This window comes from Scophthalmus maximus, chromosome 14 (genome assembly GCF_022379125.1).
Source record: "Scophthalmus maximus strain ysfricsl-2021 chromosome 14, ASM2237912v1, whole genome shotgun sequence".
NCBI classification, from domain to species: domain Eukaryota; kingdom Metazoa; phylum Chordata; class Actinopteri; order Pleuronectiformes; family Scophthalmidae; genus Scophthalmus; species Scophthalmus maximus.
The window spans coordinates 15,303,891-15,374,003 of NC_061528.1; the positions used below are offsets into that span (position 1 = coordinate 15,303,891).

General features: G+C 44.1%; 6 protein-coding genes across 9 annotated transcripts in view; 4 read left to right on the plus strand and 2 right to left on the minus strand.

Moving 5' to 3' along the window:
* spopla (speckle type BTB/POZ protein like a) overlaps positions 1-8,580 on the plus strand; it is a 12,622-nt gene extending 4,042 nt beyond the window's left edge. For both annotated transcript variants that reach the window (XM_035604259.2, XM_035604260.2), the window contains exons 3-12: positions 193-310; positions 990-1,111; positions 1,468-1,619; positions 1,763-1,890; positions 3,867-4,044; positions 4,663-4,718; positions 4,867-4,989; positions 6,227-6,369; positions 6,475-6,528; positions 7,046-8,580. In XM_035604259.2, the coding sequence (XP_035460152.1) occupies positions 233-310; positions 990-1,111; positions 1,468-1,619; positions 1,763-1,890; positions 3,867-4,044; positions 4,663-4,718; positions 4,867-4,989; positions 6,227-6,369; positions 6,475-6,528; positions 7,046-7,190 (1,179 nt within the window). In that variant the 5' untranslated portion in view covers positions 193-232 and the 3' untranslated portion in view covers positions 7,191-8,580. The remainder of the gene's footprint in view (positions 1-192; positions 311-989; positions 1,112-1,467; positions 1,620-1,762; positions 1,891-3,866; positions 4,045-4,662; positions 4,719-4,866; positions 4,990-6,226; positions 6,370-6,474; positions 6,529-7,045) is intronic.
* Positions 8,581-10,045: 1,465 nt separating this feature from the next.
* Positions 10,046-29,427, minus strand: nxph2a (neurexophilin 2a). Its single transcript, XM_035604704.2, has 4 exons — positions 29,165-29,427; positions 28,919-29,068; positions 28,659-28,808; positions 10,046-13,008 (listed from the first exon to the last, which is right to left on the minus strand). The coding sequence occupies exons 3-4, from the start codon at positions 28,701-28,703 to the stop codon at positions 12,262-12,264; spliced, it is 792 nt and encodes a 263-aa protein (XP_035460597.2). The 5' UTR covers positions 28,704-28,808; positions 28,919-29,068; positions 29,165-29,427; the 3' UTR covers positions 10,046-12,261.
* A 3,039-nt stretch (positions 29,428-32,466) lies between these two features.
* Positions 32,467-37,844, plus strand: LOC118320388 (UDP-glucuronosyltransferase). The gene is made up of 6 exons (XM_035651100.2): positions 32,467-32,498; positions 32,602-33,598; positions 34,650-34,781; positions 35,085-35,172; positions 35,445-35,664; positions 35,923-37,844. Exons 1-6 carry the CDS (start codon positions 32,467-32,469, stop codon positions 36,203-36,205), a joined length of 1,752 nt encoding a protein of 583 aa, XP_035506993.2. The 3' UTR covers positions 36,206-37,844.
* A 383-nt stretch (positions 37,845-38,227) lies between these two features.
* On the plus strand, positions 38,228-40,730 carry LOC118320390 (granzyme B). The gene is made up of 5 exons (XM_035651103.2): positions 38,228-38,526; positions 38,794-38,944; positions 39,102-39,240; positions 39,405-39,665; positions 39,817-40,730. The coding sequence occupies exons 1-5, from the start codon at positions 38,469-38,471 to the stop codon at positions 39,967-39,969; spliced, it is 762 nt and encodes a 253-aa protein (XP_035506996.1). The 5' UTR covers positions 38,228-38,468; the 3' UTR covers positions 39,970-40,730.
* Positions 39,722-43,629, minus strand: rabl3 (RAB, member of RAS oncogene family-like 3). 2 transcript variants are annotated; one of them, XM_035651105.2, is made up of 8 exons: positions 43,488-43,629; positions 42,896-42,987; positions 42,510-42,639; positions 42,287-42,401; positions 42,016-42,166; positions 41,193-41,264; positions 40,732-40,770; positions 39,722-40,554 (listed from the first exon to the last, which is right to left on the minus strand). In XM_035651105.2, the coding sequence occupies exons 1-8, from the start codon at positions 43,531-43,533 to the stop codon at positions 40,498-40,500; spliced, it is 702 nt and encodes a 233-aa protein (XP_035506998.1). In that variant the 5' UTR covers positions 43,534-43,629; the 3' UTR covers positions 39,722-40,497. The 2 variants fall into 2 exon arrangements, with proteins under 2 accessions (XP_035506998.1, XP_035506997.1); XM_035651104.2 differs by having other exon boundaries at positions 42,016-42,169.
* Positions 43,630-43,747: 118 nt separating this feature from the next.
* Positions 43,748-52,462, plus strand: gtf2e1 (general transcription factor IIE, polypeptide 1, alpha). Of its 2 annotated transcripts, none has more exons than XM_035651101.2 (6): positions 43,748-43,934; positions 44,544-44,839; positions 45,217-45,374; positions 49,687-49,882; positions 50,094-50,326; positions 51,193-52,462. In XM_035651101.2, exons 2-6 carry the CDS (start codon positions 44,550-44,552, stop codon positions 51,654-51,656), a joined length of 1,341 nt encoding a protein of 446 aa, XP_035506994.1. In that variant the 5' UTR covers positions 43,748-43,934; positions 44,544-44,549; the 3' UTR covers positions 51,657-52,462. The 2 variants fall into 2 exon arrangements, with proteins under 2 accessions (XP_035506994.1, XP_047193046.1); XM_047337090.1 differs by lacking the exon at positions 43,748-43,934 and adding an exon at positions 43,941-44,162.
* The last annotated feature ends 17,651 nt before the right edge of the window (positions 52,463-70,113 follow it).

Here is a 70,113-nt window from a genome sequence, read left to right on the forward strand (position 1 = left end):
TTTATTTTTCTCATCACACTCAGAATAAAAGCAGATTCAAATTCGTGTGAGGGATGTAGCCATCTTGACACTTTCTTTTTTGCCAGGCAGGTTTTAGCCATCAGTTTAAAAGAGTGCATTTATTGAATAAATTTAATTTATGCTTTTTAATTTGTGCAGAAATAATGATACTTACTCTCTTTGAACGATTAGTGCTTCAAGGACGCGAGTGGGTGGTACTCCTAAGCCGGCGATGTCACGGGTTCCCACCCCTCCTCCTCCAGGGGAGATGTCAAGTGGACCTGTGGCAGAGAGCTGGTGTTACACACAGGTATGTGCATAGTGGAACTTATTGTGTCACGTTATGTGCCCACAAACAACACATTACATCATGTTTTAGATGCAAATTAAATACAGGCGTAGCTTTTTAGATCGTTTTAAAATTATATCACAGTGCTGGGAAACCACTTAGCACTGGAGTTTCCTTCCCAACTCATACACCCATTTGTATTTTACCTTCTTTATTTTCACGGGCTGTTTCACAACATACAATGTGACATATGTTGTCAGGAACAGCATGTGTTACTAATTATATCAACAAAGACTCTTCTGTTCAAGTGAGTCACACAAGACAGTGTGAAACTGAGCCAGCATGAACAATACCAGTTTGTTTATTTCATTATTTACTCCTGTGTTTTCCTGCTGTGGCATAACAACTAAAGAGGTGTAATTGAAACTGCTGTGATCTAGGATGGAAGTCAGTGGTAAGTGTCGGCCCCTATAATCATACCTGTAATACTAAAGTGTTAGAAGAGTAAAAATTCAAACTGAAACCTTCATTTTAGGAAGTAAACTAACCATGTTGTCTTAATTGATTTTCAATACAAACCATTTAAACAGTGTCTTGACAAAGTAAAAAATGTTTCTGCTGTATTTAAAAATAATAAATGGGGGAGGATAAAAAGAGCTTTGATCTCATCGTTCTGCATCTTTCTTCTTCTTGTTCCAAGGTCAAAGTCGTGAAGTTTTCCTACATGTGGACCATAAACAACTTTAGCTTTTGCCGAGAAGAAATGGGCGAGGTGTTGAAAAGCTCCACTTTCTCCTCTGGTCCAAATGACAAAATGAAATGGTTGGTACTCCGTTTAAACTCCTATCTGAAGTATATTTATTTGCAGGGCTTTTCTGGCTTGAATGAATGTAAGCCTTCAGAGTTTTGGAATATCACATTTGCTTCTTTTGTTTATCTATAATGGGATATTCCTTGTCCTTCAATTTCCTCAAACACAAATATTTCTTTTGGAGAAGTCTTTGTGTTTATTTTAACGTGGTAGCTCTGCACAAAACTGATAATTACAGTTTCTCAAACACGAGAAAGTCGCCCCTGAAGCGTCATCATAGTGTTGTTTTGACAAAAGTGATAAAAACCAGTTATGATGGTCTTCTCAAGTTCGTACTAATGTGCTGTGGCATCTGTTTACTTTCCAGGTGTCTGCGGGTCAATCCAAAGGGACTTGATGACGAAAGCAAAGACTATCTGTCACTGTATTTACTCCTTGTTAGTTGTCCAAAAAGTGAAGTCAGAGCAAAGTTCAAGTTTTCTTTGTTGAATGCTAAACGCGAGGAGACAAAAGCGATGGGTGAGTACAAGCAATCACATCCCACGTATTGTGTGTATTTGTTGTTGCTTTTACAGCATCACTTCTGTTTATCTTGTATTTGATTTTAATTAACTTACAAAGGCAATTACTCAGCAATAATATTTTTTTTATTGTCTTTACAGAAAGCCAAAGAGCATACAGGTTTGTCCAAGGTAAAGACTGGGGCTTCAAAAAGTTTATTAGGAGAGATTTCCTCCTCGATGAAGCCAATGGACTCTTACCAGATGACAAGCTCACCCTCTTCTGTGAGGTAATGGCTCTTCTGTTGCTATCCTCTTTAACACATAGCCACACTTTCCTCACTCCTCCCTGTGTTGACGGTGTACAGGTGGAACTTTATACAAATATATTTTTAACATGTGAATTGGAGGGGTTTTTGGCCCATCGTCTTGGTTTCTCATTTTGGAAGATCGTTGATGGGGTTGCTGCATTTTTTAAATAAATGTTTGTCCATAAGAGGACGGCATCTCTGGATTTTGTGTTTATTTAGTTTGGTTTAGGGATCGAATGCACCATCTTGTAAATATGCCTGTTTGCTGTTGTTTAATGAAATGGAAATAAGTTGGGGTCGGAACAGTATTAGTGTACTGACTTCAGTGTCAAGGATAAGAATTTGCTTGAAATAATTTTTGTTTAATTTCTGGGAAGAAATACGATTAACCCATCTGTAACAGTCCATTTTCAAAAAGTAGTTTGACATTAAGCCAACACTCGACCGGTATACTGAATGTTTCCCTGAGGTGTAGTGTGTTTGACACAGCCGACGTTCCTGAGTGGAACATCGCGAAGCAGAGAGCCCATGAATGAGAGTGTAGTGACTCCTGTGCACTTTGAGGCAGCAATGCACCTCCAGGCTGGTTTGCCTTCTGCCAATAAGCACAAAATAATAATCAGAGAGTGGCACAACATTCAGCAGGACAAATTGAGTGACAGATTGTCTTTTACTTCTCACAACAGCCATTCAACTTTGTCGGCTCCAAATCCAAATCTCGCATGTCAATACCCCAAAGCTGTGCTCATCTCCCTCTGCTGAAATCCGATCTCCGTCATGTTACCGGCCTTGGATCGGCATTAAATTGCGCATGTCTTGTCAGCCACTATAGATCCCTTTAGTCCCTACACAAACAAACACAATTTCAAGTCCGTCTTGTTGTCATATTTCTAATGCGATACAAGTGCGATGTAGCGCTGTGATACTTTTTTAATTTGCCAGAACCTGTGATAAAGACAACCCAGACAGATCCAGTCAGTTTGCATAGAATCCTGCACTGGACTGGAATATTGACCCAACTCTAACAGAAGAGGCTGTATTGTCGGGCCCAGCCTGTGGTGTTGTTATTCTCTTTGCTGAATAGACATGAGTTTGGAATGCCGGTCCCATTGACCGGAAAGTTTGAAATGATCTAAATTATATTAGGGTGTTTCTTTCTTTGAACTTCACCCATTTTAATTTGTTTCCGTTTAGCTTCATTTCCCATTATTGCGTATCAGTATCACGTTGCTGAGCGTCTTTTGTATCGTTTGTGGCACACTCATCATGCAATTGTTGCATTTAATCTTTGACATCAAAAGTAGATCATTGTTATATTGAAGCATTTAATCCCCGAGTGTCACCTGTGGCGAATAAAGGATTGAATCCCTTAATTCTTGTCATTGTGCATTAACACCAGAGTGTACACCGTAGAGCCATTTAACTACAAACGTATTGATGGCTTTCGCTTCAAATTATATTAATCCTAGGAAGCGAAATGCTTCCTCCTCCTCCTCCCATCATTTACATTGATGCTTGTTCTGGGAAATAATTGAATTCAGTGTGTCAAGAAGAATAAACGTCTCAGAGATTGTTTTTTCTTGGGACAAGTTAAATGAAGTTTCAATGAATTTAGATGGAAATGCAATTGGCTGAATACTGCGTGTGCCAAAGTGCAGTTCCACAAAGATTTGACAGTTTCGTGGGGAAAAACAAATAATGTCCAAATTAAAGACCCAGTGCCTTTTCTCATCAATTTGTTACTTCAGCAGAGTAAATTAATTTTGGTGTAAAGGGGTTTTGTATTTGCACGAGTCCTTCCCACTCTAAGTTTCTTGTAAATACACTTTTAAAAAGAGCAAGTTAAAAACTAAAAGCTTTTTTCTCCCATGCAGGAAGATGTGTTTTCTTGCTGAATTCTTTGATGTGTTCAGTCTTGGATGAGGCTTCTTTAATGTGACGTTTCTCACGTACAGGTCAGCGTTGTCCAGGACTCGGTTAACATTTCGGGCCAGTCCAACATGAACATGCTGAAGGTGCCGGAGTGCCAGCTGTCCGACGACCTCGGGAATCTGTGGGAGTGTTCGCGCTTCACCGACTGCAGCCTTTATGTGGGGGGGCAGGAGTTCAAAGCCCACAAGTCCATCCTTGCAGGTGAGACCGTCCTTGGCCCCCGGGCCCCTTTAAGACGTCCCATTGGAACTGAACTCAAGTGGTTCTGAGTGGGTCTCAGCATGTCAAATGAATAAGAAATTGCTTGATTTCCGTTAAAAGAACCACTTTGTTTAAAAACGGTGCAAGTTTATTTCCACATCTTATCAGTTCAATCGAAAAAAGAGGGAGCACTTAGTAACCGGCACCAGAGGGACATGTCTCTGGTGAAGAGACACACGGTTCATATTTCTGGCTTGACTTGAACGGCCTACTTCTTGCAGTGGGCGCTAATCCAGCCCACTACCCCTGCTCGGCCTCGCTTGATCCAGATGATTGTAGGATCCAGAAGATTGAGAGGCCGGCTCGTCTCCATTAGACATGGTGGCAACCGCAGCGGTCGGGGGGAATTGCTGACAGAGTCGCCGCCGCTCCACAGTTGTTGCAATATTTCAGTGCCGTGATACTTGATTTGAAATAGCTCATGTTTTGTGCAATTTTTGAGACAACTGTGTCCCGTTGCTGTTGGTGCAGTAGTGGGTTCATTTTGTTTACTTGCGTGCTTAATGTGATGTTGACCGGTTCATTACATTTATCAGTGTCCATTTTATGTTTTGACAGCGAGGTCTCCGGTCTTTAATGCAATGTTTGAACATGAAATGGAAGAAAGTAAAAAGGTAAGGATAACTGGTTCTAATCTTTTTTTTTTTTGGCACAATGCCACACAAATATGCGATCACGTTTTCAATGATTATCATCCGCACTCAGTGGTAATTGAATGGCTCTTATGAGGCGTCGAGTAACCCCCCTTTGTCTTGTTTGCAGAACCGCGTGGACATCAGTGACGTGGACCCAGATGTCTTTAAGGAAATGATGGGCTTCATCTATACAGGAAAAGCCCCGAACCTGGAGAAGATGGCAGACAATTTGCTGGCAGCTGCAGATAAAGTAAGTAACACCCCCCCCCCCCCCCCCCCCCCCCACACACACACACACAAAAAAAAAAGAAAGTAAAGTTTAGTTCATATATTTGTATATGTCTACCACCCACTTCTTCTCACCAACAAACTGCTCACCAACAAACTGCTTCCTTTTTTCACTTTTGCTTTGTTTCACTAGTCATGGTTACATAATAAATGATAAATCCTGTGTTTAGTTAAGACTTTGGCTGGTTTTTCTACTCTGATGTGGGATTAGTGGGGGAATCTCTGTTCGACCGTTTCTTTTAACTTTCAGGGGCTGAGAAAAAAGGGCCATGGATTGTACACGTGTGCTCTCTCTCTCTCTCTCTCTCTCTCTCTCTGTATCGTTACGCAACTATTTGAAAAATTGAGTGTAACATCGTCAATGTCTTTAAGAGATAATGTCTGAAAATGTGTGCCGTTATCATCACGCCCTCCTTCGTCTGTGACAGCCGGCTTTTTATTCCACCTTCGATCAGGGATAAATACTTTACTTTTTATTCAACGACCAGACTGTAGCCTCACGCTCTCATTGCCATGAATAATCGTTTGCTCTTAACTGTGTTTTAAAGTAATTGGTGTTAACCACCTAGTGAAACCAATTTTTCTTAGTTGGCCGATAATAACACGTGAATACGGCTGTTATTGAAATAATTGCTGTGAGAGTTTAATTGAAAATGTGTGATTTCACTTGTCTTTTTTAAATTTTTGTGTTATGTCAAGTTTGTAGAAACATCAGTGACAATGATATCTAGATATGATATAGTCATGTACCTTGCTGTCTCTCTGTTAGCCTACATCTAATGTGGCTAGCTAAATAAAATTGAGTGCAGCAGTTAAACACTAAGAATTAATATATGATATTAGAGACTTGATTTGCTCTGCAGGCTTGTTTTTTCCACTTGCTATATCATATTTTGCAGCTTTGATTTTTATAATCACTGCACTCTTGTAGCTGTGAAACAATTTCACCTCTTTGAGGGTAAGTGTTTTTAGTATTACAGTATGTTACATGAGCATTCTAGTAATTTTCTTCCCTTACACCTAGTGAGGAACAATTATATATATATTTAAAAAAAATCAATAACATCAAATGTCTAGTTTTATTTGTACTAAGAAAAGTTGAGACAAAGCCTCCAACCATGGGCCGACTTTCACACTGCATCCAGGATGTAACGCTGCTTTTTGTGTTACCCCCCCCCCCTCCACAACCGCTACCCCAGTACGCTTTGGAGCGTTTAAAGGTCATGTGCGAAGAGGCCCTGTGCAACAGCCTCTCGGTGGAGAATGTGGCCGACACCCTCATCCTAGCAGACTTGCACAGTGCCGAGCAGCTCAAAGCACAAGCCATAGATTTTATCAACAGGCAAGTATCGCAAAAAAAAATAGAAAAAAACCTCCAATGATAAATTCCTGCTGCCATTTCTGTTTACCAGCCCTGAATGCCTACCTTTTTATCTCCTTGCCATAGGTGCAGTGTCCTGAGACAGCTGGGCTGTAAAGATGGAAAGAACTGGAATAGCAAGTATGTAATTAGCTGATATATGTGACACAAGATTAATAACACGCTCTTATCTCTTCCGCCAACCAGATGCATTAGAATTCATTGTTTTAGCTCCGGCAGACAGAGTGCTATTTGCCTTTCCAGTCTGAAGCGCCATATCTTTTGTATCCGAGTTATTAATAGACTCATACCTGCATTAACCCTGGAAATGGAATATTTGCAGAATTTTAAAGAGGAAGGCGGGGGAAAGTTTCTCTTTCAGATGAAGTAGTGCGTTATTACAGGACACCTTGAGATGTCGAACTTGCGTCCGACGCCTGGTCGTGCTCGGCGCGTGGAGACGTTCTAATCCTTGCATTCATTTCAACCTGTGCACACGCATAAAGTGCTAATGGCCCTTTTCAAGTTTTACTGGGAAACTCGCAAATCAAGTCCACCTTATTGGCGCCGTCATTACGATCCCATTTATGCTCATTGATTTTTAATGTGCACATTCTGATGTCTTTGAGTGTTAACTCCATTTCCCCTGTGCTTACAGTCATGCTACAGACATAATGGAGACTGCGGGCTGGAAGTCAATGATCCAGTCGCATCCTCACTTGGTTGCCGAGGCCTTCCGCGCCCTGGCTTCAGCACAGTGCCCACCCTTTGGTCTTCCCAGGAAGCGTCTAAAACAGTCCTGACTGCCCGACTGTGCCCCAGGACTTTACTGGAGGTGTGAAGCATGGGTTGACAAAGGAAGGACTAGCGAGGATACCACTCTTATTTCCACCAAAACTGAACACACTTGAATACAGGAAGAGTGGCGCTTTCTGGCCAGGAGTGTGGGGAAGGCCGGCACGTTGGACGACTGACATCAACGGATTGGGGGTGGGGGGGAGGGGGGCGGTTCAATCGGTGTTGCTTGCTTGCGTTGCTTTCCGAACTGAATTCTGTTCAGCTCGGGGAGCAAGTCGAGCTGTCTGCTACTGTTTTTCTCCCCCTGTAATTTGAAAAAAAAATGGCCTTAATATGTCTGCCATTGCTCTGGAGCTGCTCCAGAGTACTTTGTCTATTTTACTCTGTGCCTGCCTTGTCACAAAGACCAGGCCTCCTCCAGGTTGCACTAGTTCCCATGAATAGTCATTTTGATATGGAGTTCTGTAGGAACGTAACAAAGGTTTAACTAAATGGGAAATATATATATTTGTAATGTTTAGCCCGTTTTGTGACTAGACATTAAAAAGCATGAACACTTTCAGTGCAAGGTCAGTTCTTTACACTTTTTAAAAGATGTGTATGCCCCATATTGATGGCACCATTTCTATGTAAATGACAGTTGAACCATCTTCAAAAGACCAGTGTACTAGGAAAGTCTGTTCAATTGCATACTTGTGGGGAAATTAGTAATCTGCCATTATGAAGACCCAGTGTCAATCTGAATAATCCACGTAAGACAGGAACGTGTCTGTACCTTGGCCCTAATATATTAAATCATTGGAAGCATATGGAAGTATTTACTCCGTCTCCCATTTGAATGGCATATTCCAGATCATACGTCTGTGGACTGTAATAGATTTAAATCTTTACGAATTGTTTTCCTTAATATTGCCAACTTGCAAATATATATCCTCAATATATTGTGGTTAACTAAAAAGTGGAGAGACTAATGCATGGTCATGTTATTGTCAAAGAAAGTGTCCAATTTTGTTTTTAACAATTTATTTTCTGCAATTACCTGACATCTTTGTGCAGAATGAATTGAGTATGTGCAAAAAAATTTCCTCTAACATGCTTGGGTATTTGTAGGATGCTGAGCATCACTTCTACTGGCAATGTTATTCTGTGTTCGAACGGGGAGGGGCGGCGGGGTGGGGGGGTCGTCATGTTTATTCAGTCCGTCTTGTATGTAGTGTGGTGTGACAGACACTTCAGAGGATTTTGTAAATTAAAAGAGTAGCATCATTTTTACATGATACTACTCGCCGTTCAGCGTCACGTTGAGACAACCTTTTTGTTCGGAAGCAAAAAGATGATGAAGTTGTTGTCTGCAAGAATGCCTGCATTAACCCATTAAAACATTTTCCAGCAGTCTGAAGAGCGCCAAAGTTTATTTATTTATTTATATTGAGACTGGAGATCACAGTGCGAGAGAGGGCGATTCATATCCACACGGTCGCATTTTAATGACCATATTAATGAATGTGGATGTACTTGGGGGGGGGGGGGGGGGTTTGTGCACAACAACACGGCTGTCCTAATCAAAGGACAATGTGCTTGAACTGCATTAGCTGCAGCTTGTTCAGCGTTTGGACCCTTTTTTTTTATTTTTCGACATTTGCGTGCGGATGCTCGGCTCAGGCTCTGATTAAAGGTGAACGTGGGGCAGCTCGTTCCCGCTGGAACGAGGACGTCTCCATCTGCAGCCTGCCGATCGGCCCTCTCGGCACAGATCCCCAGTGAAAACACCTGATACCATCTCCCTGCTTTACAAAACGCCTCCCCAGTCTTCCGTCTTCCTCCCCCCTTCGCGTCCTTCCGACCAAGTGTAACCACTTGAAAGCGAAGATGCCTGCGGTGGCTCCCTTGGAAATTGCAGATCTATTCTGGCGTCTGGATGGTTTGGAAACGGGATTGCGACGCAGTGGACAGTGACTCTGGGTCAGAAGTTTAGATGAATATGGAGTACGAATGTGGGCTTGGCAGAAAATGTCTTTCTTTGGGCTACAGCAGACAATAGTGCCCCGACTTACAGGAAAAAGGGACACTCTCTACAGATGTTTTATACTGTACCCCTTTTTTCTCAGCCTCATTCTGTTTTGTACATTACCTTGGATGCATTTTGACAGCCCCAGTTTTGGGTCAGGAACTTTTCAAATCCAGCTGAAGAACACAAATGAACCGGAGCTGTAGAGATTGCTTTTTGTTGTTGTTGTTGGTTTTGGCCAGAGGTTCTGCAGTAGGGGACTTTGTCATTTCCAATGGAATTGCCCTCTGTTATTGTTGACCGTCAATCCGGAGTGCTCAAGTAACACGACCTGATGCTGACCACTGATGATGAAGTAGATTGTGGCTCTGCTTATTGTCAATTGCTTTTGCTAATTGTCAGATCGAGATATGACATTGGCAATTAGCTGAAAAATTGAACATCATTTATTGTTTGAGTGTCTAATAATCAGTACTGAAAACCCACCGTTGTAAAACCAGGAAATGTGAAGTGTATGTTAACATTCCTCTTAGTTTCTGAAAGGATTTAGATGCGGCGGCAGGAAAAGCCTGGTGTGACTTGATGCCTTAGGAGTGGGTGCCTCGCCCTGATCAGATAAGAGTAATGGAAGCGAATGAAAAGACCCCTGTCCCTGATGGCCGCGGAAAAATGGATGTGCTCCCTGAGGTGTACCTCTGGTATCATCCACGCCCGTGGACACAGATTTATTGCCCATTAAAAAGCTACACTGAAATGTACCTCTCAAAGCGGCGTGTTTATCCTGTTGAGGAGACCTTGTAGGAAACGAGACGAGACGACCGCGAGCGCCGACAGACTGGAGCCGACTCGCTGTGACAATGTGCTGTGAGCCCAGTTCAGATGATGTTTAATGCCGTAGAAACCTAAACGGATCTTTACAATTTCATTTTAACAAAAGTCAACCCCCTATTGAAATCAAATATTCCAAAATGAACATTTGTACTTACACTGTACACACACAGCACAGCAGTGCTCTTATTTCTATTTTACAGGGGAAGCATTCAAACGGGATTAAGCAAGCACGGAAATCAACGTAGGTACAATTTGCAAGGATTACAAAAAATGGAACTCAAAGCAATCTATGACTAGTAGCAATAAATATGATTATCTACACGATGCCGCTGAACAAACACCGAAAAATAAGCACCAGTATACTCATTGATATATTTCTCTCTGGAAAAAATGAGAATAAACTGACATCATTTACTCCGAAGCCATAATTAAACACGTTAAAGTTTTAGAGTTACACAATAACACACAGCAATTTTTCACAAAGGAGCAGAACTAAAACATCAACATGGATTCAACTCTGATTTGAATAGTTCCTTATCATACACCTCACCACACATGGAATTTGACAGGGTCATTTACAGCAGTCGGGGAAAGGCATGAGATACAGCCAATAAAGTGACGGACGGAAATAATTGCCATGCGATTAGTCGGTGCCCCGGACTAACCCCCGGATGTGTGCAAACAACAGCTCATGGCATTCAACGCGTTGACAGTGTCTCGAGACGAGAAACCTTTTTGAAATGTGTTTTTTCTCCTCCTTTGTTTCAAGTCAAAGCACATTACGCCGTCTACCACGAGACTGGATGTTATCCACGTTTTACACCAAAGTTGTTCGGTTTAAGCCTGCTGTACAACTGGGAAATGTCTGACATTTTCCAAAAATTCCGTAGTCCCACTTCTCATTAAAATTCCAGACGGATTCTCTACTTTTGTCTTTTTCTTTTCTTTCTTTATTTCTTTATCCCCCCCCCCCCCAAAAAAATTTTGCTTTCGGTGTCTCCGCTCTTGTGGTGTTAAGTAAATGAAATTTCCCAGGCTAATTAAAGCCTATTAAAGACAGGTAATGTCAGGGCTTGTGGCAGGACCATGACAAAGTGCTGATAATTGTCTGCCAGAGTCACTAAATCCACCTGTCCTCCAATTACCCCCCCCCCCCCCGCCCCCCGCCTCTCCTGACACATTAATCCACTGCGGGGCTCACGCGGCAGGCTGATGCCTCAAAGTGCATCCAGCAACCACAGATGTAATATCCCGGGCTCGTTTGGCGCACACGTGCCTTATGATGGTTGTGGCAGAAAAACACGACACTTTTTTCTTTTTTTTCTTTTTAAGAAGCAAACGAAGGCAGCGTACATGGATACCTACACATGTGCGTGTGTGGCGATTGGTTCACCTGTGCTCTGTGGTCTGCTTTTGGATCAGATTTGTTGCATCAATTCATTTTGCCTTTTACAATTAGGTTCAAGCGCATCAATTCACCTGATTTCAGGGCCTACAAGAGACAGATAACAGAGATAACAGATCCCGGTTGCGAGGGCGTATTAATTATTCAGAGCTACTTGAAAAAAAAAATTTTAAAAAAATTTCACATTAATCAACCCTAATCTGAAATGAACAGAGACTGTCCCGCCTGTGTTCCGTTCACAGGTACAAATGGACGTGGGCTCGGCTTCGAGGACAATGGAGGGATCATTTTGACTTGGGTAATATCTAATTGTATGCCCGGATGAGTAACAAATCGAAAATGTCTCGGTATTGTAATTATTAACATGATTCAAACTCGTGTAATATTTCACCCCATAAGCGACTGTTTTTAATGAGGCGGGGGAATTGTTGGATAGCATCAATGGCGCGCTGGCAGAGAGGAGCCAGCTCTAACGCTTCCGATTGAGAGGCTGCGCCGCCTATGGCCTCGCCTCGGAGAAAGCATCTGGACAACACGCTAGTTATACGTGCGGTTTGCAGAGGACATGTGCTGTGGTGATGGGAGGAAGTCACTCAGGGTTGGTGCAGCAAGCTCTGAATCCCAGGTCAACCCCCAAGACCCCGAGTCCCCGGACACCTAACTATCCGACCTGTCTTACGATAATGCGGCGAATCCCACCCCCATTTTAAGTTGCACCTCCTGCAGCACGTCGCAGGTATTTAGGGGCTCTGGGACGAGGAGCTTAGAAGTTGACATTTACATTATTTGAAGATAAAACTAAAGGTTGATGTGCACTGGCGACCGCTATAGGTCATCCCGTGGAGGAGTACGGTGTGTCACTATGGTAGTTGTAGTCGGGGCATACCTTTTGGACCAGTTTAAAGTCTACACTGTAAAAGGCTATATAGATGCATATGACTTTAAAGGGCTTCGAGCACAGCCAGGACACGTGGCTCTGCGTCTGCTCCTGGTAGCACACCTTGGACTGGTGGGGGCTGCACGGGGCCGTCTTCTTGTTGCGGTCCGTCTTCTCGTACTCGATGCGGCAGTTGAATGATTTGGTGTCTTTGGTCTCCAGCGTGGACTGCTGGGCGATCTCGAACTCCACCACCTTGGAGGGCGGCACCAGGCTGACGGACACGTTGCCCTGGCCCGTGGAGTTGTGGCGGAAGTAGACGCTAAACGTGCCGTTGCCGTGGTCCACGATCTTCCCCGTGATCAGCAGGTTGAGCTTGACGGTCTTGATGTTGGAGTGGAAGTCCCCCCACCCAAACATCTTTTTGAACTTGCCGGTCTTGACGATGGGCCTGCGTTTAGTTCTGGCCTGTGCACCCTGAACATCTGTCTGGTTAGATAACCAGTCCCAAAAGTCCTCCATGTTCTGTAAATATGTTATTTCCCGCATGTTGCTCTTGAACCCGGGGGAGCCCCTGGCAAACAAGCGCAGGGGGTTGAGGACCCGCGGACTGGCCCCCGTGGGAGAAATCTTCTGTTCATTATTACCGTCTCCCCACTCGATGAGCTCTGTGACGCCTCCGTGCACCTTCCTGCATGTGACCTTCAGGGGAAACAGAGCACAATGACGGCAACATTAAGTGACACAAAAAACACAGATGCAATGTTTGCAGTTTGTTCACAGAAATGCTCAGTGTTGTTCCCACGAGCTGTGGTGGGACAAGCAAATCGGGCACGAAATACCATTAAATTCAACGAATCACAGCGCTGTCCACACGCGGTGATGGCATCGTGAAAAGGCCACAGCATGAAATGATCAGCACTACAGGGATAAAAGAACAGCACTTAAGAGAGTGAGGGAAAATAAAAAACCGCCATGAATATGGAGTACCCACTTGTTTGACAACTTTAAAGATTAAAGATTTACTGTGGGAAACGCTAAAACACAGCAAAGGTACCTTTGGGAGAAAAAACAAAATCTTTGGTAACTAAAGCTTCACAAAAAACGACTTGAAACAGACGCTGCACTTGAAACAGACGACTGAAGGAGTGCTTTGGAAATATGACATTGAAATTACAGGAAGTTCAGGACGGCCACTTGATCCCCTGGCACAATGAAATGTACGAATTTCCTTCTATTATCACACCCGCCCGGTTCTCTCTGAGGTTCCTTCCTGTTCAACTGTGGTGGGAGGTGTTTGGTTCATCTCTACATTATCGTAAGGCTCCTCTGTAAGGAGCCCTTGAAATCATGCGTGCATGTATTTACAAAAAAAGCAATATGGGTTCTTCCAAAAAAAAAGGAAGAAAGCAAAGGAAGAGGTGCTATCTTCTATGCATATTCATTTTCTTGCCGAGAGCAAGATGGAGGAGATCATTGCCAGTCGTGTGCTTGTGATAATGAAGCTGTAGCCAGCACATACTTAGCACCTGAAAAAGAAAAAAAAGGCCAGCAGCACCTCGAAAGCTCGCCTCCCTTCTGTTTTTTTTATTCCATCACAATGATAAGCTTAGCCGACTGTCTGCTGGAAAATAACTACTCCTGGAAACGTGCAACTCCATTTTGTAACGTCTTCCCACCCGCAACATTTCGGTGACAGTTCGACTCGGACCAAACCATGGGAGTGCCGACGCGACGAGCCTCACGCGTCTACACAGCCGTTAACAATTGCGTGTGTGTGCGTGCGTGTGTGTGTGTGTGCGCGTGTGTGTGTGTGTGTGTGTGTGCGCGGCTTCACGGCAGCTGGCCTCTGCGGTGCAGAATGTGAGTGGCGTTGCCTGGGCTGCCAGGATGGAGGAGAGTTAGAAGATGAAACAATCTTTGCAGTTATGACCCAGAACTGTGTGTGTAGCTTTAGTTCCGGAGTTTAGTTATCCATACTAAATGCAATTGTCTACATTTGCTACATGAATCCCTGAGAAAATGTGACACAAAGTGTCTGAATTGCATGCGATGAAACTACTCTTTCTGTACTGTAACTCCTCTGCCCATTTGAGCTCCAAAAGAGCTCATATTTGCATAAAGCTTCTGGTATTTTAGGACGACTTGTCAGATTACAAATGGACAAATTGAAAATCCCCTGAGCTGAACGCGAGCCGGTCCCAGGCCAGTGATGCTGGTCTCACGCGTTCTTCCGTGCGTATGAACTTTGGCTTGTGACGGTTCCCAAACAATGGAAAGAGTCGGCCTCGGCGGTGGTGTGGCGTGGTGTGTGTGCTGGAGTGTTAATCCAGACGCAGCAATGAACTCTGATCCCCGCTCGTACCTCCGAGCCTTTTTGAGCTGCGGGAGCGGCTCCTGGTCCACTTCAGATAAAGCTTTAATAATTCACGGCAATGAGCTTAGCTGGTTTTATTAGTAATTAGCAGTGCCGGCTTTCCCCCGGGGCCCGGCTGCGGGGATCACTGAGGGAAGCAGATGTTGAAAGCACAGAGCGGCGGCTGTTTGAGTTCTCACCGAGCCGCCGTGCACTACTTCCAAACTAATTATAATCTCGCTGTAAGCCATAGCTGAGGCACACGTGTACAAAGCCAACAAGCCAGGTCTGTCTGCCACAATTTGTTTTGTCACGCTCACATTCTCGTAAATTCCCCCTTTTTTTGCCTCCGTCCGACGCGGAAAGTGCCGCATGCGCTTTAGCGCTGTGTCGCGTGGGGCCTTCGCGCTCTGCGCCGCGCTGCTCGCGCCCCAGACGGTGGTGCCGCGTGGATGTCGTAAGCGGAATTGGATGGCTACCTGGACGTGTAATGTGAAATCAATGAGTCGCCCACGGACAGCGAGCCCGGGCCCATCTATCAGCCTTGTACAGTGCTTAATTAAGACAGTGACTCTCCCTGTAAACGTGGATGAATGAGGCAACGCGGTCGTAATGTCCCCGTGTGTAGCTCACCGCAGTCATTTAATCGGCCAATTGCAGTGTCAGTATTCCCCACTGATGCCGCCACTTAGTAACACCTTGTCCGAGCTCAGCTGTTAATTTGATCAGACCATTGCGACGCCACAATAACGGCCGATGCCGAGCGTCCGATTTTTCGCAGGGCCGCGGGCCCCCCGGCAAAGGGACACTCCTTCGCCGCTGTGAGCGGGTACGCGGCGCTCGTCTTTCGCAGCTCGCAGGATCCGCTTCGCGTGTCGCCGTGTCGCGGGGATGAAGCGAGAAAAGCGCTGTCTTTCGTCTCAGGTGAGCTTTGTGTTCTGGGGTGGTTACAATGGAAGGGAGAGAGGAGTAGTGAGTATGACGAGCGACTGGGGGGGAAATCGCTGTGACAACAAGGGGATCAGCAAAAGGGATATGTAATGCTTAAAATGCCCCCGAGAGAGATGAAGCACTGGGAACGCAAAAAAAAAGCCTGCGCTGACACACGGGGCTTTGGTTTTTCTCTCGCTCCTATGCGCACACACACACACACACACACACACACACACACACACACACACACACACACACACACACACACACACACACACACACACACACACACACACTAACACGCTTCCTTCATTAAGGCGGAAGTTGTTTCTCTCGAAAACACACGAAAAGAAATCGAGGGTGTTTTTTTGTATAACAAGATGATTTTTTTTTTGGGGGGGGGGGGGGGGGCAAGCAAGGTCTGATGAAGGAGAATCCACAAAAGCTTAATTAGGATTTCTTAATCGGCGCTGCTGTGCTAGAGGCGTTTTGGGGCGACTTGAAACAAGACATTATTATGATAATAACGGCAGACTCGTGGAGCTGGAAACACCACCACCTCATTTCGGCGGCAGAAAAAAAAAGGAGGGGAAAAAAAGGCAAAATGACTAGTGGCGAACGTCGCGGTTGTGCGGTTTTCTCTTCTTCCCTTTCCTGTGAGTCCTGAGCCAAGAAAACCGCCGAGCGGCGCGTGAACCTCACCAACCCAGAGCAGAGATGTTACTGTCATGTTCCCAAGCATGCGGTATACCCAGCTGCCGTATGAAGGTGTAGTGATACAACAGGAAGCGCCGAGGCGTTGACGAATGCTGTCAGCAATATTCCGGTACATATACGGAATGAACAAAAAAAAAGCGACTCAGGTGTTTGTTTGTGCCGTGGCTGCTCATGGCTGATATTTCCTGTGAAGCTGTACCATTAAGTGTCATGCCTACAACACATTCAGTTTTTCCTCCCTGGAACAACACGTTGATCTCTAAATATACCGTATGTTATGAACAATTCACAGTTTACAGTTTTAGCGGCTGGCAGACTGAGATTTCTTACACATAACCGTCTGCAAAATCACCCTGTCCAATCATCCTGGACACTGCATTTCTTTTTTACTCAGGTCAGTGTATAATTTCAGGAGTAGTTAGATTTATGAGAAATTGACTATTGGGCGGCTACCAAGAGATTTAAATTATCATTTTAAGTTGAACCTGTCTTGCTTTGCAGATAACAATAATACACCATGTTATGTTTAATTGTAAATATAAAAGGAATTTGCGCAAAAAGTCAAAAATATAAATAGATAAATACATCTTTGCAAAAAACACATTTAGAATTATGTGTAATATTTTGGCCATGCATTGGTGTTGTCAATATTACACCAGGCTGATTTACTGCTCTCTACAATATGAGAGCAGGGCAGATAGAATCTGCCAGTTTGAGCTTATCGCAGATTTATTGGTGTGAGCCCATACGTCGTCTGACAAAATCACTATGGAAATGACAAAACTTTGCTCGCAGTCACTTATAAAACGGTGTCAGTGTTCCATTGGATGTCCTCAGACAGTACAGAAAAATGACCAACTTCAACACATATCTTCATCACAGCTCCAAATCATGCTTCCCTATGGGAAATTATCTTATTTTCCCATGCAGTTATGTAAATAAATAATATTGGCCACGATATCTTAGTCAGGCGTTTCTTAAACACTCCAAAATTTGTATCAGCAGCAGCCTCAAGTAAGTGTCTACATATTATGCAATGAATTTGCATCCTTAGTTTGTACAGTTGTATGCAAAAGTTCAGGCATCACTTGGCAAATTACCTAATTTGTTGATTTCTGAAGGGGGAAATAAGTAAATATAGCCTTTTTTACGCAAACAGACAAACAAGAGAACCCTTTAAATGTTAATGCAGTGCTGCCTTTTATTCTTATTAACTTAAAAAAAAAACTGGGCAAAGAACAAAAAAATGAAACGGTGATTGATGCATGTGCAAACATTAATTCTTCTACTTATAAAGCACTAAGAACTTCATCAACTTGTTCGGGCCCTAATTGACTCATCAGGACTTGATGAAGGTCAAGAATTGCCAATAGAGATTTTTCCACTGACGTCAGAGTCGATAAATTCGCCATAAAGCGTCGGAGGCTATAAAAAGGTATCAGCTTGACTATTTTGCCGGACAAAAAATGTCAGTAAGAAAGTGGCAGCGAAGGGTAGAGCTGCGGAAATCGAGTTAATATCTGACTGACCGAGAACATTGCAAGATGAACCTTGACACGCCTCAAACCTCCATATGATTGTTAGAGAGCTGTAGCGGCGGTGCGCCGCTCCCCTGCAGCGTTCAATGCGCAAACAGGGTCTTCATGGAAGTCATTAGACCAAAACCCCTTACCTGTGACCTCGTCAGAAATGTCTACTGTCTGAAGAAGGCAAACAAGGCAACATCCGGATAGACGGGAGGCATTTCAGTTGTGTCTGGGGGAAAAAAAGGAAAACCTTCCCGAGCGTCAAGCTTGGGGGTGGAATTATTCCGCCTCGGGGCGTGGTCGTCGTGGAATGGGTTCCACTCAATATCAGCATCCATCCGAGATGCAAAATGTCCCGCATTCAGTCCGGGAAGGCACAAGTGAAGACAGCAGGACAGTGGTCCAAAACAAACCTCATAATCCACCCCTGCCCCCGTCGTCCCCTGACCTGACCCGACCTGAACGTCATGGAAAACCTGTTGCTAGATTTTAAAACACGCTGTGTAAACGTGCAAAGCAGCAGAACTTAAAGTGACCTGCAGGGAAGAGTGGGTGAAAAATTCCTAAATGAAGAATAGAGAGAATTTTTTTTTTTTGAGGGCACTACTTAGCACTGACTCACTGACTAGTGTACGTGCCATAATTATTTTTATTCAATAAAGTCTTGAAATAAAAAAGTAACAGTGTATTAACACCAGTAACACGATGCGTGGTTGCAAGTGTGCGAGCTTGCCCGGGGGGTGGGGGGGGGGGGGGGGGGGGGGTTGCGTGAGCAAACTTTTGCACACACTAACTGTGAGTGAACCGAGTGGAGTTTCCTTAAAGTACTGTACATGCACTAGTCTGGTTGAATCCGAGAACAAATGCACGTCATATAATGACATATAATTAAGGCAGAGGTGGCCAAATTATGCATCTCGCGCTTTGAATCTCATTTCGCAAGCATTTGCTCCTCGAGATATTTATATTGCATTATTTTATTTTTTTAAATTCTACATCTACGTTCCTCGGTTGTCGGAATTAACAAAATATTGTTTCTGCAGAGGGGCTTCCTCTGCGTCTAAAGTCGTGACACAGAAGGCCTTGAAGAAAACCCCTTAATGATGCGTGAAATCTGACATTAAGACATTAAATTGCAGGAGCTGCATGTTTCTCCTTTAGAATACTACTATTCTCTCCACCACGCTTCTGTTTATGTCCACGTTGACTATGCGTTGGTGTGTGAAACTGATTGTATTTGCGACTTTTGGAATTTTCAATGTTCTGGCTTCTCAAGGACATTCCTGGCTAAACGAAAGATTGATAAAACATGCACAGCTGTCAGCGCTGTGGAACGACGATCATTTGTAAAGATAGAAAGAGGCTCCATCCTTACGGCGCCGATACTGCATATTTGACTTAACCGTGTGTAAATCAATACCATCCTGAGGTTTTTAGCGGCACTCGCGTCCTGGCGGCGGCCTGAGCAGCAGCACGCGCCACACACCGAGTCGGGGGGTGAACCGGCCTCGGCATTCATCTGTAATGAGCATTATGGAGCTGGCTGTCTGCTTGTCCCGTGGGTCGACGTATCTTTTAGAGGCCTGACATAAAGGTAATTGCCACAGTGACCAGAACTAGCCTCTAGAAAGTTATTAAGGAGCCGGTGACATCTGGCTTCTGGATCGTCTGAAGAGATGCCGTTAAAATGCATTTGCAGCGAGCAGCCGGCGACATTGTGCTCGGCTGTGATGGGCTCTGGGCCGCGGGCAAGGCTACGGTGGTGTTCTGATGGCATCGATGGAATCTGATGGAGTCGCTCTAAAACCTGGCACTGCTGACTAGTGACCCCCCCCCCCCCCCCCATACACACACACACACACACATGATCAGAAGTCTGCTATTCTGTTTCTTTTTGTCTCTTTCTGTCGTGCTCTCTGCATCATCATCATTACCTAGGTCCGTGTGTCTGTGTGCTTTTTCCATAGTTGATCCCCCCCAACCAGCACATAAGGTTGGGATATGCGTCTGGGGAAAATTGGTTTCAGACATCTTCCCCACAATAAACAAAATGGGCAATTAACCTGCCCATCGGCGCGAGCGGCGCCGTTCCAATGACGCACTCCACTGTTCTTCATGGATTTATCTGTGCAAATTGACCTCACTTTGGTGGTGCAATTCATTTCTCTGCTAATTTCCTGTGTCTGAAGCTTCATTAACTTGATGCGCTTCCGCCTACTGAAAAATCTGGATGTCCCACGGAAATGACGCCGGCTTCACCACCGCCTTTTCCGAACACTTTCCCCAACCCCAACACCTGCCATATCAGGAGCTGCTAAGCCGGCGCTGGTGGCATCCGAGCACGGATTGCTGCAGAGCCAGGATTGACCGCGGCTTCTTGCTTTTTGTGCGTCTAACATGACAAGCTGCTGCGCTCACATTAAAACAATTCTTCGCCTGCGATCCCCCTGCCCCGCATCCTTCCCCTGCCATCCACCTGATGTTACAAGGCATATCATTTGTAATGATTCACACACCCAGAGTCGGTTCAGGGAGAGAAGGCCCCGGAGGCGCGCGGGCAGCGCAGAGCGAGAGTCGACGCGTTGCCGAAGAATAGATTGGTGCTCTGATCGCTGGAACAGCTTCACGCTCCAGAGCCATCACTTTTAATCAGAGGCTGTCCAGGGAAACACATGGCAGGCACTTTAGCACTGTGGTGGATCGCAACAGCAAATCCACACCAGGGGCACCTTACCAATCACAGACGGCCACGGTGAGGGTGTGTGTGTGTGTGTGTGTGTGTGTGTGTGTGTGTGCATATAGCATGTCTACTACCCTCCAGTATAATCCTTTAGGCCATTACCACCTGACCTCTGTGAGAACGAGACAGACTACAGCCTCTAATATCTCCACACTCCTGCTAGAGATCCCGTATTGAATTTGTGGATTAATTCATCATCCAACATACTTGAGATTATTTCTGGTGAATATTGAGGGCGGCCAGGATCTAATGAACAATCTCACTGCGCCCACTCCTTCTTTTCTTGTTACATGTTTTTTTGATGCAGTACATCATATGCGCAATAGTTAAATGCATGTGGTTGTGTAGTGGTCATGGCACCGTTAAACAAAGCTTGTTGTCTTTTTAGCAGTACGGCCTGATGATCAGTTTTATGTTTTCAGATTGGAGTTACAACATTAGCAAGCATTCATCTTACGCTCGTGTCCCGGAGCAAGGCCCTGCGCGTCCACCACGCTGTCCATGACCTCTGACCTCTCGCACTTTCCACCCGCCCACTTTCCTCTTCGAGAGATTAGAAGAATGCAGACACAAACAGATGTGCTTCTACTGGGCTCTTATAGTTATTTAAGTGCGGGTGCATTCAAACAAAAATAAACGGCGTCTGGGGACCTGTGGCTAAATATCGTCAGACTGCTCGCGGTGTCATCCGAGGCTGCTCGCGTTCTATGATTAGCATAAATCGCATGATGTGAGTCATTAGTCATGTTTATGGAGTCAGTGTTTTTTTTTTGTTCTTGCTCAATGACACAAGCCCTCCCCCCCCCAGCAACTGACGCGGCCTGGAATGATGCCTCACCTCACCTTTAATGCAGTTTGTCAGACTTTTATCTGTGTTGGTACTCTTGTATGGGTCTTCATGCATTTCCCTACAGGAAGCAAGCCGCTGAGCTGCGCTGATCACACACACACAAATACCTCTTGTGCGGCGCGGAAGTTGCCAACACACCAATGTAGAAACGTGCTACAGCGTTTCCAAATAATATTATAATTATTATACAGTTATCTCCAACCTTACTGACATGTTTGGATTCTGATGGGCGTCAGAGTCTCCTGTTATATCATCGCGTATACTTAGTGGCCCCCGGCCTTTTACAGCTGGTAACATCTTTAAGGTTACATGTAACCTGTATCAGCCTTTTCTTTGTTGGGCAAGACAAATAAGTGTCAGTAACAGAAATGGGTCCGACTCCTAAATGTCCATCATTGCAATTTTTCTGAACCAAGAGTCACAGATTTGATCTAAACCAGCTAGAGCGTGACAGGGAACTGCGTTCATTCAATTATTTTTTATTATTACTTCAGAATGAAAGCCATATTGCCCTTCTTCACTTCCAGGCTGAAGGAAATGAACATTGATTGTAATATTTACTTATACTGTAATTTGTACATGCTCTCAAGTGTGTTTTATAGTGTTTGGGTTCAAAGATAACCCAGTACAGAGTCGGTTTGTTATTTATTACATGTTGAGATAAATGGGATTTGAAGGCTGATGCTAAAATCAGCGTTGTGACATCGAAGCTGCCGATAGTTGCGCTGCTGAACTGCAGCATGTTTCAAAATTAAATTTCTAAATGTGAACACCCATACACTCCCAAGGTGTCCGTCCCTATACTACATTTACCAGGTGAGAAAAAGCCTCTAAAACAGTGTCCGGGACTCGAGAACTGTCCAAAACTCATCTTATTACTGTACAGTAATGAAGTCGTAGGGCATATTTGAATAATTTCCTCGAGCAAAACTAGAATATCACACCCATACACACGTATGCATCTATACTTATAGATGCAGAATATAATTATAATAATGATGATATATATCTTTTTTTTTAATAGGTTTTCTACGCAAAACCTTAAGCAGTGACAATTGCTTTCAAATGAAATGACTGGAATTCATAGAGGCAGTAATATTAGAAGTGCTAAGGTAAAATACAAGTACTATAAAATGTAATTCAATTTAACCAGCTATTTGCAGCCACCCCCATATCTATTTAACAGTTGTAGAAATTAAATTCTAGTGTGCAATAGAACTGCAAATGAATAGTAAATTCACACAGCTGTAACTCTGGCAAAATAAGACATTTATGAAGCAGAAGATGAAGTAAGAAATGTTTGTGAATATTTACAGTTTGATCCGAGTGTAGCACAAGGAGACAATAAAAAATGTAAAAGTCTAAATAGTACTGCTACATTTTTCGCCTCAATTTGAAATAATATGACTCCAGGCAACTTGTGAATTAACAGCAGGAGATCACAGACCTTTTATTCCCCCCCCCCCCCCCAACCCCACCCCCACCCCCACCGCTTGCGATGGCAAGGCCCAGGAGGTGGGGGGCGGGATGTTCGTGAACATGGCTCGGGACGTGGGAAATTTAACATGCAGCGATGATGTCAGGTGCTCAGCAAGTGTTAACAATGATCCCGCCCGGCGACAGGCGGGGAGAGTGAGTGGAGGCTCTGGGACGAGAGCCCCCAGGTAATCTGGATGCTAGTGATATCTTACCACCTGCCACATGTGACGGCACTAAAGCCCCGAGCACTTCACTTTTAGACAGGCGTCACCTTTCAACGCATCATCACTTTCACAATCCCATTACATGGTCAAAGCGCCATCTCCCGCGCTGGCTCCTGACACCCGCGGCACAACTCAATACGTCCGATAGCAGGGATTCAGGAGGACAAGACCACAGAGCATGTTGGATTCGGCGTAATTATCATTCCCTTGACCAGCTTCTCACGCCTAATGCTTTGTACAGCCACGGTTTCCGTGCTTGCGAAGCTCCTCGGCCAATACTCGGAGAGGCATCGCGTGTTGTTCCGTAATTACTTCTGCCCTCGGGGGCCCTGTTTTACTTTTCATCTCAGGGAGACATCATCTGAATGTTTCTCTCACTCGCGGTCTTTTTACCATTGTCAATTTTGTGTTCAATTTTGTGCTCTTCGTCTCCCTCCGATGCGCGCTTAATTCAAAACTAATTCGAAACTACTTTTCTGCTCGATTTGGCTCAGACGTACGTCCGCCGCATTTGACAGGGAAAGCGCCTCTGTTCGGCACAGCGGACCGCGGCGCGGCCGATTTCACAGAAGCGGCTCCCTTTGAAGAAGAAACGCGAGTTGGGGAGACGTCGCCTCATTTTCCTCTGAGTAGCTCTGAAGACAGGTACTTCACAAGAAAATATACAAAGACAGAGGGGAGCCGACAGCGCTTTGTTAGGGCTGAAAATGACAAGCTGAAGAGAGAGAGAGAGAGAGAGAGAGAGAGAGAGAGAGAGAGAGGCCTCAAAGCCCAGAGGAAGAGCAGGAACTGGGAATAATCAGCAAAGAGATTTATTGTAGTTATTCTAAAGCCCCTCGCACTTTGCCTTTTACAGGAAAAGCAACGCTGTTTTAATTAAAGAGGTCAATCATTTCTCCTGCGCTCTGACATGTAAGTGAGATTGCCGATTTTTCCAACAACCAACCAGGTAGTAATTAGGGACGTTATATGTCAGGAGCGGTTTGGGAAATATGAAAGTGTTCAACTGCGAGAAAAACTTTGCTGCCGTGCCTGCTAGAGCGGTGGGCCTTTGTGCGAGTTCGGTGGTTCGAACGTGAGTGGAGGATTCACGGCGGCGACAGGAACGCGACAACCCTTGCATTACTGTGATTGAATGGAAGAAACCAAAGTGCCCGATCTTCACATTTTGTTGCCGTGAACAGACACGCAGGCAGTGAGAGCTGCTGAACGCCTGGGGGTCGCGCATCAGAGAGCGCCGGGGGTCTCTCCGACCCCGCCGAGCGGCAATGACCACGCCACGAGGCGGCGGAGCCCTCGGATCTGACGCCGCCTCGGGCTGCAGAATCGCTCCATAAAAATTCACAGCTGTGGACCAAGAGCGGGAGACTCCACATCGTATTAAACCTAATGTTTTTCCCGCGCCAGAGCCGCCGGAGTGGGTGTGACTCCTTGCGCGAGAGCTGCTCCGCACTTCACTTGGCTCTGAACAGGAGATGCTCGGGGGGGGGGGGGGGGGGGGGGGGACCGTTCCGCTCGGGAGGGGGTTGACTTCAATCTTAAATGGTCCACGCGGGGGCCGGCTTAGGGTTACTGTCAATGCAAAGGGCAACCGTGTCACAGCTATCAATCCCTACGAGCCCCTTTCTCTTCATCCCAGGACCTTCATCATGGATTTATTGTCAGTATTAACACAATAACGACTGATGATGAAGAAGAAAAAGGTCCCCCCCCCCCGGGCTCAATACAAGTCAACACAACGTGGGAGTATAGCTGCAACATTTGAGGGATTTCACCTGCGGCAACGCAACCTTTCCTCGAGGGGTCTGAGACGACACGTGGGCGGAGGACAGCAAATGCCACCGACGGTATTGTTTATTTGGGATTATGTAGCCAAGCCCTCTGGTTGGAGAGATTGTGACCCCAATATGAGCACAGATACACATCAGCACCATGTAAGCTCCAAAACGATTCCTGGGAGTCGGCACATGCATACAAGGCCCCTTTGCTCCGTCAACCCATGTTTAATCACCGCCACAGAAATTTCTACTGGTCTGCCTGACATTTCCTCTCATATTCTTCTCTCTCTCTCCCCCCACCCACTTTCTCTGGTGGGTTTTTGAAGACTTAAGTTCCGCTCTTTCTTTCTCTCTCTCTCTCTCTCTCTCTCTCTCCTTTTCGTACAAGGCAAATCCTGGGAGAGGTTGATGTGAAGACCGGGCAGAGCGGGGATGTGAAGAATATAAACACAATTTTTTTTTTTTTATTGTCCAGAGGGAAAGAGGGGTGGGGGTGGTGCAGGGGGTTGGGCGGCTGGGGTCTGTAAAAGAGACGAGGACCTTATCACAGCCCAGCAGCTCTGTAATTCGCTGCCATGATAAAGTGGCAGCGCGGAAAACCTTACAAGGCTGGCACAATCCAAAGACGGATTAGGTTTTTCTGACATAAGCTTCCTGAAAAACTAATCAATCAGCCCATGCGGCATTATCAGAAGCGTGAGATTAAAGCGCTGCTCCTAATCCCCCCCCCCCCCCGAACCACCACTGTACATTTTATTACACTTCCCAGTGTTATTTGCCTTTAAATATACAATAAATAAATAATAACAGCAAACCTAATTGAGCATGGGGAAGGGGAAAGGGGTTAAAGAGCCCTCCGAGAGAGGGGGTTTACGTAGAATGTGTGTTTTGTTACGAAGACAGGGATAAAACTGTTGTCCTTGCCAGAGCCCGTTTCGACTTTGAATAGAGCCTCACTGTCTCACTCCAACACTGCGGAGAAGAAGAATTGTAAGTGAGAAAGAAAAAAGAAAAAGAAAAATCCTCCGGCAGAATTTTAGAACCATATTAGCAGCAAAAAAAAAAAAAAGAACCAATCCAAATTCACTATTATTTATTTCTTTCGCTCAGCAGTGTTTCCTCGCGGACGACAGAGATAAAGTACGAAGTGCTCCGCTGCAAATAAATAAATAAATAAGTAATTATGCGTTGAGATGAACGCTAAACCCCTTGGAGAGATGACTTGTAATCCCTCGAATCGGCGCACATCAAAGTTGCAGGGATGAACTCCGGGCGCGCAGTGGATCCGGAGGACAAGGCTCACGCAGCTTTTTTTACGCGCAGCCCGCTAAGCTTTGTCTCCTTAATGCGTCACACCTCTCTATCAAGACGCCTGCTGCTTCTCGCCTGCTCAATCTGACCCCGGGCGGCGTTCACGCTCACACAGATTGGCAGCGGCACTTTTCGTATACCGACCCTCTTGGCACGGGCCGCATAGGTGTTTCGTCCTGACATGATGTCGCTCTGACGATAAAAGGTCAGATGGACCTCAGCGTCTTTGCATGCTTTAATGTCAGCAGCACTGAAAAAAACCAAGGAAAGATCTGCAGGGCTCTCAAGCCATCTACATTGTTCTGCTGTCATTGCGCAGAGGATAACTGCAGCAGATGTCACGAGGAAGAATGGCTTCTCCCAGGACGACTCTGACCCTCTGATTCGTCCCTGGGGTGACGGCACCGATGCCGGAGGCCGGGGACACGTTTTCACCGTTTTGATTCGTGTCATGAGTGTCGACTGTATGGCCGCCAAAATACAGACGGCGAGGAGGCGGGGGGATGTGTTCGCGTTTTGGTTTTGTCACTCAGGAGGATTTCGGGCCTTTGCTCCGGACACTGAACCTCTGATTAAAGCAAGAATTTTAACCTTCCGTGAAAAGAGAAATGGCCATCCTGCGTGGTTCAGTTGTCCCGTGGCACCATTTGTCGCCCTGGACTTTTAAACCTCGCAACTTCGTCCCGTCAGCCGCAGGCGTCCTTCCAGTTGTATTTCAAACTATCCCATGAAGCAGACATACTTGGGGAAAGGAAGCCCAGGGAGTAATATTTAATTCTTTTTACTGAGCGTCAGTCTGGTACTTAAGCATTCTTTACCCTGCGGATGGTGGGGGAATACTGATAAGGGCCAACGTGTCTGTCCCCATTCAGACAGCAGCGAGTCTGCTGGGAGGGAAGTCACCGAGGCCTATGGAAAGAGCCTCTCCAGGGAGGCAGTCTGTCTCTCCCTCGCTCTCTCTCTCTCTCTCTCTCTCTCTCTCTCCCCCTCTCTGGAGGCAGGGGTCCCAATAGGCACAAGGCTGATTGCAACAGCAGCCGGAGCAGACGGCACTTTGCCGCTCCATCTGCACAGTTCAGGGCTATCTTTAAAAGAAGCCCTCTTTGAGGATAGCGCAGATGTGATGAACGTCTTCAATCGCATGGCATTTTCTGCTCAGGTGCGATCACGGCAAGAGCCCGTAAAAAAGCGAGGATGATGACCACGATAACATCCACGCTGTATTCAACCTTTACATTCCCCTAAAGCTTGTGAGGTTTTTTATTTTCTTTTTCTTTTTTTGAGGGGGGGGGGGGGGGGGGGGGCTTATTCCTGCAATAAAAACAGAATTAGACTGCGGAAAGATTATTTCCAAAAGCTTAAGACAATCTATATCTGGTAAATACTAATAGTTTCTCAGATACTCGGGGACGGGATATAAGTTATCAAGGGGGAAGGGCACAGGCCATGGAAGCCTGTGAGTACCGCAATTTCCACCTATTGTTCTCAGTTGTCACATCATTTATTTATTTTATATCTACCCCCCCCCCCCCCCTCTAGATGATACGGTTGTCGAGGCTTCAACACTTACACCGTATTCATGCCTGGAAGCAAAAATAAATTAAAACGACTGTTGAAGAGACACAGTTGAAAAAAAATGATGAGATAGATTTTTGGTTTTGTTGAGCCATGGGTGATAGACGCAGGATACCTTTCTCATACTTTAAAAGATGACTTTTTTTTTTTTTAAACAACACACAATGGAAATGAACTATAAACTTAACAAGCTTGTCCATCCACAAATAGTGGTTTTAACAACATCAATTCAACTTCTCAAATATGAACTGTGCAGAACTCTTAATTATAATGATGTAATGATTAATGTAATGTAATGTAATGAAAATAATTTAAATGTTTTGTGTATTGTACAAATATCTCTTATCTAAATGAGAAAGATGAAGGGGTTCAAGGAAAAAAAAAGTCACAATGCCACATTAGAATAATAAGTTGGATAAACGTCTATTAAAGAAATTACCTGTATCTTGGGTAATAAATTAAATATCTGCTGCCAAAGCTGGAGTCTGTTCTTCCAAATTAAAAGCAGTTAGCTAGAGGCTGATAATGACTACTTTTGTTTCTAAAAAATACAGAATGGGCTATGGAAAGAAAATGCTAAACAATATCTGTGGAAGTTTTGAGGTTCTTTGAGATTAATAGCATTTCACTAAAAAAATATCGGCAAGTTCAGGAAAATTAAAAAAAAACAAGCGTTCTCCCTGTTAAACTTGATGAAGCTGCCGATGACACGTGCCAACTAGAATTCCATGCCGAGATTTTAAGTGTATTGTCATTTGGCACTACACCTGCGGATTCATAATAATAACTACATTAAAAGCCCTCGGACATGACACAGCCTTGTCCGTGTTTGTTTTTGTATCTGCTGGCACTCGGAGCCTCACCTGGTGCAGGAGGAGCAGAAACAGGAGCGTCTGCGGGGCACTCATCGTCAACGACTGCTCGACTTATTCAAGACGCGCGGCGCGTAAATCCCCTCTGGAAGAGTTGGAGAGAGGCAGACGCGCGCGCCGCTGAAACATCGCTGTGATCACCTGCGAGAGAGATGCGTGTGCCAACCCTTATTAATCTTTTCATTCTTTTGGAAGGGCCGCAAGAAAGTGCCCTTTTCTTTTTTTTTTTAAACAATGGAACTTTTCCTTACCGTTTTCCAAAAGGCAATACCTCGCTTAGTTCGGTCGCGCTGCTGGAATCGCCATTGTTCAAATCCACTCTGGGCAAAGAGTCCTAAAATCCTCTCAGGATGTTGAGTGAATGTTCCACGGGGGGCCGCCGGCGACTCTTTGGAATGTCTCTACAGACAGTGTGTGCATTCAGCGGCTCAGTTGGAACAGCACTCCCCCCCCACCCACCCGAAGTTGCGAATCAAGCCAAACCTATAGATACAAACCGGCGGGGCTGTATTTCCACCCACTCCGACCGCAGCATGCGTTAAAGTGGTAGCCAAGTGGAGCCCGTGTCCCGGCGCCTGTCCGCTCCTCTGCGCGCTCCCCCTCAGCTCAGCTCTGTGCAGGACTTCAGTGCGCAAAATCCTCCGCCGTGCGTCTCCGAGGTCGGCGCGCATCCATGCACGCGACAGTCTGACCCAGAGATCTATACCCGCCGCATCTCGGAGACAAGTGTGCGCACTGATGTCACTGTTATCAGGTTTTCTTTTCTTTCTTTCTTTTTTTTGGGGGGGGGGGGGGGTTCAGCAGCACGTCCACGTTTTTAACCCTGTGAAGGCGCAGAGACGCGCAGGCTCACTTTGTACAACTAGTTTTTCGAGCGTATGTAGCCACGTGGCTGCTTGGCAGATGCTTGTTGAAGGTCTGTAGAATTATGCCAAACTGTTACATGACACTTTAAAAAGAAAATAGCATATATGCAAACAATGACTTGCCCCTTTGGAAACACAACCATATAGTGGCAGGGCAGTTTGAATCATGCAAGGACAAGTCACACAGTGTGGCGTATTTATTCACCAGAGGAGCGGCTGACGCAGCAGTCCTGACCAGACAGCGCGCACGGCCAAAGGTCAAACGATGACTTGTGTGGCTGTACAAGGGCGACATGGTGTTCTGCTGTGGACGGCAGGCCTGTGTAGGACTTTAGCGCCACCATGTGGTGACACTCGAAGGCCCCAACCTCACACGGTTCAGACTTGGCAGTCGGTTCACCTGCAGATGAAGTGGTTCATTTTGTTGTCCCTGAAACTTCTTGTATAGTTTAAACAGTTGTGTACTAAATAGGTAGACCGATAGATACTTTATTTTTTCCCAAGCTGGGAAATTCCGGTGTGACAGCAGCACGTTTCACACAGCACACTTTAAAAATATATACAATAGCTACACGAATGAATGTAAAATATACGAATTGGAAAAAAATATAGAGAATAAGTCTGATACATTTAAGGAATTTACATGAAATATTAACAGTGGAAATAGTGCAGTAGTATTATCAGTTACCATTAGTGTGCAGAGGAACATGGTGTTATTCATGTGTTATGTTCAGATGTTGTATAAATGTTTGCAAGACTAATTGGTCTTTTTTATTTTACACACATTAAGACTTTAATGGCGGCGCGAATGAAGTCTTAGTTTTGGTGCAGCACAGTCAGGCACAGTATAAACAACGGAACACGAGAAGAGCAGTTCAGGACAAAGTGTCGCAGAGTGAACTGCTGAGCCAGTGATCAGTCCAGAGAGCAGGTATCAAGTTTCCATTTCTCTCTTTCCTATGCCACAGCAGACTTCCAAAAACTTTACTCCCATTCACAACGGGCATGAGACATGCAGGATGTTTGACACTGTACTTTTCATGGTCGATGATGATGGTTGCTGCTCGGCACTTTAGTGAGGCGAAACAAACTGACGTGCAGAGAGAACAAACTGGTGAACAATACCACAAAACAAAAGGAAAACATTAACTTCTAACTATTCTGGGGTGTTACAATATTTGGGCTTGGGCACCACCATCTGGCTGAACAGTAAATCACTACATAGTTTGGCCGCAACATCAAAACTACATTAGTTCCTCATTAAAGGGGCTGTTTTTCATTTGTTTTTTGAAGCTCTTCAGATGCCACACGTTTCTCTTGTTTGAATCTTAAATTAAAAATGACTGTGAAGATTTTGTGAGAAATGCACCCTTTAATGTCTTTAAATAGAATAGTTTGAATAGATATATATCGCTTATACATATATAACCTTCGATATATGATAGAAGGTCCAAAATGCAAAGGTTTCCTTTGCAGTACAGCACACCTCTCGTCACACAGTGTTTACAGATTAAGCTTTACTGTCGTCTGTCTCCGAGAAGGTTGCAAACACAATCAAGGCTGGCTGCTTACAACATTCCCACACCCAAACCCGATAACGGCGAGACAGTGCAGCTGCTGCCGCTGAGCTGTTGCTTTTTCGCTTTGTGGCCAGTTTTTTTTCGACGAGGTCAGGGGCTTCGAGGGGCTATTGCTGACCGACACACAGATAGCAAGGCAGGAAGGCAGCACTCCTCCCGAGTCCTGGGGTCGTGTGAAGTGTCAGCAGAAGGGAGTGGAGCACGGGTCAATCCGGAGAGATTGCTCATAGCGACACGGTCATCTGCAGTAGATTAAGAGAGAGGAAAAAAACACCTCTTCTTCAACACAGGGGGGCCAGGGGTTTTTGTCAAATGGCAGTTTAGAGATGAGGACACTTCTGTACGGGGACGCTGCCGTCTCTGGATGTTGCATTTCATGCCGTTGTCGTACGAACCCGAGCCACATGAACCAAAAAGCCCAGCCCCTTGTCTCCTATTTCCATGTCAGAATTGTCGAAAGCAGCACTGTCTCGTGGAGGCGGAGCTGAGCAAACGTCGAGGAACAAGGAAAAGTGGACATGTGTGAACAGTTTTAGTCGGACCGAAGAGGCGGACCACATCCACAGGAAGCAACGTCTTACTGCTTTACTTGGAATAGTCCCAATTTTTTAAAAAAAAACACCCCTCTCATACCCAACCTCATTGAGCTCTCCCTGCTCACATTTTTTTTTCAAATTTTTTTTTCTAACAAGAGCAGGTGGTCTTTCAACTGAATGTGTCAACCCATGCATGTTGCCCTGACTGTATTCTAGTTAGGTTCATGACATCGGGAACACATGGAAACAAAAGCAGGGGCTGCACACTGCACAAGAACAGAGAGTTAACGTGAGGCAAGTTGAAACCAGGGGTGAAATTCCACACATTACATTGTTGATCTTATTTTTATCACCCAACCCCCCGTGAAGAGGAGGGCGTTGGTTTTTGCGCCGCGACTGGCTTCGCACGCCACGGTTCTCTTTCCAGTGGTAGTAGGTAAACCTCCGTGTGTGACCGCAGAGAGGGGAGGAGTCGAGAAGGGGCCGCGCACGCAACGGTTCATTCGGGCACGCATCTGTCTGTTAGAGTAGGAGAGAAGAAGCAGCCAAGACAAACAGAGGCCTTTCACAAACCAGTGGGCAGGACAAGCTGCAAATATGCACCGGCTGATTAGAGCGCACGAGCGATTACATTATAGATAAGAATGTTGAAAGAAAATAAATGCAAGTAAAATGACCTTTCATACAAAAATTAGCGGAAAATGATAATTTTCACCGCCACAAATAAAAGTAAGCCCTTCCGTTTACACTTGTCACTGTCCAATGTTGTATTTATACTGTGTGAAATCTGTATATATAGGGAAACAAACCACGTCGCATGAGGGAACAACTGGAGACGGATTCTGAATGGTGGAGGTTCTGCACAAAATCCACTGGGAATCTCCATGCTCTCTCTCTCTCTCTCTCTCTCTCTGTCTTCCATGGTTACGTAATAGCCCGCCTGCAAATGCAGCCTGAACTTCCTGCAGAATTTTAAACACCCCCCCCCCCCCCACACACACACTCACATCCACCCCCCCACACACACATATAAAGCCAACAGGCACCAGCAGCTCTTACAAGTCAGCTTGCAGGACACAGAGGAGACAATGGGCAGCGAGGTGGGGTTCACTTCTCTGGGGCTGGTGGCTTGGCTGTGCTGCCTCAGTCTGGGGCCTGTTGAGGGGGGGAAGGTACTGGTCATCCCCGCAGACGGTAGCCACTGGCTTAGCATGAAGATCCTGGTGAAGGAGCTGAACCGCAGGGGCCACGACGTCTTGGTGCTGGTGCCCGAGAACAGCCTGCTGATCCACGACTCGGCGAGCTACAAGACCGAGACCTACCAAGTTTCATTCACCAGCGGCGAGCTGGATGAAATGATGAGCGAGCTGAAGACAGGATTGTTCCTGAAGCCCCCGAAAATCACAGATCTGTTTGTCAACGTGCAGCGCTTCGTCAACTTTACCTCAATCCAGTTGAAAGCCTGTGAGGACCTGCTACACAACCAGCCGCTCATGAGGCGACTGAGGGGGGTGGGCTTCGACACCGTGCTTACGGACCCATTCGTTCCATGCGGCTCCATTGTGGCTCGTGTCTTTTCCATTCCAGTTGTTTATTTCCTGCGGGGACTTCCATGTGAGCTGGATTTAAAGGCTAACCAGTGTCCCACTCCTCCGTCCTACGTTCCTGTGTCCTACTCTGGTAATACAAACATCATGACCTTCCCGCAGAGAGTCAAAAACGTGCTCATGTCTGTTACGGAGTTGTACACGTGCAGATTACTCTTTGGCCACTATGATCAAATGGTCAGCAGGTATTTGGGAGAGGACATTACCTACAAAGAGCTTCTTGGTGACGGTGCTATCTGGCTTCTCAGATACGACTTTGCTTTTGAATGGCCCAGACCTCTCTTGCCGAATATGGTCTTAATCGGAGGTATCAACTGTGCAAAGGGAGCTCCCCTTCCAGCGGTGAGTGTGTGAAGAATGTATGCAAGGGGGGAAACGAAGCGCGCCTCACATCTGGATTCACTTTTGGCAAATCACGCATGCATGCTTTTCCTAGAGTCAGACTAATCCAAACCCCTAGAATGTGGATGTAAAAAAAAAACAAGAAAGAAAACCAGAGAAGCGCCACCGATTTGTAGCTTTTCTCTTAACAATTGCTCGAATGACAATGTTGAGTCTGACAGGGCTCGCTCGTAGTGGCGAGCCCCTCATTCTGCAGCTCTGAGAAGCGCTTTAAAAACTGAGTGTTTTTAGTTGAAGAGACCCCAACAACCTCTGTCCGACAACATTAGGCAATAATTAATGCACATAGTGGAGCATGGGAGTTGGTTGAGACAAAGGACAGAGCCAAAAGGGGAGTAACACTTGGAATAAGATTGCAGCCAGAGACATGACATGAATGATGGTCTGTGTTGCTACATGTCTGCCTGATGTTTAAATAGGTAAACTAGGTAATAGGTAACATGTTACTTATCTTGATATAGATTTTGGTCTCATCCCATGTGGCCAACAAAATCAACTGGTGCAACTTTAAATGCAACCCCCCCCCTTAGTAATCATTTGCTTGGAGGACCAGACAATGTTTCAAGAGAAATCTTGGGAGCAAAACGTGATGGTCATGATTAACTAAGCTTCTGTTCAGAACATTGTTAAAGAACAGGTGTGTGTGCTCTTCTGGCAGATTTTCAGTGTGTGAAATCTGAGCCAGCAAACACTGAAAGCTGGACAATGGCCAGTCTTATCGAAGGAAAGAAGAAAGGATTTTAAGCTTCTGAGTTAACTTAATTGGTGGATCGACTGTATGCTGAAACCATGTTGATGAAATGAATACCTTTCGTCACATTTGAAGACATTTTGATAGAACGCACAGTCGATCAGATGGAGCGGACGTGACACAGCACGGCACATTGATTGCCATCCTCTCGGTTGCCCGTCTACACAAGTATAAATGTAAATCCAAACATACTACAGTATATTGAGTGACTCTTTGTGTCTCCTTCCACCTCCCCTGCAGGACTTGGAGGAGTTTGTGGACGGCTCAGGAGAGGACGGATTTATTGTCCTCACCCTGGGCTCAATGGTGCCCAGCATGCCTGAGGAGAAGGCTCGACGGTTCTTTGATGCCTTCCGGCAAATACCGCAAAGGGTAACAATAAACCTAATAGATAAAACCACTTTCCCTCAAAACTCCATGTTTGACTTCTATTAGACTGATAAACTTGTAGGCTATATACAGTATATGTGTGTGAGCGTGTGTGTGTATATATACAACAGTACAGCAAAAATATACACATTAGTCAGCTACTGTAGTAGTAGATTTTCACACTGGGCCCTAATCAGGTTTTAACCATAGAACTTTGGCGGCCAGCCTCGCTTTTTTTTGGAAAACATGCCAGACGTTCCATTCCCAAAATTTGTTTGCACGGAATAGCTATTATTAACTTTTCAGGTTGTGTGGAGACATGCTGGAGTCCCGCCTGAGGGTGTGCCCACGAACGTCAGGCTTATGCCGTGGATACCTCAAAACGATCTCCTAGGTGAGTAAAGGTTTGATCAAGGCAAACGTTTGACCTGCTTCGGTCGTTACATGGATCATTCTATTGATCCAAACAGTAATTAGTGAAATTATTTAGAGGCAGCTTTTTATTTTTTTTATTTTACCCCCACTACAAGTGCTTTTATATTGTCCTTTTAAAAACAACTTCCACGTAACTTTCCATAACTTTGAATGCACGTATATTTTGGAGCGTGGTATTTGAAAGACATTTCACTGGTTCAGTTTGAATGCTACTCCTCCTCTTCTCCTCAGCCCATCCCAAGGCTAAGGTCTTCATCACTCACGGGGGTACCCACGGTATCTACGAGGGTATCTGCAATGCTGTACCCATGTTGATATTTCCACTGTTCGGGGACCAGGGAGACAATGTGCATCGCCTGGTGACGCGCGGCGTGGCAGAGTCTCTCGGTATCTATGACGTGACGACCGAAAAACTATTGGCTGCTCTAAATAAAATCATCCACGATAAAAGGTGAGACAACTGGACGTCGTTGAAGTGAACTGAACCTTGTCGGTGTACAGAGCTTTAAAAATGAATATGCCATACCTTAATGACTGTTTGAAAAATGAAGGGCATGAATGCACCTCCGCTCTGTCAAATCCATGGCAATGTGCAGCCTTTTTGTTTTAAAAGTAGTTTGTTAATAATAGTTTATACAATGCATACAATTCTGGGATGATCACAAAATGGAGATCATGCTGTTGACATGTTGTTTTTACTCCACCCCAGTTACAAAGAGAGGATAGCGGCGTTGTCCCAGATACACCTGGACCGCCCCGTCCCGCCCTTGGAGCTGGCTGTTTTCTGGACCGAGTTCGTCATGCGACACAAAGGAGCTGCACACCTGAAAGTGGCGGCGCATGACCTGAACTGGATTCAGTACCACAGCCTGGACGTCATCGGCATCATTGTCCTCACGCTCCTGATTGTTCTGTGGGTGACGCTGAAATGCTGCTTGTTCTGCGTCCGCAAGTGTTACAGAAAGGGGACTGCAAAGAGAAAATCTGAGTAGTATATATGTTTGTTATTAATGCATCCATCATTAGGTTTCATAAGATCTGTGAGACAGTGAATGATGGAATGCATTGGTGTGTGCTTGTAAAATCTCAACGAGAGTGCCATGGCCACATTGTCTTATAAATGTGCAATATAATGCTGGCAATGATTGGCTGCAGCCTTCTGGACTCTACACACTTTGACCTTTCTCCAGTTGTCAGGACACTTATCGTGCTGTACGGTCAGCTACATGTCTCCCCTCGTTCATTATCCTTTTCATCATTCCACTGAGCTGCATTTACCAATGGTGTCATTTTAAGTGTTGATCATTTCACATCGATATATGTAATTTGTGTCAAACCAGACAGCCTCCTCCTCAAGCTGGTTGTCTACTGGTTCATTAAAAGGGGCAACAGCCAACATTGTGCCCCCTAGTGGTTCCAGTTGGTATTATTGTTTGGTCACTGTCATAAAGACGCTTGCAGTAGCAAGACGCCAGTGAGGACGCAGGTACTTTTCCTCAGACTTCCAGATGAGTGTGAGTTTGCAGTACAGGCCTATTGGTTAAAGCAAGGCTGATAGGGGACCAATCTAAGACTGGATGGTGTTGTTTTACTACTACCATCACACTGTGCAATCGATTTTAACATCATAATGACAAGTTTAAGCGGTAAAGTTGCCTATGTCTGCTCTAAGATCTTTGTGTACCAAGCCTTCCAACACTCCCTGTACCGTGAATATCACCTCCACCTGTGAATCCTGTACTGTATACCGTTCTGTTTGACTGTGTGAGGGCTAAATACCCCTTTCTGAGGAGGGGGCACAGACGTGACAATGACTTGCACTCAGCAACAAACCTGAGAGGACACTCAAGGGCCATTGTGGAAACGTAATAACTTTGAGTTAAGACATATTTTGCTATTTGTAAGACCTTCATTCAGTATGTGAGTTTTCATAAGAATGTCTTCCTTATAAGACCCAGTGATTCTACGTCATAATGAAAGTCAAATGGGCTGAATTGTTTTACCTTCCATCATGCTACTGTACCTGCTATAACAGACGATCTATTTGCAGACCGCTGGGGAATATGCTTGCAACTTTATGTCATACCCATCATCATAACTACTGATGCCTATACTTTTACCAGATGCCTATATGTGAGGACTGTGCTCACCTTCTTTCTGAAGTGTACCTTAATGCTACCATCTAGTGGACAATAGAAATAATACGACACGCTTATCTGCTACTTTATCAAACCTTTTTCTGCTTTTTTCTGTGTATTTTATGTAACTCCAGAGGAAGAAAAAATGTATTTTCAGGTAATGAAACATCCGAGCCTCCTCCTGCCCCTTTTACACACCATCAGATATTTGTGTTACATCCTAATTTATGGCAAAGACTGTGCCAACTCCTGTTTTCATTGTCGAAGACTTCCTGCATGGCGCCCCTCTTCCTTTCTTCCTCTTTTCTTCTTAATTTCATCACAACTTACAATGTGCCTTACCCTTACTTAAGTTAATCAAGTCTGGAACCCCCTTATTCCCACTCCCTGCTGAATTGACCCTTGAAGCTCTGAATGTACCCCCCCCAGTACTGTAAATGCTTACTTATTGGTTTGTTGAAGAAAAAAACACACATTATACCTTGGAAAAGTTTGCAGGGGTTGTTTGTTTCGATCTCCAGGGTCAAATGCTAATATATAAGTCTCTCAATTTAGAAAAACAGTCAAATTCTTTTTGGCCAAGAGAAAACACAAGATATAGAAATTAAAACATTGTGTGTGTGTGTGTGTGTGTGTGTGTGTGAAGCTCAGCATGTGAGGTGTGCACACCTTTGTACGCATTTTGGTTAAACACACACTCCGCCACTGACCTCTTACCTGCATGTTCTTCCCTTCAGACTAGAGTAAAGGTACGCCAGAGCTGAAGAGTCAGTCAGTGCAAATAGAAAAAGATGGGACAAGTTGCAGGACCTAAACTCCTTACCACAAATCTGTGCATTGTTTTTCCACACATAGAGGCACGATTAGGCAAAAGTTGTATCACACGGGTAGATTTTCAGATTATCGATGGTTTACTGATGTGCCAACTCAAACCACGAGGTGACAGTTTTATCTGGGTCTGCAAAGGGGTTCTCACGTTGCAGTAAACAACACCTCTGTGCAACGCACTTGACACCTGCTCACAGAGTTTCAGTTGTGGGAGTCGAGAGTTTGACTACAAAAGGTGGCGAGAGTATGAGACCCCCCTGCCAGACAACTCAGCTTTGACTTCTGCACAATGACGATGACACAAACGTTGTGCATTTTATTTGTTTTTCAGTTGCTCTCTCCTACGGGTAAGTTGAAGAAATTCCTTTGTAAATTATTGGGGGAAAAAATCATTTAAAAAAACAACAAAAAAACACATTATTTATAATTATTTTCTTGTCACTTCCAGCAGCATTAGCGAGTTAGATCCGATCCCTAATTATGGGTGTTTTTAAGGATCAGATCAAATTTTTAACGAGCCTTTTATTCATTCCCTTATAATGCAAACAATGTGGTGGCTGAGGACTTTGGATTTTGTTTTCTGTGTATGAATTTACCTTCCCTCCTCATGTAAGGGGCTACTGAGAGTGGCATCGTAGGTGGCAAGGTCTCGAAGCCTCATTCCAGACCCTACATGGCATCACTCCAGTTTCAGGGACAGCACTCATGTGGCGGGATACTCATTCGGAAGGACTTTGTTCTCACAGCGGCACACTGCAAAAATGGGTATGTCTAAGGTCAAGAAAAAGACCAAATGGAATTCGCTATCAACCGTGCTCAATGACTTACTCTTTTTTATGGTGTATTTATATTATATTTTATCATCAATGTTTTGGTACACTTAAATAACTCATTTTATATTGTGCGTTCTGTGACGCGACAGACGTGAGGACATGACGGTGGTGCTAGGGGCGCACAACCTAAGCAAGGAAGAAAACAGTCAGCAACATCTCCAAGTGGCTGCTTACCATCCACATCCAAATTACGATGGAAAGCAGGAGTATGACATTATGCTTCTTAAGGTAAAGTTAAATGGTGTATTAATCAGTTCCTCAAATGATGTATTTTGTAGCTGATGGTATCAGTTTCATTTTGTCACCCTGTATCATACATTTGCACTAAAGTGGGTGAGGACATGGACGTCATGATATATAAACGCAGTGATTACTCTATTTTTCTTTTACAGTTAAAACACAATGCCAAACTGAACAAGTATGTGAAGCCCATTGGATTACCCAAGAAAGATGGGAAAACTCCTGCCAACGTGAACTGTGTCGTTGCTGGCTGGGGCAGGACAGGGGCCCAGGAGATTGCCTCGGATGTACTGAGGGAAACCACGGAGAAGGTTCAGTTCAGCTTCGAGTGCAAAAAAATATGGCAAAAACACTTCAACACCGAGCACATGATATGCACCAAGTTTGACAGAAAGAAGGGAGGAATTTGCCAGGTAATTAAACTGTACTTAAAGCAACAATTTACACACATAATGCTGCTAACAATAACTCATTTCACAGATTATTTTCTTTTATTCATGAAGAGCAAATGCTGTCTTTCCACAAACTAATCAATCATGTCTTTCTGTTGACTTTTTCCTACAGGGGGATTCCGGCGGACCACTTATCTGCAACAGCAAACCACAGGGCATCACAGCTTTCACTTGCGAAAATGAATGTAATAATCCCAAGTATCCCCATGTCTTCACTAAATTACATTTCTTTCTTCCCTGGATCAAGAAAATTTTGCAGGAATAGGGGAATGTCCTAGGAGCCACTATTCAGAGGCCACGCATATTTCCCTTTCTTCTCTTGATTGTTAAATAACATGGCTTGATAAACCAAACAGTTAATTAAAAGTCTTACTTTGAAAAAGGAATTCACGAAGCAGGGTAAATTTGAATTTGAAAGAAATATATAAAAGAGATTCTTGAAATTAGGTTATTTAACACAAAATCTCTGTGTTCATTTTTAGAATGTATATCACCTTGCTATAGCACGTCTTCATTTCCAAAGTATTTCCTCTTGAAAAAGTTCAGTGCACGCCTTGTCAACTATTTACATATATATCTTTATTCTTAAAACTTTGTTTAAAATGTCTATATTTTGTAGCAGTCATTTTTGGATGAAAGTGTGTTTTGACACACTGGAGAAATGGCAGCGTTGCAAACGGTGGTCAGAGGACCGAGATAGAAAGTATTTTCAGTAAGTGTGGTGGTTGTGTTGGAAAATTCCACACGCACTCTGATCGAACCACAGACCACTGCTGTTGCATTCATGCCTCAGTCAGTCATAGTGCAAACTTTTGAAGTTGAACCGTTTTCTGTCTGTGAAACCCGTCATCTGCAGAGAAAGTATAAGAAAGGTGTTGTTTAAAATTACAGCTTGCTCCTCATCAGTCACAATTGAATTCTGGTTTTGGCGTGAAAGATCCCCTTCGTCAAAAATAATTATGACATTTTGTTTTGTTAGTGTTATCTTTGAAAAAACATGAATAAAGCCTTGAAATGTGAAACTCACCTGACTTGGATCTCTTGTGAAATATCTCTTCTCTATTACCTGTTAAGGGAGAGGGGAAGATTTTTTAAGTTTAATACAAAACTCACATAACCAGTTGAAATAGGGGCCTTTGTTTTTTTGTTTCTTTTTTGGTGGTATCTACTGGATTGTCGAATCAATTCAATGGCAGACACAGGTTACAAATTAGGTTCAATACAACAATATAGTCAAATATGTATTTCTAAATGTTAATAAATATTCAAAATGTGTATACTGTAAAATTCACTTTGAAATTGAAATCATCAAAATAAACAATATTGTTCTTCCCTCAATATAACTTTGATTTGAGCAAGTGACGAACACCAAATTATTATACAGATTATATTTACAGAATAAACAATATTTCCTTTACATGCTGTAATCACTGTAGGGTCAATCTCCAAAGGAATAGAATATATAACTTCACGTCGCTGAACTCTCACCTTGTCGAAAAACCTGCTTAGCTTGACCGCATTGGATGTGCCTGCAGCAAGGTACCTCGGGTTCGTGCAGTCCTGGAAAAAAAAGAAAAAAATCAGCCAAAACCTCAAAGAAAGTCTTTCCTGTCTCAGATGAAGTTTTACCGTTCCATGTGTAGGAGGTGTGATAATGGCTTCTTTCGAATTGTTCTGATGTCATGTTGTTGTTTGCAGAAATTTCTTTTTTTCTCTTCACATTTCTGATGCAAATTTGTCATGCACTGCTGTCTGCTGAAACGTCCACTGGGTGCCACCAAAGTCACCGATTTTCAAAAATAATACACAGCGGTCATATGTTGTTACTGAATGGCTCTTAGATTCTCTTTTTTCATGTAACTGAGTTTAACGGAGATTAGAATTCTTTACAGTTAGGTGATCAACACAAGAATAACTCAATCTGTCTAATATCCTTAAAGCTTGTTTGAATAGAAAAATAAAATTATAAGGCACAGATTAGACAAATACATACTTTTGCAGCAGCAATCATTCAAACATTGACTTCACCCATTCACCAGCACTACTTCCACTGTAGTGAGAAGGAAATGGGATTGTCTCTCTCCTTTGAATACCAAATACCCCTCATTCATTGTATTGCAGCTTTATTTCATAACGCACATTGTTTGTTAGTTTAACAACGTTTCTTGTGGATCCTTTCTGTAACAGAGACCTTTTTGTTAAAATGCCAAAAGGCTGTTATTCTAACACAAAGATGAAGCCAACAAAAGTTACAGATTCCAAAGGGCCTTAAGGTCAGAGATTGTATGAATGGAAAAAAAAGTCGACGTACGAGATTGATCTCCTCTGCGTTGAAGTCTTCGGAGAGGAAGGCCGTTCGGGTGAGGACTTCATTGCGTTTGTTGTCTGGGATCTGGTCGAACTTGGTGCCAATTAGCAGCAGAGGCACGGGGTTCTCGGCAAACTGCTCTCTGTCGTAGTCACTGCTGGGAGAAAAAAGAACATGACTGAACTCCCCAGTAAAACTGTGTGATGACTGTGTTGGTGTCTGCTTTCTCCTTCCTGTGAAAAACTATTAATACCAAATGCACACGTCCGCTTACCCATTTGAGACAATGACTCCTGTTGGGGAGGAATCCTTATTCAGAGCTTCTAGTGACCAACGGTAAAGGTTCTGAGAGGATTTCTTATTTGTCAAATCATGTACCAATATGATTCCTAAAACAGAACAGAAAACGACAAAACACACACACACACACACACACTTGAATAATACACCTTGCTGACTTCCCATTTGTGTGAATAATTCCATCAAATCCACTTTACCATTAACTGAATTGTAGAAGACCGCTCTGGTGCTTTTGATACTGCTGGCACAGCCCACAGATCCTCCGACATCCCAGAGTTCGATGTAGTAGGTTTTCTCCTCCGGGGTTCCCTCTTTATAGTCTTGAGCCTGTCGTTGAACGAATGAAGGTTCTTTCAATCTTCAAAATCACCATTCTTATCTCACGTGAACGAGGGGAAATTAGAGAGTTGACATCGAGCAGTGCGATACATGTCTGATGTTACTTTACACATGTTGTTATTGAAAGAAATGATGAACGGAGTATAACTAGTTCATCTGAGGCTAATTTTAAAGGCCAGCAACATCCGTTGAGACTTAATCTCAATTTGATTTTCGACATGGGGGACTTGTTCGGCCTGCATACCCGGACGTCCACCGAGCAGCCAACGGTCCACGAGGGATTTCCTAGCACCTGATTCTGACACAGGAGATGGACCAAGGACGATTTGCCCACGCCTGCAGAAAACATCAAATATGGGAAGATGGTTGACAACCTTGAAACGATGATAATAAACAGAGGAGTTAAGACTCTCAAGATAAAATAGCCTGAGAAACGAGCATCCATTGAAAAAACAAACACAAACGTGTTGAGCGCGACATGATCTGTCAAACACGAGTAAACATCTGTGGGCTGATCAGTGTCGTTCTGAAATGTTGGGGAAACATATTTGCATGTAATTGCAACCTTTGGTGGTTCTTCGTCTTACACTCTTAAGGAGCCTCCTTACGCGGAAATGCACAGATGTACCGATCGCACTTGTTCTCCTGAATTCACCAGTAGTTCGGAGGTAGCGACATGTACGCAGGTTTCAGTGAGCCACTGAAACACACCGCCGACTGGTGTGTGCGGTGGGAAACTGAGCGAGCTTCCACCCAAACCAAAACAAACGTTCCCCCGATATAAACGAAGGAGTCCGCATGAAGCATCCGGATTTCAAAAACGTCAGAAAACTTACCGGAATCTCCTAAAACTAACACTTTTACTCTGTCAAGAGAAGCCATTTTTTTTTTTTTTGTGTGCGTGACAGCAGCGTCCCGGAAGAAAACAGCGGAAACGCCGCCTCCGATGCCTCAATGTGATTGGACAGGCTCTGACAAAAAAAAAAAAGCACAGCCATTGGTCCAAAATGTAAGTCAGTCAACGCCACCTCGCTTCCATTGGCTATTGAGCGCAAACGGCACGCTGCGGTTTTTTTCTTTTTACTTCCGGGGGCTTTCTTCTGAAAATAAGCCATGGAGCATTGCTAGCTAGCCCGGCAACCAACAGACTCGAGACTCGAGACTCGAGAGTTGAGAGATGCGCAATCGTGGGAGTTTTTCCCCCCGCTGAGTTTGTCTGAGACATGTCGTAAGGGAAGTGCTGGCTGTGCGCTAGTGTCCGGGCGGAACGCAAAGAGAGTCGGGTGAGGAACGCCTCGACTGTTTTCCTACAAACAAACTTGTGGTCGGTCGCAAGCGAAGTTGTGGCGGGGCGGCGTCAACGAGCCTCGAGGGAAGATGGTGTGAAGTAGCTCAGACTGTTGCAGTGACAACATTATTGGCGGCAGCAGCCGACACATGCGAGCTGCCGGGACGAACGGTCGCAGCCGGGGTGTTCGCCAGTCGCGTGTCTTTGTCCCGGTTAGCTAACGGTAAGCTAGCAGGCTGGCTGCGAGCACTGTTCCACCGCGCAGCGCTCGCTTCGTCTGTCAGTGTGATCTGGCACAGCTCCGTACGAGCCAGTTCCAAGCATCTGACAAGTGGGAAAAGTGTTCCTGTAGGAGCACTGCAATCGAGGAGGAGAGGATCGAGTAGAGGGGAAGGGGGGTTATTGTTAGAAATGTTTAATGTGGTCTCCATTTATCTGTCGCCTCCATCTATTTCGATTTTTCACACCCAAGCTTTAAGTGATCAGGGTTGCTCAACTATTAGTTCATGCTGAACAAAGTCTGGGACTCAATCCCCAAACTCCCCGCCCCGCCGGCTCCCATCTTTGTACAGATTGCACTCCTGCTTTTATCTCCCCTCCACAGGAGAAGATGATCGAGCCAGAGCTCCTGACCGAGGTCCCCGCTGCGCTGAAGCGGCTTGCCAAGCAGGTCGTGCGGGGGTTCTACGGAGTGGAGCACGCCCTGGCCCTGGATGTGCTGATCCGCAATCCGTGCGTGCGCGAGGAGGACATGCTGGAGCTCCTCAAGTTCGACCGCAAACAGCTGCGCTCGGTCCTCAACACCTTGAAGGCAGACAAGTTCGTCAAGTGCCGCATGAGGGTCGAGACGGCACCCGATGGCAAGACCACGCGGCACAACTACTATTTCATCAACTACAGGTTTTTTGTGGTTATTTTTTCCACTGCAGATAATGAACGGTGTCTTGAACTTACTTTGCTGTAAGTGTTAGGGCCACAACACTTTCAGGAGGCTCAGTGTAGTACATCTGGGTGACATTGAATTTCCCCAATGAGGACAAATAATAGCTAGACAAAAATGTACCAAGCACTCAAATGCAACAACAGCTATTTAATTACATTCAAGCCTCCCAAAAGTAATAGAAAATACATGCAATACGCTCTTCATTCTGTCAAGTGTTTGATTTTCCTTCAATGTAATCCTGTTTTTCTTTTTCTCTTGTCACACGCATCAAAGTTACATCAATATTTTGCCCTGAACAATGTTTTTTTTTTTTTTGTCAATCCCAATTTTCTAGGGTGCTGGTCAATGTGGTCAAGTACAAATTGGATCACATGCGGCGGCGCATCGAGACCGACGAGCGAGACTCGACCAACCGCGCTTCCTTCCGGTGCCCCTGCTGCTTCTCCACCTTCACTGACCTCGAAGCCAACCAGCTGTTTGAACCCATGACAGGTACAGTTCCATAGCGCACCAGCGATGTTGTTCCTCAGTTTGCTTGAATTTGCCAAAAATATTCTCGTGGTTTCATTGTTTGGTATGGCATTAGGATGAATTGTATTTAGAATAAATTTTGATCAAAGCATAATGGCTAAAGTACCTTGGTTCCTCTCATGCCTTGCAAAAAGAAAAAAATTGCCCATAAACACTATTTCTTTTTTTTTTTAAGTATTCAAAGAGTCATTAAAATACTATATTTATGCATTAGTAAAGTGCAGCAATTCAGATCTGCAATGGATATATAGAAAGTGAAGTATGTTCTTCTAGAATAAGGCTCTGGTCATTTTTTTTTCTTGTGCCCTGGGATTGTTTTACAGTAATATGAAATGAGGCTGTACTCCTCTAGGTGGCAGTCAGTGCTCAGTTTGACGTCAGTGAAACTATGTTCTCGGATAAAAACATCAAATCCCGACAGCATTTATTAAAACAGATGGCTGTGCCGTGCCCCCAGCCCGTCATTAAAATGTAACTATTTCAAAAGCAGTCAGCCCACATACCCTTTGAGGTTTCACTTGTTCATTTTATTTGAACAAAATTTTTAAGTTGTATTTTCCTCCCACCTATGGTTTCTTTTATTACAGGTTCAACAAAAGCCAGAATTATTAAAGTGTATCCGCAAGCAGTGTGAATGGTTTAGTTTTTTTCTTAAATCTGCGAATGTGCAGCAGCAGTGATGCCATTATACATACGGTTCTCTAGCCTGCTGTATAAATGTTGTTTTTCTTCTTTTTTTCAATTACCAGTTAATAGATGCACATTGTGTTGAGAGTTCACTTTACAAATGTCTATCCATGGAGTTGCATTTACAGACATTTAAACTGTCTATTTAAATTTAATTGAATCCAATTAATGTAGATGACTATTTAACCTTCTGATAAAACTTACAACATATCTTCTTTCAAAACAAAATCATATCCTAAATACATACTTTTTTTTAGCTATTATATTAGCAAACATTATCAACTTATACTTATACTTGTTTGTCTTTGCATGCAGCAGTTCATAAAAGTGTTGGTCATTTTCTTTAAAATTCCTTTCACGCAACAAGGAACCCCAAACAATTTTTCCATTCTACTGGATAAATTAGGCTTTCTCATCACAGCAGAAATGGACAAACAGCCCTGGGGCGTTAGGCGTCTTTCAGCCTGCCAAGAGATATTTTAACCAAGCTGCAGGATTCCATTTGTGCGTTGGTCAAAAATAATAATAATTCCACAATATGTTGGCAATAGATTAGCCAGGGTGACTTACCCTGGCCAATCCTGACCCATATTGGTTCATCTGCTGCTTTCCATCATCTTGACCAACATTACTGACTCACTCTTTTCTTTTCTCACTCTCCCCATCTCTGCATTTCTAAACGTTTATTTTCTCTTTGTCCTCGTCGCGGTCCGATTCTCACCCTGTCTCAATATGGGCTGGCAGCTCTCCGAAGCATTGCTTTTAAATGGGCGTCACATACTTCGCTTATCAGTAGGAGTTATCCTCTATGTTGTGTTTGTCCATGTGTTTGACAGGTGAGTAAGAGAAGAAAACCATCAAGGAACAATAAAGGCTTGGGGATATGCAGTATTTATAGGGTGGATGAAAATAAATTAGAGCAGGCTCAGGGGTAGACATGGACTCACACTGTCATTTTGAAATCGTTTGTTGATTGACAAAACAAAGGCATGACATCTGCGAAACTTCTGTTAAATCATTTACAACTGAAGTACAGTAGGCAGAGTCATGTGGTTTCATGTTGTCATAGAAAAAGGTAATTAAAACATTAATTTTGAAGACCTGACAAATGAAATATAAAAACTATCGTTGCCTACATTCAGGCAGTGCTTTTATCAAGGGTGAGGAATATGTAATCCTCTTTACAGCTTTGTTCTTAATTCAAATAACCTGGCCAAGTAATGTAGGATGTTAACATCAGCCGTATAAAACAGCGCTTTCTTTCATTACAAATATTTACTGATGCTGATGAGTGCATGTGAGTGGGTCTGGTTGTAAGACTGGCATATAATTGAATTTAGTTTTCTGCAAGTCATGCACCCAGGATGATGGTGCTTTCCTACTCCGTCATCATGATGTGCTGCTAAGTATGCTTGAAAATTTGTTTTTTTATTGGAATGATAATTCTACAGAAGAATATTATGCTTGCGATGATGGTTGTGTACGTTTCGTACTTCCTTAAAACTGTGACCATTCATAAACTGTTTTCATTCTTGAGTCTTGTCAGAATGAGCTCCATGCTTACACCATCTGATCGCCCAGCCCTGTTGCTAGGATACTAGGTTGTGCCACACAAACGTCTAAAGTAAGATCCAAATTCTCGTCAGCCTTATTTACATACAGGCTTTGCAGATCAGAAACCGATACAAACCCATATTGCCTAAGATGTCACCTGCCTCTAAGCAAATGTTACATTTTTAGATTGTTGATTTTATTACGTGGCAATCTGAAAATTAGTGTTGTGATTTGCTTCTATCTTAATGAATATGAATCCTCAATGGGCCTCTCTTATTGAATTGGAATTCTTTGAATTTATTCATGATGTGTATTTTGCTTGGGTCTACCACATATTTTTTTTGCAGTTGTGATTATTATTTTACATCCACTCCAGTTCAGCCCGACGGGCATGAAATATGAAACATGGTCAGAGAAATGTTTTATAAAGCACTGAAATCAATATCTGTGATAACCTCATTTTCTGCAGCCAGTGTGCTGAAGCCTGAATGAAGCCAGACACAATGTTGTGTTTACAGAATTATGACAAGTAAAAAAATAAGAAAGAAAAGATGGAATCAGAGCACGTTAAAATTCTGTGGAGGAACACTGCACGTTGAATCTGCCTCTTACCCGTCATTTATTGGTTATATAGAATAAAAATTTAAGAATGTTGGTTTATCTTCATCACTAGGGAAAAAAATGCACAATAATTACATTTGATAGCCGGTGTAAATTTCATACCAGGAAAGATTTCACATTCCCCGCTTACCGTTACAGCTCTGGAGCAATCAGCGTATTCCTGCTGACACATTTAAACAATCATCTCTCCAGTTCCTCTGCACTTGTCTCTTGTTTCGACACATCTCAACTGGTATCAAATCCTGCAGTGAAGGCAGTAACCCTGCACCCTGACAAGCTGGCAAAAAGAATGACTGGAGCACACAGGGTGGTAAATGGATGGACCAGTTGCTTCTGCGCGGCTAGCAACTCTCAGTGGGACTTCGCGGGGATGGGAAAAACGACACTGCTGAGCTTCCAGCTCATTCTGACCCAAAACCCCGCAAGCTCTAAATATTCACAATACGCTGTGTGAATGTTGTAAGACGTTCATTTTTGTACTCCTTACATGTTGGTCCAACCCTTATTGGGCAAAAAAATAGCTGGGGAAGAAATGGTACTTTCTTTTAACATTTCTTCTTAAACATGACATTGTCTGAGTTAATGCTGGAGCATTTCCAACAAGTCTTTGCCCCAACTACTCAACACAACACAACACAGAGCAGTGTTTTCGTTACCTGTTAAGCACTTGGGTCCACAATTCTTCTTTATTGAAGATTTGACAGTCTTTACAATTTTCTATATCAGTTTTTTGGTTAATAGCAAACATCTCAGCTAGATTATAAATGTAGCGTGGAACTGAGGTTTTGTCAGATCAACTACAAATCAATCTAAGAAAATGTACTCTACAGTAGACAAAAGACCAATAAAACACAGCAATTAGAAAAGTGCTTCATAGTGATACACTATGAATGACCTCTACTATTGGCAGCATTTAATTGCCTTAACGCAAAATTAAATTGGATGCGTACAATCAACAACACACCACAGCCCTAAATCCTCTTTTTTTTTTTTTATTTTGCTTATGGCCGGGATATTAAGGCAATGCAAAGACTTGTAGACATGTCTGGGTATTATGGGTGAATGCCTTGCATGAGTTCAAAATGCAATTACTGCTAAATCAAATCCAGACCCTGTAGAAAATGAGAACTGGCTCATACCTGCAGTTTTAATGAAACACAGTCGGTCACAAACCTGTAGGTGTGAATGTGAGCCTTGGATGGTTATTTGCCCTGTAACAGACTTGTGCGGGCAGCCCAATGTCAGCTGGAAGCCAGCAGCCCCCCGCCCCCACCAACCCTCGAAAGCATGAGCTGTATAGCAAGTGGGTGGATGGAGGTTGTGTTGTAGTTGCAAGACTCTATTGTGGGCAAATGGCGGCTGCCCCCTCCTCTCTCACTTGTTTTAAACTGAGCTCTGTCTTCTCCCACAGGTACATTTCGCTGCACCTTTTGCCAGACAGAAGTAGAGGAGGACGAGTCGGTCTGTCCTGATGCCAGGACGCTGGTGGCTCGCTTCAATGAGCAGATCGAACCCATCTACGCGCTGCTGCGCGAGACCGAAGATGTCAACCTGTCCCACGACCTGCTGGAACCTGAGCCCACTGAGATCCCTGCTCTAAAACAGAGGTCAGTTTTCACCGAAACGGGCCCATCGAGTCCCCTCAGTCAGCATCACAAGGGTCCAGTATTGCTGTGGCTATTATTTCCAAGTGTGCGGCAATGGAATTCTATTCTACTGTCACAGCAGTAGCTTAAATAAGTGACACACTCACAATATTTGATGTTTAACTGGTTCAAGATTGATTTCTAAAGGGTGTTTCCTCAATCTTTACCCCAGCCGCGAGCGTGCCGCGGCAGCTGCAGGAAACTCGGGCCAACACCGCGAAGCCTGGTCCAACAAAGGCTCGTCCTATGGCGACATGTACACCCAGAATGTGGTCATCAGCATGGAGGAGCAGGAAGACCAACAGAAGAAGGCCAACGAGGGCAAGGCACCGAAGGAAAGGCCCGTCTGGTTGACGCAGAGCACCGTGCAGGGCGCTTACAGTGAGCCGGACGTACTCAAGAACAGTAAGTTTTTTGTTTGCACTGCTCTCAGTCATTATGAGGCTACTACTTCTAAATGTTATCACCTGTCCGTGGTGTGGCTGCTCTTCAATGACCTTTACTTTTCCATCCCTGCAGTCCTTGTTGAAACAGGCCTGTGACCGGTCAACCCGGATTATCTGCCACTGCCATATTAGTCTTTCATCAAGCTACCTTATGCTGATATTGTTCCTCCCCCCAAGGGCAATGCAGATCTCCGGGCCTGGCCCTCCCATCGAACCGTAATTGGTTGATCGGAATAATCACGTTTGCGAAGTGCATGGGTGAGCAAGGATCGCTCATTAATAGAATCCATTATTGTGGAAATTGCGTGGATTATGCCTTCCACATGTCCTGTCTCCGAGGTGTGGCCCTGTGCATCTGTCTGCAATGATCTCGTTGCCCCATGGAGCCTGGAAACAAACACGACATCTGAGGGTGACGTGGTGTAAATGAAGCTCTTTATTCACCTGCTATAAGTCGGGATGTCCTGATCAAAATTATTTTGGCGCTAAAACCAATCAAAAACTTTCAGTTTTGTGTACCTGCTGATACAGAGTCTGATCTGATACTTGGATTTACAGGAAAAATGTATTCAATTTCACAAGCTTCTTGATCCAAAGACCCTGTTAGGCAGATAAGGCTTTAATTATTGATATTGATTAAGAAACTGGAAGTATGTGACTCCTGTTAGCAGTGAGAACTGCTGAAATATTCAGTCTCGTCGTGGTTGTACTTGAATGTTACAGAGTGGAGGTTTTTTCCTGTCCGTCTACAGAATGATGGTTGTAAAAAAAGGAAAGAATGATTTGCAAAAGTGAATATATTTCTACTAATTCTTGTTCCCTCAGGTGGAGACATTGTACCCGAAGCCCATGATGCAGTGGCCGGTCATGGAATCGGTCAGGCAGATGAAAATGAGGAGGTGATGCGCGCTTTGCTCATACACGAGAAGAGGGGTGCAGCGGGAGCAGGTGCAAGTGGAGGCGGAGCTAGCGCCGCTGCCAAGGGACTGACCTCCGCCACCGCCAACGCAAGCGACTCGGAGAGCGACACCAGTGAATCCGACGACGACGCCCCCGCAGGTCCTCCCCCCGCAGCCGCCGCTCCACTCCGTGCCAAGGAGGAGGAGGAGGACGATGACGAAGACGAGTTTGAGGAAGTAGGGGATGAGCCAGTGGTGATGGTGGGAGGTCGGCCGTTCTCATACGGAGAGGTGAGCCAGAGGCCGGAGCTCGTGGAGCAGATGTCCGCACAGGAGAAAGAGGCCTACATTGAAATGGGACAAAACCTCTTCCAGGACATGTACTTCTGAACACACACACACACACACACACACACACACACACACACACACACACACACACACACACCTTCCCATATATTTATTTCTGCTGTTTCACGCCGTCAGTGGTGTTATCAGAGGAAATGTTTGTGGACACAACCTGTCAAGAGGAAAACGAGATGCTGCTCGACAAGTATTGACGGTCAGCTTCATGCTCCTGCATTATCAGTGTTGCCTTTTGTAGTATTCTGTCCTAAGTATTTTTGAAAGTCAGCAAACCAAACGGGATCTGACCAGCCACGCTGTCATAATAGAACATATGGCTAAGTTGTTACGGTCAACAGTTGCTATTTTGAGCAATCGAGTAAAATAAAAATACCCACTGCAGTACAGACATCTACATGGATGTGTAATAATGTGATAATAGTGAAACTGAAGTCAGATAACAATGGGGAGGGGGATTAAAACATTGTGTACAGACATTTAGACTTGACAGTGATTAAGAACATAATACATTTGGAAGACATTTGTCTTCTCAGATGGTGGATGGAACTACACAACCATTTATAGATGAAACTCACATTCTACACACTGCTTATGTCTCTGGGTGAGACTTCATCCTACAAAATGAATCTAAATGAGACCAGCAGCTTGTGCAAAGAAGAAGATACTGTATGAGCTTATGGTGACACAATGTGCGTATAAAATTTTGGATTCAGTTTTTGTTTGTATTCACTTTGTAAAAATACACCATTTTCTTCTGGTTATATTTCTACTTTTGACATCTTATTTTCTCTACACAATGTAAGGCTACCTATTAAAGTGCGTGTTTCCTACTCTGTTCATTTGATTTATAGTTCAAAACTGGTCTATTTAACTGTTCAACAGATTTAATGCTGCAGCAGTCGACTGGATGTCAAGTGGGTTCAAATTTAAAACTGATAAAATGATTCACTATAAATAACTGTCTATTATGATATTCAACAAGATGGAACTGATGTCCATTTCTTAAAGAGGACTTTTATTATGCTAATTTCCAGCTGTATATTTATTAAGATCATTAGTTGCTGTTCTGAATCCATCCAATAGTCCCTCAGTTGAGCCTCTGACTGAAAGGGGAACTATTAGTTCAGGTAAATATTACGCCCATAACCTGTGACATAACGGTGGATTAAGTTTTTCCGTCACAGTCCCTGTAAAAACATTTTTTTTTATGCCCCTGTTGATAGGTGAACATGTTGGAAAGTGGGAAACAACTGCCGTAAGGACGCTCAAGAGCTAACACTGCCAATAAGATTTTATGTTGCTGTCACCAAACGACTGTGTAGTAAAAGGTGCACCACTGGTTAACTGTATGCTGGAGTTTGTTAAATGTCTATAATACTGCTGTTAGTGTTTTTTTGTAAGACAACAAGCTGCTGTCAGCGGACGATGACGACCATGTAAAGAAATGGGACGCCAGTTGGACTTTTGGAACCCACTGGTCAGAGCATTTGTTTTACTCTTACATATGTTTACATCATCATTTAAAACTTTGGTCAGGTTTAATATGAAAATCCAACATTATACACACAATAGAAAATAGGTAAAAGAATAACGGGTCCCCTTTTAAGTTCTATTTTCTGAATCCTGTTTCTGGAACTATAAATGTCTTACTATATTGCAGTAATTGCTAAGTTTACTGCACCTATAAACATCTTTCCACATTTTTATAAAAGATCTAGTCTGACCTGTTATGTGCTCCAGCTTTACCAAGATTTTGCAACAAAAATAATACAAACAATTAATTCTCAGAAGTGGAAGAAAAAATGATGGTACTATTTGACAAAGTGTATTTCACATCATGCCACACCTTGGTCATATCTCGACAGTGAGACCTTTTCCCGTTCCGCTGGGTCACATGCAGGTCACAATTATTTATTGAGGCGTTCCCTACCAGGCAAACACTCCCGCTCCTCCTCCAGATGTGTCAGCAGGATGTCGGTGTTTTTCTTAAATCATGACTGTATTGATGTAACCACAGTAACTTTCGGCGCTGGTCAGTCGTAATGGGAGCCATTTCACCTTGGAGCGGGTTTCTGAATACTGACATGCTCCTGGCATTTACGCAAAAATTGTCCTTTTCAAATCAAATGTTAAATTTTACACAGTGCCCGCAGAGGTGAAATATCCCCCTCTGTGTTTCTTCTATAGCTAGTGGAATTTACCTTTATAATTCACATATCTCCATCAGGAATTCATTAGTATTATGCTGCACTATAGTCAACATTATTGAAGAAGGAAAGCTGAGTAAATGGGACCAGACTTTTTTTTTTAAATAAATGTCAATATTGTGAAATATAAAATTAGAGCAATGTAAAAAATCTATAGCCCACCCTTTACACTGCAATCATCTGCTAGAGGTAGCTTTATTGACTACGTCACAGGATCCTAATGTGAGACAAACGCGGAGAAAAGAAATCCAATACAGTGTCTGTTCAATGGCTTTTCCTGAATGTTCATATCAGCCTAAGTGGACTTGCTTATCCAAAGAAATTTTGTGACTTATAAGTGACCCCTTTACAGTAATATAGAATATACAATAAAAACAGCTGAGTTACTGTTGAGTGTAAACTTGGCATGTTGGTCTACTCAAGGCCTTTCCAGACTAGTCACTTCTGCAAGGGACATATGAAAAGTATTTCGATGTTTACTAGGTGGTGCTTTCCATCGCTCTGAGTAACGATATTAAATGTGTCAGTATTATGCTCGTCCGTGTGTGGTCAAAAGAAAAATGTAAAGAATTGTGCAATTGCTTGAACGGTACCGAATGTGAATTCATTGGATCGTTGAACTCTGTCTCCTGGTACGTTGCAACATGGAGCCAGACTTCATATGATGCTATTATGAAGACTTTGATTTACTTAAGAGCATATAACATAGAAATAGTGAGTATGTGTGCCATATCGAACCTCAGTCAGGTGAGCACCGAATCCGTTTCCTTGACAGTTAATACCCGACAGTTCTACTGAGCTTTTTCAGCCACCTTTTTGGTCTTGTTTAGGTTTTACACCTTCGCATTCTGGTTTTGGCATCAAACTTCTTCAGGCAGTTATTTTCTAGCAAAAAGGGTCCGATAGCTACGAACACTTACCGCACGTCCGGATTACTCCAAGTGGCTGTTATCCCGAGAACCACAACAATTTGTATGAGTTCCTGAGGCAACAACAGCCTCAGCCAATCAAAGTTTGTGATGTAATCACAGAGAGCAACCCAAACCTTAATCTAACCCGAAACAGAATGTTAGTCTCAGGACAGGAGCCACTTGGAAAAATCACGACCTCCTTATCACTACCTGTACAGTTACATATAGCGGACACCTTGTGAAGTGGGAATGGTGAAAATAATAAATAGTGGAGCATCTTCAATCTCACTACATGTCTTCTCAAGAGTTGATGAAGTGAGTGAAATAGTGAAATGCAAACGAGTGAATATCGTGATTGTTGTCTCGCGGGTGGCCTGAAAACATGGATTCAAAAGAAATGCTCATGTTGCGGCACGTGTACTGTGTGAGTAGTGTGTGATGTATAATTATAGAAGCGTTTGCCAGTAAGTGAGCCATAGGTCTATTGTCTGGCTCTAGAGGCCAGAGATTAATTAAAAGCAGCTTCAAGGGGTTTGGTGCTGGAGGAACTAGAGGATTTAAGCTTTGCTTATTACCCTTGTACTTGAGTCACTCATGCGTATGCTGCACAAATTATTGAAGTTGCAGATTAAAATATTTATTTTTCTTTAAAAAAATAAATATATATATATATATATATATATATATATATATATATATATATATATATATATATATATTTAAAGTGTTTGGTTTATAAAGTGTTTGCACTTTAAAAGCAGTTCACAAATCGCGACAGGTTAAACATTGGTACCGAACCGACCGGGGCAGTTTGGCTACGGGACAGCAAATGGAACTCAAAGGTCTAACCTCGTGCGCACCACCACCAGAAAAAGGTGCTCGGTTCGGGTGATTTGATGTTTCATGCGCAGTACATCATTTATACACTCATGCGCATTTGAGTCAGGGTTAAAATGTCAGGCCCCGTCGAAGGAGCCTGGTGAGGTGGGACACCTCTCGGGCAGCCCGACAAGCCCATACATTCCTTTTAAGTTGGAGGATGGACACCTGTAGGGCAGAGTCTTAAAGGTCAGGATGAAAACAGGACCTGGCCTCATTAAAACATCCCCCGCCCTTCAGGACGGCTCAATTAAAAAGCTAACCTCACGCTGTTCCATTGATCTGCCAAGGCAAGCCTGAGAGTGGGGAGGTAGGCTGGGTTAGCGGGAGGATGAACGCAACTCGGTAGGGAGTCCACAAAGCTGGAAAAAAAATCTGGGGACCTTGAAGATCAGGTGCGGCATAGTGAGATTGTTGTTAATTAGTTTAAACATGGATACCGGAGTCGGGCCACATTACTGCTACTACTGATTATACCTCCCTGCACTTTTTGATTTGGAAACAAACATTCATGCACTGGCATTATTCCATTTGTTAGTGAAGGGCGGGTAACCATTTTAAAAAACTGACATCCATGGAGGGAGCCGGATTTCACTGGGACTGGACCTGGGCGGGCGTGGTGTACACTGCTGCCGGTTTTTAAACTGTTTTCATTGTTTACTGTAAGAGTGTGTGTGTGTGTTCGGGGGCGGAAACTCACAGAGGCAGCTTGTAATGACTGATGCTTCATGAGGTCTGCCTGGGAAGATTACAGAAGCTCTGATTGATTGGAGGTGCACGCGTCACTCCGCATGCAATGAAGCGCCCGAGATGAATGACCCCGCGATCGACCCGGTGTGGTCCGTCCGTCAATCAGCCTGCGATTTGCCCCCACCACCTGCTTTGAAATCGGAGAGGAGCTCTTCAGACATCAAGCTCCTCGTTTGTTCACCCGTACGTTGGGACGTGTGGAAGTGGGAAATCGCGTCAGCTGCGAACTGAAATTTGTCAGTAACGATTTTCTAGACCCTGCTTCATGAGAAGAGTTTCACTTGTGGTGAAACGAATCTCCCCCCCGCCCATCAACTCCACGTGCATCGAGGAAGACGTGTGGCTGCCCACCACGCTCTCCCGTGGCCAACAGAGGGAAAGCGACTGCGGCGTGGGGAAATCCCTATTCCCAATCCCCTGCACTTTAACGCCTTCTATGTTTTCGCAGCGTGTTCGGATCTTGTGCCCCGGGCCGCCACACACCTCTGAGCCACGGCGTGCAACTGCATTGTGTTTGTCTCGTTCGATTGATTCAAACAATCATGAATTCCTTAAGAAAAGGGAAAAGAAAACGTAGAGCTGTGTGATGTCAGCAAGGCTGGAAGGAGCATGCCCACGTCAATGTTTCTCACGTGCCGTTAGACGGTATACAGCGTTATGTTTGTAGCAATTTTTACCCGACGCGACGCCTCCCGTTGGTTTGTGAACTGTCGCTTTCGCAGCATCGAGTTTCGCGATATGACCGGTGCCATCTTGGCAACAAGAAGTATATAATGGTGGAGCATAAATGTCGTGTGTACAGTATTTCACGGCAAGTGAAAGAAGTTGAGACACCTGGTTCGAGTTCAACCAGGGACAGCAGTTGCATGTAATTCCCCTTCACGCTCCGCTTATTACATCCCCTTAATCCCGTCATCTTTCTGCTGTCAGAGTCCCATAAAATGCATATTAAAAAAAAAACCCTTAATGGTGTTGCCAGAGAAAATGTCAGGGCATCGTCAAAATTGTTAGGATTAATTATTTTGTACAACATGGGTGTCTGTACCACAATTAATGGTAATCCATTGAATAATTCACTCTCTTTCAGTCTGGACCAGAGAGGTGGATCAACAGCCTGCGTCTGACCGGGGCCATCTCCGGAGGCCCATCTGAGCACGGCAGCAGATCAGACAACGACGAGATCTTTTCCTTCTTCGAAGCAGTCCGAGGTTTCTTCCTGTGCAGACCGAGAGAGACGGCACATCACAGAGTTGAAAGCAAAGCAGTTGCAGCGAAAGATTTAAAAAGTCACCGAAGCCAAACCCATCAAAACCGGAAAATTTGACGTCCGCGGCAACTCTTTTAGGGAAATTAAAAATGAGAATTATTGCTGTAGGCCTCTTTTCGTAATGTGTCCGCCCTTTTTTCTCATCAACTATGACAAGGAGGTTTTGTTTGTTCGTCTGGCCGGCGGGCGGTTGGCAGAACCAAAGAAAAACTACGAAACCGAAGCATGGGACACTGGACCAAGAAGGTACCCATTACATTTAGTGGCGGATCAGGACAAAAGGGGTGAATCCAGGAATGTTTTTGAACTTTCTTTAACATTAACCCTTTTAATGACCAATTGCCAAGATAATAATGCATAGATCTTGATAAAGCCTGTCTGTCTGTCTGTCTGTCTCTCTGTCAGACAGCACTCGACACGAGCTGGAGATTGTTGCCCACACTGAAGGCGAGGCTGGAAACGAGTGGTGGTGACGAATGCCCGTCCTTATTTGGAAGCTGTTAACCTTTTGAGGACGCATTTCATATCCACTCTCCGAAAGAACGGCCGTTCATCCACATCAATCATTCACGAGAGTCCCCGCACTCGTCCGCACCATGAAAGCCAGGGGGACAGCAGCGCAGCCGGGGAGGCGCGTTCACTTTGTGCTGACGCACGGTGCGGGGGCCTCCTCTCGCCTAACTGTGTCTTTAACGTGGCCAAACGGCCGTCGCCTTGGCCCCTTGTGTAACAGGAACTTTCCACGCATGCATTTTGTGTCAAGATATAGCACAGAATTACATGAAGCCCACACGGATACGCTCAAATGTTGCACACAGACGTGAGCAGCGTAGAACTGATTGCGTGCGGACACGTGAAGGTGCCCTGCGGGACAACAGTTACTGCCGGTACCGCTGCCGCCGCAAACATTAACAGTAACAACATTGATGCTTTACATCTCGGATGATTTCCCAGAAGCCCCGGCAGCCTGAGGAACGTGGACGGGCGTAATCGATGAACACTGATGAAACAGCGGTGTCTCTAGTCCTTCTGTCTGTAGCTCCTCCTTCCAGCGGAGGGACCCCTGAGAGTTGATTTGAGTGGACTATTGTACTCTGATCATTCCTCTCCCCGCGGGGAGCCGGGACGATCACTCAGTCCTCTCGTGGCTGATTAGCTTCTGGATTTCCAGTCCTGCTCCATTGCTCCGTACGTCGGGAATTAATGATACACTTTTTCTGTGCTGTGCTCCATTGTGACATCAGCGCTTAACAGGTGCAGTTGGACGGCGTCCGCTCGCTCGCAGTGAGGGGGGGGGGGTTAAGAAGCAGATGAGCATCTCGTCGCCACAACGTCGGGGGCCTTTTGTGTCCGCGCGTCGATCGCTCGCGTCGAGGGGGTGGCCACCACGTCCACGTTGAGTCAGGTGAGTTTCAGTTTGCCGACATTAGTCTGGGCGTCCCGGCAGGGACACGCCTTTGTCCTGATAATGAGACTGAATTCATGTTTTGTTTGGGAATAGATAGGGGCTCGAGAACAGAGCCATTAGCAGGTGGGTTAGTGCTCCGAATGGAACGCGCTCTCTGCCTGTTCCCCACCCTCTCATTAGTGTGGGGGGACAAACGGAGACATTTGTCCACAGCAGGGTCTTGAAATGAAAGGTCGATGCTTTTGTTTTTGTTTTGACACGTGTTCCAAATGAATTGTTTCCTTTCATCATCTGGTCCCCCTACTTCCATCAGACCTCTAGTCTACGGAATATTTAACAATCCTCACACTGACCTCACCTCTGCTGTGGATGTGTCCCTGCAGAAATAACCGGTTCATGGTTTGGTTACAATAATACTGTGAGTTAGTGGTCTGGAAATACTGTTGATGCCCAAGGAATCATACGTTGCTGAGTTATTTCGCTCGTACACACAAACACACACACACACACACACACATCTCGCAGGGTAACAGAGAGATGATTGGACATGCATACATTTTGTGTCAAACCCGGGTTTAACAAGCTTCTCTGCTTTAAATAATACAAATGATACAGATTTCAGAAGATGTTTTTGTTTGTGTGTACGAGCGAAATAACTCAGCAACGTATACTTTCTTGGGCATCAACAGTATTTCCAGACAATTAACTCATGGAGCTGATTGCTCAAAGGTGAAGGTCAGCAAAAACACGGTATCTCCGCAAATCACAGGGATGGAGAGACGCTCTGAAGCTTATATGGATCAAAAAATGATCATAACCATATGGTAGGAATGACGCCTTTAATGACTTCACTATGAAGTCAAAAAAAATCATCTCATTAATAATGTACTGACTGTTGCAACCAATATGATTAGGGATTATCTTCACCTTGTTTATATTAACCAATCTTTTGCAATCATATGCTATAAATGATGTCTTGATGATGTCAAATTGAATACGTAAAATACAAAAAAAGTTAGGGTTGCCTGATTCGGGTATATACAGCACAAGCAGAGTATGAATCCCCCCTCCGACGCTTTTTACAAATGATTATGATGTATTTCATTCTAACAGTATGGCTTTGTGGGTTTGTTAGTAAGACTTTTACTTTACATACTATATCTTCACAAGATCTGTCTACCACTCCGTCTTCAGCCTCGCCACCCTCTCTCTCTCTCCACAGAGGCGCTGCCTCTTAATGGAAACTTTCCGGAAAATGTCATAAGACACCTCTCCACTTGTCGCCCTCGCTGACTTTTCCTGCTTCCCGATCCAACCGCCCACCTTGCTCCACTGTCTGTCCCCGATTCTGTTATAAGCCTCCCAGTACGCAATAAACCGAGGCACTGTTCACCTGTTTGCCAGATCGTCTGGTGCCAGGGCCTGTTATCTGTCTGACTCCTGCCTGTTGCCTGCGTCCCGACACTCCTGCCCCCTGCTCCATCGCCTGCGCGTTCTGCCTGTTGATCTTTGATTTAGTAAACCGCGTTTCCCCTCACTCCTCTGTATTTACTCTCTTTCGCTAAAGCCAAAGCGTTTCAGTATCTCTGTGAATTGGGGTGCATTTATTTCTGATTTCCTGCCACGGTGTAATCAGCAGTGGAAACTATTTGAATTATTAGAAACTCTCATTGAAATGCCCACCTTGAATTATTCATGTGGTTGTCCGTGCAAATCAAACTGAATGTGTAAGCAAAGCCCTTTGACCTTTTCTAGATGTAGACTGTCTGACAAAGAACAGGTGTTTTCATGTAAATGGTAACACCCAGCAAAATTGACCCTAATAATATCATAGAATATATATCCACTTATCTTTTTAATTGTTTTATTTCACACAGCATGATCAACCCTCTTCTTTCATCTCCGTGTTCTCTGTAGAAGTCAAATGACAGGTCGAGACAAAGTCAATAAAAAAAACAAACGTCAGCAACCATAGAAACATTCCAGCCCTATGTGATTTCTGATCAGTTTCCATGAATCCTAATGTTTTTGGTGACCCCTGACCTTTGTTATGCTGCCTCTAGAGGACAAGAAAATGGGAGTTTGAGCATTGCGCGAAAATATCTGATCACATGGACCATGTGTATGCTGTAGAAACATTGATTCTGAATGTATGAGCAGCTTTTGCCAATGAGCTAGCTGGTGCACACCAAACCCACCTTTTCAAATTCATAATATGATGACAAAGCATAAAAAAAAACACAGGCCATATGCCTGCGAAGGAAAAATTGCATAAATCGCAGGAGCTTCAATATACAAAATAATTTGCACGAGACCCAATTCTCTCTCACTTCACTTTCTTGTCACACCTCCTCCTCCACCCGCCTCCAGGCCCTATGGGAAAAGTCCCATGAGTCTGCGGTGTTGACGTCACCTCCTCACTATGTCAGTGGTTGTCCAACAGAGGGACTCGTTTCTATGCCACCAAACAAAAGCCTCGTCTCCATCTCCTGGCAAAAAAATGAAACTTCCAGGCCCCACAGGAAGCCAACTATTCATTAGCGCATGAGTCACTCATCTCTCTAATGCGTTCACATTAACCCTGGTTTTCATCCTGTTGGGAAAGAAACACAGAAACCCGGTGTGATGTGATACATCTATACTCCCTTCAATGGCACAGGGATTCAACCACCAGGTCAAAAACATCGTCATCACATTTGTCTGCGCTCAGGGAAAAGGATGAATCACGATATGAGTAATATAAAGACATTCTTTTACTCACGGTACAATAAATGTATTATTTTGATCGCCACTTATCGACTTCCAGATCCGTTCTTCTTCAATTTCATTCTGATTATGAGTCGAAAAAATGTTTCACTTCAGTAGCAAATTAAACCAATCTTGCCAACCTTATCTCTGTACCGACTCCCTGTATAGCAATCAACAGGAGATGGTTATTTGTCAATTTGATTCAAAAGAGATCATTTGGCATTTACAAATGATAATGCACAAGGTGTTTGTAGACACATATTGTTAATAATATATAATTAGACAAGTGAAATGTTTCCAGGTTTCCCTTATTATTAACGTGTGTGCGTGTGTTGAGAGGTCCATCACCACATGTATGACTCCTTGGAGATTTGTGATGTATCTCTCTGTCACCAGTTGAGCTGTACAGGGCTCCTCTCGGCGCGGCTGGTGCTGGCTGTCATCATGGGCTGATCTGACTGAAGACAGATTCCCCTCAAACAGGCAACCACATGGCCGCTCCAGCACAATCCCCGGGACACAGTGTTCGCTTCCTGCTGCGGACGACAGCTATTGACGGAGCCACTGTCCATGTTAGTGCTCGGTGGTGAAACGCTCTCTCTCTCTGAATAATTAGGTTTCTTCTTCAGCACTGTAACGTGCAACATGTGTTCGTATGTTCAGTCAGTTTGGCCACCAGAGGCCTGTGACTGCTGCATCCCCGTGGGTCGGGGGACGTCGATATAAGTCAGCCAGCCATTGACCTCCGTAAATCAATACAATCTCTCATTGAGTATTTCTGTCATCGGTCTTCCTGAAAAGTGAAGTGTCCCTGAGAGTTACTGTCAATATTTTATGCAAGACAAACGAGCATATGCCACAGCATTAGGCACAATTGGTTTTTGGCTATTACAGAAAGTGTCTAGATGAAATGACGACATCAGGTTTTAAAAATATTGTCCTCAAACCCCTCCGCTGCAGAGAGAGGTTACGTTTCAAGGACGAGACTTTTGATATCAGCATTATTATATATGTCCTTGTGAGGTTGAATCTGGTCTTCCTCCTTGTGGAACAGAAACAAGCTTTGGTTTTCATGTTTGGATGCCTTTATGTACTTACCCACACATTAACGGAACACATTAACCGTTGTGTAGCTGAGGGGGGCTTCCGTATAATTAATGCAACAGTGCTTCAAATGGTTTCTACTGCCAGTAACATCTGGGTAGAAACATTTAACCTGCCTTCATCTCATCAGGTGATACATTTAATTGGAGCTCAAAGTGGAAGGAATTCTATGTTAGTACTCAGCCTGCACAGCGCGCACGGTTTCCTTTACACTAGACGGTGATTTTCACACATTTTTATCATTATTTATCATTTCACAGGATGTATCAGAAAAAACTGCTGACACACGTTTGCTCTCCCCCGTACGTATAGGAAAAGATAGAGTACTGAGAGCTAAAAGGTCAAGCATCCCGTCTCAGAGGATTCAGCGTTTTTTGCGGCGCCCCTTCCTGCTCTGCTTCGCCCTGAAAATGTCTCCTGTGCTCGACTCCATGTCACATGAGATTAGATTTATGATTGGTTAACCGATTTGGGAAGAGCTGACGAGGTAAGCTGCTGTGATGGTGACACTGGATCAAGGTCGCAGCTGGCTATTGACTCCTCACTGAGTCCCCTACTGGCTCCCATACAGCTGTTTGTGAAGATACAGTCAAGGTTGCAGCTGGAGACATCACATTTTTAACCCACTAATTTCCCATACTGCCAAACGATAAACCGTCAAGGATGAAACTGAAGCCCTACATCTATAAGCACCAGAAGCAAAGGAAGAGAGGAGATTGGTGGACACCTCCGATCACAAGAATAAATAAAGTTTTGTGGAAGGTTCAGTGTAATATAAAAATCCTTTCAATGTCCTCGACACCAAGATCACCTCAGGTTTTACCACCACAAGGCTACTAAACTAGATCATGGAATTGCGGGGTTGTTTAGTGCTCTAATCACAAAAGATAAAATCTCTGCCACAGAAAAAACAATAAAGGTCTAAAAACACTTCTTTTCTGAAATGAGTCAAAGCAGGAAACAACATTTTGGATTGGGACATCTTGTTTTCTGTCATGAAGTCTATAAAGTCCACACAAATAGAAAGTGCCCAAAAAGAAAACAATACCATGAACAGGTATTACCTTTAACCATTGTCACATATAGTGCCACCCAGCAGACGAAAAAAAACAAAAAAAACGAGGGACAGATCGATTGAGCTTGTCCCTCTTTGTCCTTCCTGTGTATATTAGTTTATCAATCTGTATTTATTATCGTGAGACAGAATTGCTTTTAGTAAGAGAAAAAGAAAATACGTATAATAGTAGACGCATCAATGTGTCAAGGAGCTAGAGCCCATTACCATTGATGAGGGTTGGGACATAGATTGAAGGCTCCCTAACACGGTGTAGTGCAACTTCCACATTACTGCTCATGCTGCTCTAATCTATCTGTTAGTCTCTCCCTCCATCATACTCTTCCCTCGTGGAAAACAACACAAGAATATTTGTACTCAACAACTCCGTTACCCCCTACCCAAAGTGCAAACCTTAGGGGGGGGGCAAGGCTCCTTCTTTGCCTCTGTAACGGAGGGTTTGAACATGGCCCACTCAGACCCTATATCCCCAACCTCCCACGGGATGCACAAGAAACTCTTCCATTGGTAGAAGTTGCAGACCTCACAAACAGGGGGCCTCTGCTCCCGTTCCCACTCATACCCAGTTCACCTCCGCGGCATATTTGGGTTTGCCAGGTTTCTCCACCATCTGATCCAACCAAGTAACAACCCACCGTGACGTCACCCATCTGTTTGTGAACGGCTGATTTGAACCTTCAAGTTTAGCATTTTCGCCAGCGCCATCTTGGTTTTTTGAAACCAGAAGTGACCATATTTGGAGGAGCGGGGTGCTGGGTCTGACTGAGCTCGTCCACTGCAAGTTTACCTACACCCTCGACCTGCACCTGTTGGATGGTACAAGCTGTCAATCTCGCTGTATCCACACCTTTCAATCTCCGGACCAGGTGACTATACGTCCATTTTTATATACAGTCTATAGATCCATATCACCATCAGATGGTGATCAGCTGTCCCAAGACATTTGACAACAGATATGATGATATGACCACAAAGACGGTCCATGATCCTTGGCCTATTGTGTCCTGGTACCAGGCACACTTATGCTCAGACATGTTGTTTGTTGAGGCCAAGTCATGATTAGCACAGTAGTCCAATAACATGGCACAGACACAGCATTCCCACTGTAGGGAGGTGACCCTTTATTCCCCAGGGAGAACTTCGACAAATCGGTCCTCGGTTTGGGACTTGTAATCCCACACCCACTTGGTATCTGTCACACTGACTCCAGAAAATTAGATAGTCCAGCCCCTCAACGGGAGTTTGATTCCTGAATCCATACTCTGTGAGAGCAGCCAAGTCAGAGTATATCTGGTAAAGCTCTACCTCCAGCAACAGCAATGGTTCCTTCCCCACCAGAGAGGGTTGGGATGAGGAGGAGGGCTTTCTAAGATCTGTTGGTGACATACTGAGCTGTTGTCTTTGGAAACACTGCACATGTGCTGTCTATCTGGTAAAGAGAGAATTGGTCGATACCAGTAACACACTGAAACACAAAACAATACCAGTGATTTCGACGCTCACTATCCATTTACTTCCCAACACAATATTTGATCATTTATTATTGACTAAATTGATATTCAGAATATGTCCTCCAGAATCCCTGCATTAGGGGCAGTGACATTTCCTTAGTAGGCACAGACATTAGGAAATGGGGAAGTGTCTATGTTTTTCAAGTATTGACTCTCATTGAAGGGGATTCAATGGGATAATGAATTACTTCTCTACTTGTTATGGGAAACATACAATCGACACTCTCTAAGCGAAATGTAAAAACATGTTTTCATCAGATTGGAACTACAAATTACTTTAAATTTAAAGTAAAAAAAGGAAGGTCCTTAGTTGCTTTCGTCGTTTGGTCAATTCAAGAATCAGGCGTGGATTTACCAGCTCATTTATATGGAAATGAAAGATCCCTGAAGGGTCGGCCCTCGGCCTCAGGCCCTAACTTACTCCACCTCGACTCAATTGCCAGTGCTCCTGCGGACAGTAATGGATTCTTAATTGGAAATTGTTAAAAAACAACATTTTTGTGGCTTCACTTTGCTTCTGAACTCTGCCTCTGTGCACTTTTATCAAGTCACTCAGCAGGTATTAATTGGGTCAAAGTGACTTACGGATTGGTGGGTGGTCGGAGTCAGTGTTAATCAGTTCATTTTGGGGGGAGGGGGGTCATTAGTTAGTCTCCAACCAGGTTGAAAGACATCGTATCACGTTTCAGTAACAATGTGTAAATCAGGACAAACTGGATATTATTCATTTTCAAATAACTTCTATATCCAACAGGCTTCCATGTGTAACAGGCCCTACACATCTGTCCAGAGCATTTTGCTGAAACCTATATGCAGCCTCCAGTGTGATGCACCTGATCTCATAACTCCTACTGACGACTTCTGCGATCAATGAATTTGAAAAACGGTAAATTAATCTCCGATATGATTGAAGTAAATCCAATGACTTGGTAAATTAAAGCAGAGTTTAAAAGTATGGTGCTTTGAAACTGAGCAAGATGCAACGTTTTTATATTGATCTCTTCCCAATGCAACAAAATTACTCAAAATGACTGTATGTTGTATTCCTACACTTTCATCTCTGACCACACCAAGAAGATGATGTGTGCAATGTTGCACCTATCACATCTGCACTTCAGTTTGAATCATTTTCACTGTAGCAACAGGGTGTTTGTTCTTTGATGAGATCAGAGTAAAAACTTTTGTAATTTGACTTGCTCCTGGTCTTACAGACCCGTGAGATGAGTCTGGATCAAATATCTACGACACGTGAGAAAACATGAAGACAATCTCAAAATGTCCTTTCAGAAGTGGGTAAAAACTTGATTGCACACCGCGTTTGTTTCCTCTATCACTGGATTGTGAGTAGTGAGCATGTAACGCTGAAATGAATCTGTGTTATGATTTACAACATTGAGATGAAGTAGCTTCATGAAATTTCCATTTGCAACCATACTTTATTCTATTTTTCATTACATTTATCGGAAGCATGTGGTTAATAGTTACCTTGGGGATAAAGATGTTGCCATGCATGAGCTTATAAAGTTAAATCATAACGTTATTACAATCCACCCTGAGGGGATGACATGCATGTCTGTACCGAGTTTAATGGCAAACCATCAGATAGTTGCTAAAAGTAAAGAACAACATGGCAGCCCAACATTTTATAAAGTTATTTTAATTCTACTTCCTCGCCATTTCTAAGGGTTGTCAAGATTTGATTTGTCCTTCCGTGATGCTTGGTCTTTGAGTTTTGGGTTTGTAGACACGACCCCTTAATCGTCTCGCATGTTATGTGCAAAATGTTTGTACAGGCTTAATCATTTACAGTCATCCAACAACATGGCCCCCATTAGTGGTCATTTTGCCTCTTTGCTCCGCCTTGCTGCTGGTGTGCTCGCGCATGCACATTTGCATAAATTCATTTAGGAGCTAAATTCACTCTGAGCTCTGCGCGGACGGGGCTTTTAATTACATCTGTTCTTTAAAATTAATCAACCTCGGCAAATCATCCCTGAGATGAGGCCGACTGAACGCCAGGGTCAGTATCGCCGTGATTCAAGGGTCAAGCGTGGAAAGATTGCTCGAACTTGCCATTCATTCTCCAGCAGTAGTAAGTTATAATTATCATTTACCCTCTTTTTTCCGCACACAGCAGACCTAGTGCTGGTTCTCGGCTCGTACTCATGCTGGTTCAACTCGTGAATCTTTCACGATTGGGCTTCAACGGGCAAGAGAACCACCAAAGAGCTGCGTCACTGTTTGTCTGTATATATTTCCGCTGTACCTGCAGCATTAGCACCAAGCACAGTGACAACAATGCCTGCCTACATTATCTCTTTATAAGCGTTTGTATTTGATTTTAATATGAAGCATCTTTTATTTCTTCTTCTTTTTCTTTGGATTAGACCGACTAGATGATATACTTGCTCTGTATTTCTATTTTTAGTCATCTTTTTTTCAAGTTTTAGTTGGTCACGTTGGCCATGATGATCCTTCCCAATTCGTCTGACATCAACACCTCTAGGTTCTAGACCAGCAAAGTACTGGAGCTGCTCCAATTTTCCTGGCTAACAGCCAATTCTTTGGTTGCTGAAACAGAAAAATTAGGAACCGGCTCCAAACCCACACTCAAACTGCCTTTGATCTTTAAAATATTCTTACATTGTTCTTGATTTAGGCCACACATCTTGTTGAAAAGAGAATGGAACATCATTTTTGTTGAGAACCCCTGGGTGTGATCAAAACACAACATTTACTTCCTGCGTTCGAGTCTATCCCCAATCACTAACGGGCTAGCGGCACACAAACACACAGAGAAAAAACAGCTCTGAGCAGCCTCTGCGAAAACCCCCTGTGGTCGAGTCCTTGTGTATCAAGAAGCAAGTTAAATAGTTAATGGGCTGGTGTGTTTGTGTAGTCATGGGAGCTCCTTCACAGACACGTCCTCCGTCCATTTCAGCCGTCCCCCTGTCTTTCCTCCAGCAGAGAAAATCGCAGGCCAATAATCTGACCAGAACACTCTGTATCAGATACAAACCCAATGGACAGTCAAGTTGTGATGTCTGCACTACACAGATCACTGTCGGTATTTTTTTCATACACTTTCCCAGCTCTGTGTCCTTTTTCTAGCTCCTGTACGATAATGATGATCGCCATAGTGTATTGCAAGACCACAGATACTTTTTTATATATATAAATATACTTTATTTTAGAGTGCCAAAATTCTACAAACACACACACACACACACACACACATTTGCTTGCATAACGTTCACCGTACTTGCAGTAGTCTTCAAATATTTGTGTTTTATGGCGAATGAAAGTATGAAACTGCACACAAATATGTATAATTATAATGATGATTATGAAAAGATTGTGGGGGGGAAGTAGGATGGCGCATGTATATGCATTTGTATCCACACATGTACAGCCTATCATTCTTGTTGCATATTAATACGTCTGCCCGTCTCCACGCACACACACACACACACACACACACACACACACACACACACACACACACACACACACAAGGTAAATGATCATGCTATTGTGATTCACATTCCAAATGTTTACAGTGATGCAGAATTGCAGGTCTGTTTACTTGCATTTAAAACATGAGCTACACCCATTAATCATCACCCATACAAAACCCCATATGCACAGAGTTCATTTGGTCTGTTTTTACATTTATTCCTTTGCTCCTACTGCACCGGCCCAGCATGGGTCTCGCCATCAGCACATTAAAAGAAGAGGGTTTAGAGTTGAGCGCAGAGAACCACTGCAGGGCAGTGGCATAACTTTATTTAAAAACTGCATGGAGTCACAATGTGCTTCGACTGTGAATATAATCTTATTTGTCATGTTTTGAAATAAAGATTAAAGCCGTCCCGCTGTGCAAGTGCGGTTGCCGTCGTTATGCCATATTACCTCTGCAGGTCCCATGTTGCGCCCTCGTGAATGTTGTAAGGGATATTTTCACCGCATTCGCCTGCACTGTTTAACCAATGATGAAAAGTGAGACGCAGACCCAAGGACCCGACGCCAAAACAGATCTCGAAGACGGCAAGATCTCTCGGCTCTCTTGGGTTGTGTTTAGGCCTCAGTCGTGTCAGCGCTCTGGATGCCGCGAGTGACACAAACCACAAAGTGACGTCTTATTATCTTCCTATCTCAGGTTGGAGAATAGGTCAGGCCGACCATGTGTGTTCTGCTCTGACTCGATAATATCAAGTATCACCAGGGGGTAGAGGCTGGTGATGTAAGTGCTCATGCAATATCACTGGTCCTGGACATTGAAATGGTCACCATTTCTTTGACTATAGCCTTGAACCAAAAATGTCCTCATTTCTTCTTTCTTTCTTTCTTTTTCTAACATTGTTTCGGCACGGGTGGGGTTGTTAACGGCAGACTTCTGCATCATTGGCTTTACCTATGTATTTAAAGTGGCAACAGACAACCTCTGTGCCCCTTGGTCGGGGTATTATTGTTTGGTCGCAATCTTCTGCGGTAGCAAGACGCCGATAAGCAGGCAGGGACTTTAACTCAGAGGCGCTGAGGGAGTTGTCAGCAGCACTTTGGAGATCAAGGAGGAGCAGAAAGAAGTATATGTGCACTGAAGCTCCTATACTTTGTTTTT

Coding starts and splice junctions, on each gene's coding strand:
- nxph2a (XM_035604704.2), bottom strand. CDS start 28,703: ATGAGTGCCCCGCAGACGCTCCTGTTTCTGCTCCTCCTGCACCAG. Junction 13,009..28,658: donor TTCTGCTCCTCCTGCACCAG/GTGAGGCTCCGA, acceptor TTTCCCCTGAAG/GTCACATGCAGGAAGGTGCA.
- LOC118320388 (XM_035651100.2), top strand. CDS start 32,467: ATGAGGGAACAACTGGAGACGGATTCTGAATG. Junction 32,499..32,601: donor CTGGAGACGGATTCTGAATG/GTGGAGGTTCTG, acceptor CTGCAAATGCAG/CCTGAACTTCCTGCAGAATT. Junction 34,782..35,084: donor TCCGGCAAATACCGCAAAGG/GTAACAATAAAC, acceptor TTAACTTTTCAG/GTTGTGTGGAGACATGCTGG.
- LOC118320390 (XM_035651103.2), top strand. CDS start 38,469: ATGACGATGACACAAACGTTGTGCATTTTATTTGTTTTTCAGTTGCTC. Junction 38,945..39,101: donor GCGGCACACTGCAAAAATGG/GTATGTCTAAGG, acceptor GTGACGCGACAG/ACGTGAGGACATGACGGTGG. Junction 39,241..39,404: donor ATGACATTATGCTTCTTAAG/GTAAAGTTAAAT, acceptor TTTCTTTTACAG/TTAAAACACAATGCCAAACT.
- rabl3 (XM_035651104.2), bottom strand. CDS start 43,533: ATGGCTTCTCTTGACAGAGTAAAAGTGTTAGTTTTAGGAGATTCCG. Junction 42,402..42,509: donor CTTCTACAATTCAGTTAATG/GTAAAGTGGATT, acceptor GTTCTGTTTTAG/GAATCATATTGGTACATGAT. Junction 40,771..41,192: donor TAAGCAGGTTTTTCGACAAG/GTGAGAGTTCAG, acceptor CTCCCTTAACAG/GTAATAGAGAAGAGATATTT.
- gtf2e1 (XM_035651101.2), top strand. CDS start 44,550: ATGATCGAGCCAGAGCTCCTGACCGAGGTCCCCGCTGCGCTGAAGCGG. Junction 44,840..45,216: donor TACTATTTCATCAACTACAG/GTTTTTTGTGGT, acceptor CCAATTTTCTAG/GGTGCTGGTCAATGTGGTCA. Junction 49,883..50,093: donor ATCCCTGCTCTAAAACAGAG/GTCAGTTTTCAC, acceptor TCTTTACCCCAG/CCGCGAGCGTGCCGCGGCAG.